The sequence below is a fragment of the Arachis stenosperma genome, chromosome 9, assembly GCF_014773155.1.
Source record: "Arachis stenosperma cultivar V10309 chromosome 9, arast.V10309.gnm1.PFL2, whole genome shotgun sequence".
In the NCBI taxonomy this organism is placed as follows: domain Eukaryota; kingdom Viridiplantae; phylum Streptophyta; class Magnoliopsida; order Fabales; family Fabaceae; genus Arachis; species Arachis stenosperma.
This window is the reverse complement of record NC_080385.1, coordinates 160,038,697-160,110,785: the sequence shown is the minus strand read 5'-3', so window position 1 is coordinate 160,110,785 and position 72,089 is coordinate 160,038,697. Positions and strand designations below refer to the sequence as shown.

The 72,089-nt window shown below is 30.6% G+C and overlaps 2 protein-coding genes across 4 annotated transcripts; both read right to left on the bottom strand.

Moving 5' to 3' along the window:
• Positions 1 to 41,431: 41,431 nt before the first annotated feature.
• Positions 41,432 to 42,211, bottom strand: LOC130951572 (probable xyloglucan endotransglucosylase/hydrolase protein 8). Its single transcript, XM_057880260.1, has 2 exons — positions 41,877 to 42,211; positions 41,432 to 41,798 (listed from the first exon to the last, which is right to left on the bottom strand). Exons 1-2 carry the CDS (start codon positions 41,951 to 41,953, stop codon positions 41,447 to 41,449), a joined length of 429 nt encoding a protein of 142 aa, XP_057736243.1. The 5' UTR covers positions 41,954 to 42,211; the 3' UTR covers positions 41,432 to 41,446.
• An 870-nt stretch (positions 42,212 to 43,081) lies between these two features.
• LOC130948676 (callose synthase 9) lies at positions 43,082 to 70,629 on the bottom strand. 3 transcript variants are annotated; one of them, XM_057877516.1, is made up of 53 exons: positions 70,476 to 70,629; positions 70,088 to 70,221; positions 69,483 to 69,688; positions 68,895 to 68,992; positions 67,959 to 68,122; positions 66,904 to 67,000; positions 65,430 to 65,540; positions 65,224 to 65,349; positions 63,848 to 63,937; positions 62,738 to 62,835; positions 62,530 to 62,647; positions 61,967 to 62,092; positions 60,698 to 60,774; positions 60,545 to 60,623; positions 59,590 to 59,712; positions 59,013 to 59,115; positions 58,669 to 58,792; positions 58,384 to 58,573; positions 58,205 to 58,257; positions 57,862 to 57,922; positions 57,687 to 57,768; positions 57,560 to 57,609; positions 56,906 to 56,992; positions 56,719 to 56,804; positions 56,492 to 56,516; positions 56,108 to 56,202; positions 55,917 to 55,998; positions 55,281 to 55,441; positions 55,050 to 55,170; positions 53,602 to 53,699; positions 53,414 to 53,504; positions 53,177 to 53,337; positions 53,001 to 53,110; positions 51,618 to 51,752; positions 51,347 to 51,415; positions 51,086 to 51,263; positions 50,854 to 50,968; positions 49,550 to 49,669; positions 49,057 to 49,172; positions 48,881 to 48,964; positions 48,677 to 48,789; positions 47,978 to 48,030; positions 47,724 to 47,900; positions 46,606 to 46,653; positions 45,870 to 46,028; positions 45,447 to 45,560; positions 45,283 to 45,371; positions 44,900 to 45,058; positions 44,722 to 44,824; positions 44,431 to 44,550; positions 44,116 to 44,166; positions 43,841 to 44,023; positions 43,082 to 43,534 (listed from the first exon to the last, which is right to left on the bottom strand). In XM_057877516.1, exons 3-53 carry the CDS (start codon positions 69,682 to 69,684, stop codon positions 43,298 to 43,300), a joined length of 5,712 nt encoding a protein of 1,903 aa, XP_057733499.1. In that variant the 5' UTR covers positions 69,685 to 69,688; positions 70,088 to 70,221; positions 70,476 to 70,629; the 3' UTR covers positions 43,082 to 43,297. The 3 variants fall into 3 exon arrangements, with proteins under 3 accessions (XP_057733499.1, XP_057733498.1, XP_057733500.1); XM_057877515.1 differs by having other exon boundaries at positions 70,088 to 70,218; positions 70,476 to 70,615; XM_057877517.1 differs by lacking the exon at positions 70,088 to 70,221 and having other exon boundaries at positions 70,476 to 70,615.
• Between the last annotated feature and the right edge of the window lie 1,460 nt (positions 70,630 to 72,089).

Genomic DNA, 72,089 nt, shown 5'->3' with positions numbered 1-72,089 from the left:
TGAAAACTTAGGCTAGAGAAACCATAGGATAAGTTGAATTAGTTATTTGCATTTAATAATTAGTCTTGTGATGTTATTGGAATAAATTATGGATGAATATATATTGGAATTTATGAGGTGTTGAAGTTGTTGATTGTGTACTCTTGAAATTGAGTTATTGATGGAAGTTATGGTCATAATTTGTTAGTATTAAATATGTGTGCTTGAGATCATTTATGAGGAGTTGATGAAGATGTTGATATGTGTTAATGAAGGGTTGATTTATGTTAATGGAATTTAATTGTTATATGTTGATAAAGGGTTGATATATGTGATGAAGGGTGGTATAGGTAAAGAGTTATTATAAGTAAATGAGGGGTTATTTATATATGAGGTAAATGTTGATATTTATTGATGGTTAAGGTTTGTTAAATTGGTTAAAGGTAATGTTGGTAATGGTTGTTACTGAAATGGGCTGATATGGTATTGATATGCAAGTTTTGATGGTAAGAAACATGAGTTGATGAAAATGAGGTTTGGATGTGAATTGGTTAAAAAGCAAATTTTGATGAACTTTGGAAGTCCATAACTTACTCCTCAAATTTTGGATTGAGTTGAGATTTGTTGCAAATGAAAGATGATTTTATGAGCTTTTAGATGATATCAATTTTGTGAAAAATGAATTTTTTTAGAGAAAGTTATGGACGTTAGAAGTTTGGTATATAAATCTGTGTTACAGGGTACCAAAAATAGGTTTGGAGCAGCTTACTGGGCATTCTGCCAATTTTGGAAAAACGTCCACCCACGCGTACGCGTGGCGTGGCATTTTAACGACGCATGCGCGAGAAGCCATGCGTGCGCATGAGTGATGATCATGCGTATGCATGACTCACGCGTACGCGTGACTACTGCCTGCTGCAAAACCAGTTTTTTGCTATTTTAAACCAATTTTCCACTTTTAAATCTCCATTTTCTTCCTTTTAAGACTTAAAGTATGGTACTAGGTCCAGTAGATGAATGAAGCTAGGAAAATAAGATAACTTGAGGGTGAAGTAAGAGGTAAATAATGGTTTTTATGAAGAAGATAAGAATATTAGAGAAGTTTAATGCTAAGGCTTGATAATTGATGATGTATTGATAATGAAAAATGAAATGACTTATGGATAATGATATCTGAGATACGAGTTTTCCTGGGTAAGAACTGTGGCTTGCCACCACGTGTTCCAAGTTGAATCTCGATACTCTGTTGACCCTACGTCGTAAGAGTGACCGGGCACGTATAAATTCCCAGGTATGGATAGCCCCTATTGAGTAATTTGATTGACAATTGATTGTGAAATCTATGCATAGACTCTTGGAGATGCGCGACGGGGGACAATCTAAGGTTTTCGGACTTGTCGGATTGGCTAGATAACCGACAGATGAGCCTCATCAGCCATAGGGCAGGCATGCATCATATGCATTTGTTTGTTTTGATTGCTATGCATTTCCTGGGTTTGCCTAATTGATATATATCTTCTACTACCTGTTATACTTGCTACTTGCACTATTTGATCATTACTTGTGCGTGAACTTGTTTGGTTGCTTGTCTCTGCTGCATTATGGATGATGGAGGGATGGAGGAAAGGGTAAAATGGTTTGGTGTTATATTAGGTTTAAAATTGAGTAAGTTAGGCAGATTTAGATTACCTACCCCTATTTATGGCTTCTGTTTAGTAATTAAGTTGGATAACTGAATAACGAAGTTCTAGGATTGCCTATGGCATTCTCAAGACCTTATTTATTATACGCATGGCACTTTTACCATGCTGAGAACCTCCGATTCTCATCGCATACTGTGTTGTTGTTTTTCAAATGCAGGTCGAGAGGCTCCTCACTCGGCGTCTGGATCCTTGAAGCGAAGTAGTTCCTGGGTGTATTTTGGGTTTCTGTTTATATATATGTATATATGTGTTTAGCTTACTCTCCAAGTATCTTGTGTAGGCTGCTCCTCATAGAGGTTGAGGGAGAGATAAGAGCTTATTTTGGTATTTCGATGTATTTTGGGATACTTATGTATGTGTATATATATATCCTCCGGCCAGCCTTAGCTTTGCAAGCTGAGTCAAAAGCTAGTTATGCTATTTTATTGGCTTTCCTTTTCTCTTGGTTTGTCTTTATCAATACCTTTTAGGTTTCTTAGCTCGCAAGTAATCTTTTCTCTTGAGCGTTGCGCTTTTCATTTTGCGATTTTTGTTTACCCATTTTGTTTCAAGACTCCTAGTATATTATCTTTTTCTCTATTATGTATTTATTTTGCTGTTTAGAGGTCCGTAACACCACACTACCTCTGTTCTACGACTTAAGCGTAAAATTTTGTGTAGTAGGGTGTTACAAATCGGGCCTAAACCGAGCCCAAAGCTCAACCTATAAAACCACTATATGAGCCTTCTTCACCTTCATTGCTGAGCATATGTTGAAGGAGAGGGAGTGAACGCCAAAAAATCCCCAAACCCTCATTAAACATTTCAATTCCACGTAAGTTTCAATCTGGCACTCAAATTGACGAGTCGTCAGCGGCCACGTGACTACTGTGTCGAGCTCTACAAAGCCCACTACTCAATTCGGTATGTACCTAACTATTTCTTTCTCAACCACTCTCCCCTAATTTTGGTGTTTAGAATCAAATTAGACTTGTGGACTTGTTGGGTCTTGTCCCGAATTTCTGTTGGTAAGGTGAGAAACTACTAACACTTGTGAAACATTAATGATTATGAACCTTAGTTTGATTTTTGTGGTATTTATGTGGAATTAGAGTGACATATATCTTTCAGAGACAAATTCGGTGATATTGGTGACTAGAAAGCGAACCGTGGAAGTTGGATTTTTGTTCGGTGAGGAGTTGGGGCTTTGGACACTTGAAGAATGGAGATAATTAAGGTGCTTCGACATTAGGGAAGAATCGGCGAAGATATGGTTTTGGTTTCTCATAGTTAATGTTTAATGTCACGTAAAAATATAAGCTAGAAGACCTTAAGCTAGGAATGAACTGAATGAATTATTGATGGATTGTATATATGGTATGTGATATGTGATTCAATTTCGTAAATCGTCTGCTATTAGAGTTGGTTACTTTTTGGAAAAGATTTAATATTGAAATTGGTTTGATTTTGAAATAATTTGATACTGGAAATGATCTGAATGACCGAGAGGTGTTTGTTTTGGTGGTTGGGACCCTTAAGGGGTGGAAAAAATCCAAAGTTTAAAGGAGATGCTGCTAAAATTTTTATGAAAATAGGAGGCTTTATTTGAAGTGGTTATTTAGAAATATTTGGATTTTTAAGGATTTTATAATTTGATTTTGAGTTATTAAGAAAAGGATTACGTTTTGAGTTTGCTTTATTTAGAAAAGAATGAATTGTATTTTGAGTATGAATTGATAATGAACAAAATGGGAGATGTGATAATAAGGAATGAAGGTTGATGAGAATTGATTTTTAAGTCTAATTGTTGAATGAATATGAATGAATTATAATGATAATGAGATATGTGTAACCGGGTAAGAGGCGGTGGCATTGTCCACTCGCTCCAGTGTATGTTGAAAAAGTCGGGTAAGACGCAGTGGCATTGGTCACTTGTTTTGGATATGAGTTCGAGACTTCGGGTAAGATGCAAGGGTTGAGTTCTATCGCCGCTTGCTCCGAGTTGAGAACTGTAACACCACTTGGTAACAGGCAAGGATTGCGGCATTGTCTCACTTGCTTTGTGGTTGGTGTTCTGTCCAATGGTTAACTACCAGGACATGTCATGTTGGCTATATAACTGATAGATGAGATTCATCAGCCATAGGATAGGCATATATCATGTGCATTTGTATGTTTTGCTTGAGTGTGTATTGTTTTAGTTTGTTTAATTGCTTAACTCTACTTATCTGCTACTTATTCTAGTTGTTGTAATTACACCTCTATCTGTACTTTCCTAATTTGAATTGTATGTGTATGCTTCTGAGAGACTCTCTCTTGGCAGAGGAGTGAAGGAGGGTTGTTCTACCGATGATTTGGAAGTTTAGAGTTGACAGAAGATACAGAGTTAGAATAGGGTTGGAATCCTTTAGTTAGATTACCGATATTGTTGGTTTAAAATAAATTTTAAGATTAATCTGAGTGTCAAAGTTGTACGAATGGCTCTGACTTTTTCGAGACCTTTTATATTAACTATGCGGGCACCTTTACCATGCTGAGAACCCCAAGTTCTCATTCCATACATATTTCTGTTGTTTTTCATATGCAAGTCGAGAGACACCTCTTTGAGCGTCTGGAGACCCTCCTTACAAGCGAAGAACTGTCTTTTGGGTTGTTATATTTTTTTAGGTTATATATATATGTATATAAAATTTTCGCATGTATATTTTATATTTTGTCCCTCTTAGAGGTTGACTTGGAGAAAAAGATGTTTATTTTGTAGTTTGAGTTATATTTTGGACTGTATATATATGTGTGTGTGTGTGTCGCAGGTCGAGTTTGGAGTTTGATATTTGTATTTTGAAACTCCGATTTGTATATTATGTTTTTAACCTTCTTTTGATTTTGCTTATCCATTTGACGATTATCCATGCGAGTGTAATACGATTTTCTATTTTCGCTTTTATTCTCCAAGTCTCCTATATATGAATTGTTTCAACTATATTTATGTACATATTTTATTTTTAGAGGTCGCAATACCTCACCACCTCTACTTTACGACTTAAGTGTAAGGCTCTGTGTGATAGGGTATTATAGTAATGACGCATGGAACTGGGTCGAGGCAGCGGCAGGTTGGGTGGCGTATTGCTTCTTTAGACGGTGGCGGCGACAGTGAGGTATGTTGGTGATGGCATGACAGGGAAGGGGGAGTGAAGCAGCTACAGTAAAAGGAAAGAAAGGTGGAAGGTGAGAGGGTTGTGGTGGATAAATGTGGTAGACGTTTTTTGTTTTAGTGACCCTGAAATGTTGCCCATTATTCCCGTTGTTTGCACCCTTCATTGTCTATCTAGCAGAACTCATTTAAAACATATGGTTGATAAAGTAAATATAAGAGAAATATCTCTAAAATTTACGAACAGTCAACTTATTTTTTAATGATGAGGAAAAATTGATTTTTATGCCTGTTTTTCGAGAAAATTTTCAACCTGTTAAAGGAGTTCAATATTTAACCATTTATGAAGATAAGAACAGAATAATAAATTCGCTAGTAAAGTATTTTGAAATAACCCAAAAACTAAGCAATTTCACACTCGGATCAATTACAAAAGCAAAAATACCTTATTTATTTCTAGCAAGAGAAACGAAATTGAAAAAAAAAAAGAGATGAAACTTTTAATTGAATTAGATTCAGCATTTTACAATTTGTTTGAATTATTGAAAGATCTCTCTAAAGGACAACAAGGAATCTCTATTTTTTGATAAAAGAAAGAAAAGACTATTGATATCAGCTATGTGTCACAAAAATATTTGAAGAAGATAATAAAAAAAGTTACTTCTGCAATTCGCATAAAACATCACTGAAAGAAAAAGAAAGAAAAAACCAAGAAGAACAAGTGGATTCGATAAAATGTTATAGACAAATTAGAGGCAACTAACATAAGAAGCAATTTAGAGAATTAAGGTAATTTTTATAGTGTTGTTAAGAGGAACCAACACAAAAAGAGACAGTGTAAAAAGAGAAATAAATACAAGAAAATAAAAGGTGAGAGAAAAGACATATATATACCAGAATTAGAAAATTAAGACAATTTTTATCGTGTTAATAGGAGGAACTAACACAAAAAATGACGTAAAAAAAGGAATGAATACAAAAAAATACTGAAGTAAAAAATGATATATATAAATGTGTTTGTCTCACACACTTAAAAAAAATTATTTATGTGAGATAAAAAATTATATTAATAAATATCAGCACAATAATAAAAATATATTGTGTATAAATTTAATCTATTGAGATAAAAAAAATACTCAAATACTAAGCTAGTATAAATACTAAGCTACTATGTAATAAGCGTGTGTGTTGTGATCATTTCTTACTCATTTTCATAATGAAATCATTTATCTCTTTCTCATTCTCTAATTTCTACTCTATTTTCACATTCTCAAAGAGTCTCTGATACCTTTCGTGATATTAGATCTCTATGTCCGAAAAGTCAAGAGTTCGATCCTTGATAAACTCTAAAAGTGGAGAAAAAAAAGTATCAGGCAAATAAATGAGAAAAAAATGCCTATGCAAAAAATCAAGCAAACCCAAAAGAGGTTCTTACTCGAGAGAAAATGATAAATATATAACCATTAATATTATTTTTTTCTATCAATTTAAATTTTTAATTCTCATTATGACTTTACTTCTACTTCTATGTTTTTCTTAAAAAGTGTAGCATTAACTGAAAAATCAAATGAGGACACTACTATTGTATCGGTCTCTAATATAGACAGAGTACATCCTATAATGTAGACTTGGGTGAAGAAAGAAGGAAAAAGATAACGTTAAAATACTTGATAGCACCACTATCACTAATATTATTGTCATGGTTGGGACTATAAGATTCACGATAATCAGTCATGGTAGCTGGAGACAAAACTATGAAGAAAATTGGGTGAAAGCAAATGGTATCAAGGGTAAGGTACATTGCATCAAGTTAATCACTAAGAATCTTTTTGTACCACTAGAATATTATTTTATTAAATATACACTATGTTCACACTAATTCTTTAATTTTATATTTATTTTGAGTTTAATTTTGATATACATAAAATATTTTACACAAAAATTTAATTATATTGGTTCATTAAAATGATTATTCACATAATTAATGTAAAAAATAATTCTTTTGTTGATGTGATGTTATATAAATAGATGTACGTGTAAAATTATTTTACTTTGATAATATATTAAAATTAAATTATTTATTTTTTACATTTTTTATTATATAAAAAACAAGTCCTTTATTTTTTCTAATTTTTATCAATATATTATTTTTTTATATTTTTTTGGATATGTTTTTTAAGTTTAATTATATTATTGATCTTGATAATTTCATTAATTTTTAATTTGATTTTATTGTTAAAATTTTTTTAATTTAATCTCTATATTAAATTAAATATAATAGAAAAATATTTTATTAAATATAAACTATGTTTACACTATTTTTTATATAAAAGACAAATTTTTTATTTTTTTTATTTTTTATAAATATAGCATTTTTTATATTTCTTTTGAATATATTTTTTTAGGTTTAATTCTATATTAAATTAAAATTTTTAACTTTTTAACTAATATTTTAAAAAATACAATTTTTGAAATATTTGTTTTTGTGCTTGATGCATGATGAATTATAAGGTATTGTAAACGTAAATATTTTATGATTATTGTATTTTTTCTTTGAGTTAACAACTAATAAGGATCTAAAATTATAAATTTATATATAATATAAAGACTAAATTATAAAATTTTAAATATGAAAATCTAACTAAAAATTTAGTAAAATTATAAAAATTAATAGAATAATTAAATTTTTTTATCTTCTCCAGTTTTTATTAATTACTTTTAATACTAAGAATGATTAAAAAAATAGTGTATATAAAAGTGGTATGTATAACATTTAACTTTTATTAAATTTATGGTTGAAATATACGAGTATAATTTTTTTATATACAATCATTTAATTTATTTTTTATAATCATATAAACATAAAAGTATTTATTTTTGTTAACGAAAAAGTATATAATTATATATAATTAAATATATTTGTAAATTTTTTTTGTATGTTAGTATATATATACACTTTATCTAACATCTAAGATATTCTATGAAAATAATTGAGTTAATTTTTACTTTGGTCTTTGAGATTGGCGAGTTATATTGATTTAGCCTCTAACTTTTTAATTGTTGTAATTTAGTCCTCTAAATTAAAAAAGTTCACTAATATAGTCTTTCATGTATTTTTTGTTGTTGGAACTCAACGCCGTTAGTGAGGTGACTCAAGTCTTGCCATGCTAGACATATCCTCAATTATCGTCATTTAATACATTCTTTAGTATCAAAAACAAGACTTAACCCACGTTACTAATTGATAAAATTGTGAAAGAATAAGAAAAGAAAAGAATGCGAACTTTTATTTATTATTGATTGATTGAATTGTACTGAAGTGTAAACTATGAGGGTAAAACTAAATATATATAGAACATTGTCCTATGAAAGATGAAAGCAAATAAAAAATAAGATAAGACCAACTAAAGATAAGATCAAGATAAGATAAGATAAGATAAGATAACGAAGACTAAAATTGTAATTAAATTTATATATTCTGTTGGCCTGAATTTGTGGGTCACGAGACTTCTTTATTGTTGTCATGAGCTAAGGTAGAAGAGTAGTTTAATACACCGCTGCAAGCTGGTGGATGGAAGATAAGTTCCGATGAAATTGTTGAGAAAAATGCGTCTGACGTGGTGACGCGGAGGAAGACGCGTGCGGCGGAGCTTGAGCTGCCAGCGGCAAAAATATAAAAGGAGATGCTGTGCTTGAGCAACGATCTTAAAAAAATGCGTGCGGCGGAGCTTGAGCTGCGGCTACAAAAATATAAAGAGATATGCTGTGCTTGAGCAGATATCTTCAAAAAATGTGTGCGGGGAAACTTGAGCTGCCGGCTGCAAAAATATAAAGGGAGATGATGTGCTTGTGCAGCGATCTTTAAAAAATGCGTGCCGTGGAGCTTGAGCTGCCGGCGGCAAAAATATAAAAGGAGCTTGAGCAGCGATCTTCAAAAAGAAAAATGAAAAAATAAGCGTGTAGAGCGCAATAAGATTATTTTTAGAGGGCGCGAATGGCGCAATAAGAGATGGCGATAAAGCACGATAAGAATGAGGTCGCATAGAGCGCGATAAGAGTGCAGATGGAACTGCTAAAACAGAATGCAGATTAAACTGCTGAAATAGAATGCAGACGGAACTGACGGAAGAAGGCACAAATGAAACTATGGGAAGAAGGTGCACACAGGCCATAATGACTATTCCATGAATGATGGTTGTTTCCTATTAGAACAGGGATAACCAAGAATGATGTTGGATTTTTACTTGGATGGAAGTAATAAAGATTGGTCCGAGCTAAATTGGAAGATTGATTATTCATTGTGGGAGGAGGTTGAAAAAGAAGCATGGTGATTTCTCACTCGAAAGATGATAGCTTATGTATCCTCTTCAAGGATGATACCAAAGCTCTGATACCATGATAAAATTGTGAAAGAATAAGAAAAGAAAAAAATGCGAACTTTTATTGATTATTGATTGATTGAATTGTATTGAAGTGTAAATTATGAGGGTAACTTTTTTCTTGCCAGTATGATTCTGGGTTTGAAGTAACAAATTTTAGCTTTTAAGTTCACTTGATAAATTAAAAAATTAATTGATATTCTATCAATTTTGCCCTTCAATCTCGTTTATAATAAAAAATACCAAAAATAATCATAAGTGTTTTTGAAATTTTTTTATGACTATGTTTTACAAACAAATATTTTTTTAATATTATTATTGGTACTCTTTGTTAAGTTTTAATTTTTATCAATTATTTATTTATTTTTCTTGTTAATAATATGGATATTTTTGTTTAGAGTTTTTTTAATATTTACTTTATGTATATTATTGTATTTTTTAATTAAATTTTTAGTATTTATTGTTTGTATAAATTTTTTTAATCATTTTTATTAATATATATTTTTTATAGAACTTTTTTATTTTACTTTGTATATTTTTTATTATGTGTTCTTAAATTAGTATATATTTTATTTATTATTATTAATTTTTATAATATAAATTTCATTAGAAAGATATAATTAAATACAAAAAGAATACTAAGAAAAGAGTACTAACAAATTATAATAAAAATAGTACTAAATTTTAACATATAAATTTAAATTTTTTTTTAAAAAAATTAGAGTCAAAGAGTGTTAAAATAATATAGTTTTAAATGATATAAATTTATGTGTTTTTAAGTAATTTTATCTAAACGATTTTGAATGATATAATTCAAACACTATTCATTTTATTATAATCTATTTTAATATAAAATTATCAAACATAAATCACATTAATATTAACTTTTTTTTTATCAAAATCAAATTTATAAAATAAAATTTATACCAACTTTAATCTAAATACACACTAAAATAATGCAATTCATCAATATCAGAGAACAAAATAAAATTTAAACTCAATAACCTAAATAACATCATTCTTCTGCAACAGGTTTTCAGACAGCATTAAATTTGAATGCAAAAGAGTGAAACGAGTTATTAGGCTCTTCTTGGTATTTCTCAATAATAAATGAATATATTTGACTGCATACAGTGTATATGCATAAAAGACGCCATATTTACGTATGGAAAACACTGATGCCATGATTTTTTTTTGTTAATAATATGAATATTTTTATTTAGAACTTTTTTTAATGTTTATTTATATATATTATTGTATTTTTAATCAAATTTTTAGTATTTATTATTTATATAAAATTTTTAATTATTTTTATTAATAGATATTTTTTTATAGAATTTTTTTTTATTTGACTTTGTATATTTTTTATTAAGTATTCTTAAATTAATATATATTTTATTTATTATTGTTAACTTTTATAATATAAATTTCATTAAAAAAATATAATTAAATATAAAAATAGTACTAAAAAAATTAAAGACTACTAATAAATTATAACCAAAAGATTAAATTTCAACACATAAATTTAAATTTTTTTTAAAAAAATTATAGTTAAAAGAGTGTTAAAATAATATAATTTTAAATAATATAAATTTATGTTTTTTTAACTAATTTTGTCTAAACGTAATTTTGAATGATGTAATCCAAACAGCAATCATTTTATTATAATTTATTTTGATACAAAATTACTAAATATAAATCACGTTAATACCAACTTATTTTCTTTTATCAAAATCAAATTTATAAAATCAATTTTATATCTATTTTAATCCAAACACATACTAAAATAATATAACTAGTTAATTTCAAAAACCAAAATAAAACTTAACTCAATGATCTAAACTACATCACTCTTCTGTAACAGGTTTTGAGACAGCATTAAATTTGGATGCAAAAGAATTATTAGGCTCTTCTTGACATTTATCAATAATAAATGAATATATTTGACTGCATTATAGCATAAAAGACATCATATTTACTTATCGAAAAAACTGATGCCATGATTTTTTTTGTTAATAATATGAATATTTTGGTTTAAAATTTTTTTTAATATTCACTTATATATGTATATTATTGTATTTTTTAATCAAAATTTTAGTATTCATTATTCATATCATTTTTTAATCATCTTTATTAATACGTATTTTTTTATAGATTTTTTTATTTAATTTTGTATATTTTTTATTATGAGTTTTTAAATTAGTACATATTTTATTTATTATTGTTAATTTTTATAATATAAATTTTATTAGAAAGATATAATTAAATACAAAAAGAGTATTAAAGAAAAGTACTAATAAATTATAAGTAAAAGAATATCAAATTTCAACGCATATATTTAAATTCTTTTTAAAAGAAATTATAGTCAAAGAGTGTTAAAATAATATTTTTTTTTTGTGACAAAACATAACACAAAGAAAAAAGAACTAAGAGAAAGAGTAGCACTCCTCTCTAATAATAATGTCTAAATTATTAGGGGACAGTAACCACTCTAGATATACGTGCTTGTTTAAAGCAGCAGTCTTAGCCATTAAATCAGCCGCTCTGTTTGCTGTGCACTGGATGAGAACTAAAGTAGCTGTCCAATTGCACTGGAGCATCACTTTGATTTTGTCAAGCAGATCAGAGTCATTCTTAATCATGCTGGTTGTGCCTCGCGAAACAAGAGAAACGCATCAAGATTATCATTTCAAATGACCTCTTTGCACTCGCAATCCCAAGCCATAACAAGCCCTCTCCAATAGCATGAAGCTCAACAGAACACTAGAAAGAGGTATACTGGCAACAACCTTTTATCCAAATTCCCATGCTGTCTCTATAATACATCCAAAGCCAGCTAATTGCTCATTTTCAAAAACGCTTGCATCGCAGTTCACTTTACAAACATTCATTGGAGGTGGTTCCCAGTTATATTTCAAAGAAGAAGGAATAATATGTTTTTGGTTGGTAACAACATTAGAGAAATCTCGAACATCATGTTTAACCAAGTGAACAATTTTCTCCTTACTCCATGGATCATCTTGATGAAAGATGTCATTGTTCCTATCCCTCCAAATCCACCAAAAGGCCACTGCAAAGAGAAACTCATTGTTGTTGAGGTTAGAACGAATCCAAGACACAAAATCCAAACTAGAGTCCTCAGCGGTCATTCCCAAATTTAAGCTAATCCAAATCTGACGAGCTTTTTGGCAAGTCCTAAAGCAGTGGTTAATATCCTCTTGCGCAAGATAACATCTCTGACAAAAATCAGAAGTAGTAAGACCTCTTTGAAATCGGTACCTAGCTGTGGGAACTCCGTTGTTGAGGCAAAGCCAGAGCAGACACTTCATCTTCTCCGGTATTCTCAAGCGCCAAAGCCAAAGCCAATTTTCATTATCATTCCAACCAAATTTCTTCTTCAATAGCCATTCATACCCGCTTTTAGTCGAGTAGGTGAGAGTATTTGAGTTTGTCCAAAACCAACATGTTTTATCTCCTGCCTGTTTGATAGGATCAAAGAGCATCAACTCAAGTTTAACTTCTTCCGGAATAATTGTGCAAAGAATATCCCACCGCCAATGCCCATGGTGCCAGACATCTTCTAACTTCAAGTGAGAATCAGAAATGTGCACAAAAGGAACCAAAGGAGCTAGCGTTCCACATGGTCGCAAGCATGATACCAAAAGGATTGAGATCCTGCCTGTACACCAATCAAAACCATCACGAAGCTTTCTATTGTCTTATAAATCGCCCGCCAAGTGCTTGAAACATATTAGAAAATTGGGTGAAAAGCAAGAACTCCTAGATAATATTTTGCCAACATAATTCTACCAAAGCTTATCTTTATTATGCAGTAATGCCAACAAGCTTTCCGAGTAAAGCAAAATTTACACATTGGGTATCTCTAATTCCGAAGCCTCCATATTTCTTGGAGTGACAACTTTGCTCCACTTGACCAAATTTAAGCAACGCTCCCCCACCTTTCCCTTCCACAATAATTGTCTAAGTACAGAATCATCTTTTGACAAATCGAAGTAGGAAAAAGAGTCACTTGCATATGATAAATAGGAAGAGAGAAGCAACAGATTTAATTAAGCAAAGCCTGCCTGCTCTGTTAAGGAGCCGACCTTTCCAACTAGCTAGCCTATTCTTGATCTTCTCTAAAGAGTCCGAAAAAATAGATCTAGCAACTCGAGGATGATTAAGGTTCACCCCCAAGTATTTGCCAAGTCACTAGTAAAGGGAATATGAGAAACACCAGACAACATTTCCTTCCTTCTATTAGAGATTTCTAGAACAAATAGCTTTAGATTTTCAATGTTAACCTTCATACCTGAAGCTTTACAGAACAACTCCAAGGTGTGCATAATTCTGAACTTGACTTTTTTCACTTTACAAAAAGGAGGAGATCATCTGCAAACATCAAGTGAGAAACTCTAGGTCCCCCTCTAGAAACAGCCACACCATCCCAAATACCCTCGTCAACTTGTTTGGAAATGAAGCACGCCAATCTCTCCATACACAAAACAAATAAATAAGGAGAAATTGGATCTCCTTGCATGAGCCCTCTGCGAGGTTGGAAGCTGTCCAATCTATTCCCATTCCAAAGGATGGAGAGATTTAAGGCCTGAACACAATTCATTACAAGCCGAATAATTTGAGAAGGAAAGCCAAAAGATTCAAGAGTGTGCTCAAGAAAATTCCAATCAACTCTATCATAAGCCTTTTCTAAATCAATCTTAAAAGCCATAGCTCCTTTTCTAGACTTTGTCCGCTTAAGAAAGTGAAGAACTTCTTGGGCGACAATAATATTATCAGGTGCTCCTCTACCATGAATAAACCCTCCCTGAGTTGGGCTAACAATCTCATCCAAAAATGGTCGTAATCTATTAACCATCACTTTAGTCACTAGCTTATAAATTACATTACAAAGGCTTATTGCCGAAAATCCTTCAATCTAGTTGGAGGGTCGCACTTAGGGATAAGAACAATCAAAGTTTCCAACAAATGGCTTAACGTCCCCTAAGAATGCTTTCTGAACAGTACGCCATACCTCATGACCCACCACATCCCAATATTCCTTGAAGAAAAAAACTTGAAAACCATTCGGCCCAGGAGCTTTGAACGATCTCATATTATCCAGAGCTTCTTTAACCTCCAACATTGTTACTGGTTTAGACAAATTATCACAAACATCATGGCTAAGAGCTGGCATAGGAATTTCTCCCATGCAATTAACCTCAACAGGCTCAGTAGAACAAAAAATATTTTTGAAGAAATGAACAACCTCCCGTTGTAAAACTTCCGGATCATCAGACCAAGTCCCATCACTGACCAGCAACCCATGAACCTTGTTAGATTTTCTTCTAAGGATGGTTTGCATATGGAAAAAGCTAGTATTTCTATCACCATACTGAACCCATTGATCTCTTGACTTCTGGTACCAAAGCATTTCTTCCTGTGCCAAAACTATATTATACTCAGCTCTCAATTCTTTCTCTTTGTGCTTCAGAAAAAGAGTGTTAAAATAATATAGTTTTGAATGATATAAATTTATGTTTTTTGTTGTAATTTTGTCTAAATGTAATTTTAAATAATGTAATCTAAACAACATTCATTTTATTATAATCTATTTTGATACAAAATTATCAAACATAAATTCCGTTAACACCAACTTATTTTTTATCAAAATCAAATTTATAAAATAAATTTTATACAAATTCTAATTCAAACACATACAAAAATAATACAACTCGTCAATCTCGGAGATTAAAATAAAACTTAACTTAATAATTTAAACTACATCACTTTTTTATAATAGGTTTTTTCAGGCAGCATTAAATTTAGATAAAAAAAAATTATTAGACTCTTCTTGACATGTATTTATCAATAATAAATGAATATATTTAACTGCATACAGTATATATGGCATAAAAGACGCCATATTTACGTATCAAAAAATTTGATGCCATGATTAATGAGTAATTAGGTTTGGATCTTGGCATATAAATTAAAAATTTAATTTATAGGATTATAAAAAAATTATAAACATATTCAATTTAAATTTATTCATTTCACTTCATATAATTATTTTTATTTATTGTTTTAAGCAATTATTTTTGTTTATTATTTTGTCTTCTTTTTAAATTATATTTAAACATTATACTAGAAGAATAATACTATATTAAATACAATATATATATATATAATATATAATATATAATATTTTAATAACTAAAAAATATCTAATTGTTTAATTTTATTTTTTGTGAATCATAACACGATACAATTTCAACACTAATATTAATATTAATATATATATATATATATATATATATATATATATATATATATATATATTATGTTCATTAGTTATATATTATGTCTGTCGTATAAATGGTTATATATAGTCACAAAAAAAATGGTTATATATGACAGATATAATATATAACTAATGAACACAACTAAACGAAAAAAAAAAAGATAAAAGGGGTAAGGACATGATACATTCTAGTGTTCTAAAAAGTTCAATATTTAATATTTAATGAGCTCATTATTTATCGAAACAAGAAAAACAATTGTGATCATAGAAAATAATTGTATAAAATATTAGTAAAAAAAAATAACAGGCATAACTAAAATTACGTGGGAGGAGATAAAGAGAAATGTGAAATAAATATTATTTTATATAATAAATATGAATAAAATAAAATATAAAAAATTAAATTTACAAATTTTATTAAAAAAATTAAACATCACATAGTAAGAATATAAATTAAAGTGATGTTTTAACAAAAAAAATTATAAAATATTATAAAGTGTCAATTATACTATACAATTAAATGGTTAAAAATTATTGAAAAATTATTTAATAAAAAATATTATTTATACTTATATATAAAGAGAATTAAAATTATTTCATTTAAAAATTTATTGCTTTTTTTCTCATAATTTTTGTATCTTTTTCGCACAATTATAATAATAGAGAATTGAAATTGATCCATTTAAATTATACTTGTCATAGATTCTTGAATTATTAAGCTAATTTTTTTTGTTTCGTATAAAAAATAATAAATAAAATGTGATTTGACTCATAATTGAGTTTCAACAAAATTTAAGAACAAGGTTAAGTAATTAGTGATATATATTAACCGAGTATTGATTTTGCATGCATGCATGCATGCTCTCTAGATAATCTTGTACTTGTAGTCAGAGGCAGAGTTTCATGCTAAGGAAGGGGGCAATATATAGTTCCCTTAAATTTTAATTTTTTCATATAAATGTTAATTTACTTTTTAAATTTATTTTATTTTATTTTATTGTGAAATTAATTTTTAATCCCTCCTTAATATTTTATCTAATTCTGCCCGTTTGTACATATAAAAAAATGTAGTTACCGCGTAAGAAAAAAAAATTAGTTGTAATTATTTTAGGACTATTAAAATGAGTCAAACTCATCGGATCAGCCCGTTTACTCATTTAAATTAGTAGACTTCGCCTCTAAAATTAAATCCGTTTAAATTTCGGGCTAAACGAGCTGAACTCGATTAACCCGAAAAAAATGATGGATTAAACAGAAGGTCCGTTTAATTTTTTTTTACATTTTTTTAAAAAATAGCATTTTTAGTCAATATTTCCCTAAAAGTAATATTTTTTGTCGATATTGACCAAAAAATTCGACCCATCAACTAAAAAAATATTATTTTTTAAAAATTTTTAACTTAAAAGTAATATTTTTTGTTAAAATATTTTTTAAAAAATAAAATAAAAAGATAAATGGGTTGACCCGTTTAACCCATAGAACTTACCATAAATGGTCCAGACTAAAAAATTATGGCTCACAAATAAAATGGAGTTAAACAGTCCAGCCCATTTAACCCACAAATTTAATAGGTCGGACTTAAATGAGCCGAGCTAGCCCGTTTGACAGTCCTAAATTATTTTTCCTCTTTATACATAGAAAAAAGAAGAATTAAATCATTGAATTTGACAAGAATTTAGAAAAGATAATGTCATCATTTCAAAATTGTGATGGTATTAAACTATTAATTAACTGTGTAAACCCTGATAAATTAGTAGATAATTAGTCAATAAATTAGTTCTTAAAAAGGAAGATTAGAAATGCAAATATTATATAAATTAGGATAGAGCTCATCGAAACAAGAATTTGGACACTAATTTCGAAAAAATCGGTCAAAGATTAGACCGAACAGCCTGAATCAGTTGAACCGGATCTAAATTGGACCGTCGATCCAACCGGACCAGCCCTTTTAAATGAACCCAAGCCTTTCATCCCCTTCATTCCAACAGAAATGAAACTGAAGCACACTTAGGGGAGAAGAGAAACGAAACTTTACCGAAACTTTTACGGTGGTTTCCGATCCCCGTAACTTCTCCATCCGAACTCCGATCGCCGCACCATTTGCGGCCACGCATTCATCATGTCGAGCTCTACGTTTCTACTAAAAAAACTTTATAGGTAACTTGCTATTCACCTCAGCCTCTTCTTTTCTCCAATTTTCAAATTTTGAGTAGAAATGCTGAATTTATTTGATTTCTGATGTTTTAGGATCCAATTAGTTTGAGGGAAACGTTCACTCTTGCTTATGTGAAGTTTGGGTAAGGTGAGAATACGACAATTCTATTTTAATTTCATTGAATTTGAGTTTTGAGTATTAAATTCGATATATATGTGTTATAAATATGTATTAGTTATAAATGTGTATTAGGTTGAAAATAAATAATTGGAGCTTGGAATTGTGAATATTAGAACTTGGAGAAAGCTGAGCTTAGAGTTTGTTGAGTTTTGAGAGGCTGCTTTGATTTTGAATAAATTGCTTTGGTTATTACGTGGAAATCGGCCAATGTATGGTTTAGGTTTCTTACATTTAATATATAATGTTCTGTGAAAACTTAGGCTAGATGACCATAGGATAGGATAAGCTGAATTGCACGGAACAGTACAATGCTTAGCATACTTGATGTCTATGATGTGGTTTGATTGTATAGTAGAGATTATTATTATGTGGACATTCCAATGAGAAATGAGTAATGAGATATGGCTAAGTTGATGATTTTATAGGTTACATGCATATTGATTGAAGGCTTGGTGGTTTTTGGAATGACGTTTTAATTGAAAATTGAGGTTTGAATATTTTTGTAAAGGTTGGTTTTGGCCGACTTTCGGCGAGGTATAACTTGGCTTCTGGACCTTTAATTTATTCCCAACTTGTTTTAAAATGAAAATAGGATTCGTGATGTTTATGCCGTTTGAAGAACGGAAGGAAAACGATTTAAAATGATTAAGTTATGTCCGTCAGAAGTTTGGATGACAGATATGTGGTTATGCTGCTGAAAATTTGCAAGGTTTGTAGCTCTCTGATGACCTGATGCTGTTTTTAAAAAGACGTACGTCCACACGTACGCGTGGAATGTAAACTTTGGTTGCGCGACGCGAGTAGCTCTATGCGTACGCGTGATGGATCCGCAAGCATGCCCACGCGTACGCGTGACCCACGCAGGGACGGATCCACTCATGCGGGTGTGGGGGCAAGCGCCCCCACTACAATTTGGAATTTTATTGAGTAGTATATAATAATAATATTTATTTGCCCCCACTAAATTACTAAATTTGACCCCACAATTATTTTTTATTCAACTTTCGACACTTGATAGCCAATTTGAAAACTATATATTAGATGTCCATTATAATGATCAATTTTCAAATTTAAATAAGATTGGTGTTCTTTCTTAGAAATCGACTCGAAAGAATATTATTTATCCATTTGTGTTTCTTCTTTTAAAATTAGCTTTAGTTTTTTCATAATAACTACACTAATTAACTTTTTCAACTATGAATATCATCAAAAGCTAATTTGTATGAAAGTTGAGTTTTAAATGATTATTTAACGACATATACAAAAAAATGGCATTTTAATTATTTTGTCAAGGTTTCAAAATATATGAAATATAAAAAATTAAATTTTAAATTATATGTTATTATTTAAATTACTATTTTAGTATTTTAATTTGTAATTAGATATTTTGAAACCTAATCATATTTTATAATAACAAAATATAATTATAACAACAATTATGCTATGTATACATAAAATAATTACTTATACAGAATAAATCTTAAAATATAAATTTTGAAATACAAAATACATATTAAAAAAATAAGGTAAATGATATATGTATTTATACACAAATTTATAATAGATAATTTGATAGCTAATTTTTTATGTAAACATAATATTTTTATTATAAAAATTATTATAATGTTATATATATTTTGCCCCCACTATCAAAATTTTCTGGATCCGTCACTGGATTCACGCGTACGCGTGACATGAGGTATCCATCTACGCGTATGCGTGACAAGAGGTTGCGCGCACGCAAGCTGCACTTGTGCATTTCCACGCGTACGCATGAGCCACGCGCACGTGTGGACCCTATTTCAGCAAAACGTGACTTTTAACGTTTTAAACTGTATTTTAAATCTCTAAACCTCTATTTTCATTCCATTGGTCTTAAATAATAGTGTTAAACCTGATAATTAGATGAAGTTAGGAAATGGGGATAACTTGAAGGTGAAGTAAAGTTGAAAAGTGATGAATTAATTATGAGATGTTACGGACAAGTCATATATGATACTTGACTAGGTATTTCGATGAAAGATTATGTATGAAATTTGGCTTGAATAATTTAATGATTTGAGATACGAGATTCCCTGGATAAAGTGTCGTGGCTTGGCACCACGTGTACCAAGTTGAAAGCTTGATACTCTGTTGACCCTATGACGTAAGTGTGACCGGACACGATAAATTTTCGGGAATATAACCCCCATTGATCAATATTGATTATTTAAGAAAAAGCTATGCATAGACTCTTGGGGATGCACGTCGGGGGGCAGTCTAAGGTTTTTGGACTTGTTGGGTTAGCTGGATAACCGACAGATGAGCCTCATTAGCCATAGAACAGGCATGCATCATATGCATATTACTTGAATTACTTGCTTGTGCTCTAACTGGGTGTGCCTAAATGTACTTACCGTGTTAAATGTATATTTGTTACCTGCAGTACTTGTAACCTTCTTGTGCTTGCCTTTATCTGTTTATTTGTTTCTGAAATGCATGATGGAGTTGGAGGTATGGAGGAATGGCAGTATGGGACTTAGATTTAAGATTAAGTTAAGTTAGATTTAAATAGTCTTAGAAAACTACCTTTTATGGCTTCAGTTTAATACTTTAAGTTCTATAATCTGAGTGTCGGCGTTTTAGGATTGTCTCTGGCATTCCCAGGACCTTATATCTTATGTGTGTGGCACCTTTACCATATTGAGAACCTCCGGTTCTCATTCCATACTATGTTGTTGCTTTTCAGATGCAGGTCGAAAGGCGTCTCGTTAGGCGTTTGGGCTCTTGAAGCGAAGTAGTACTGGGTTATATATATATACACACGTACTTAGCTTTCTCTCTGCATAACTTGTTCTTTGATCCTCTTAGAGGTTTAAGGAGAGGCAGGATTTTGTTTATGTATTTGAGTTTTGGATATGTATATATATGTGTGTAAATATTCTCCGGCCAGCCTCGACTTTGCAGGCTGAGTTAGGAGCTTGCTATTTTGTATCTTTGGCACTCTATTCCTAATTTTACAATCTTATGTTTGATGGATACAGTTTTGTTAGCACGCAAGTTAACTCGTTTCTCGAGCGTTGCGCATTTATTCCGTGATTTTTATTTCTTCTATTCTTCAAGGCTCCTAGCATATTATAATTTTTCTGCTATTATATGTACATATTTTATTTTAGAGGTCGTAATACCACTTCACTTCTATTTTACGACTTAAGCGAAAAGCTTAGAGTGGTAGGGTGTTACAAACTGCTTTTGTTATAAATAGGAAAAAAAATAAAAAATTAATATATTTATTAGGTTTACTATTTAAAGAGATATATATTTATGAATATTTTTGTGACATTATATTATTACTCTATTTTAAAAATATTCATCAACAAAATGAAATCCCAACGACGACTAATGAAACAGTAACGATATTTAATTTTATCTATTCAACTTGACCAAAAAAAATTCCTTCATGCACCTGTCTTTCTAGGTTATATTTAATTAATTGTCTTCATTCTTAAATTAGAAAACGAAAAATTAATTTCGTCGCATGTTATGACTTTTGACTAGAATAAGAAGAAGAAAAGAAAACAGTACCATTATGATAAAATTGATATTAATTGCTCGTCGGTAGAAATAGAAAATTAGTAATACAAAATTGTAAATATTTTTTTAGAAAAGGTGAAAAATCTTAAAGTTTCTAACGATATTAAATTATTTAAAGTTATTACTTCTTTAAAATTACTTCTTTCATAAATAAAATTTTATCTTTGAATTGTTAACAAATACTCTTAAGATATATATTTAGATATTCGTTAGCAAAATTTGTAGTCCTTTATTACTACTTTAAGTGCAAAATTTAATTTTTATAAAATAACTTAAAAGAAGGCAGGTGTCTAAAGGTTATATTTGTTACTATTAAAAAACACATTGATATTGACTAACATTCTGAAAATCAAATTAGTCATCAAACTATTTTATTTACTGCTTCACCAGATTTTTACAAAATAAGTAAATATATCAAATTTTTTCAGAGATATTAGATATGGACACGCAAAATACAGTATATAAAAAGAATATATCTTAAGAGAATATTTTTCTTATGTGAGAAGTGAGAATACAAATCACAACCATTAAATTACAATAAACTGTTGATATTAAACTAAATTTATCAACAATTTAAAAAATTGTGCCCTATTATTAAACAGTCTAGGGATCAGCAATTTTTGTATTTTTTTGTCAGTATTTAATCATAAAAATAAAAGTGAGTGATCTCCGACCATTAAATATAATCTCACACTATTAAAAACATTATTGATGATCAATTAATAGTTACAAAACACCAAAATTACTACCTCTAGCATTCCTCTTAAATAAATTTGTCCTAAATTTTTACATTATTGTTATAGCTCTGGATCTCCTTGTATTCATTCCTCTTTTACTTTCGTTTTTTTGTATATTAAATTTTGGGGAAAAGACAGCTAAATTTCTAACTTTTTAAATTTTTAATAAATACATTCTTGACAAAATTTAAATACAAAAAATTCCTGATTTTAATAAACAGAGGACAATTTAGTCTTTCCATCTATTTGCCTCTTATACATCAAACGAAACTGGCTGACGTGGCTGAAACGGTGTCCAAGTATCCGTTATGGTGCCACGCTGGAAGGGGAATAAAGTTCGAAGGACAAATAAATCCTTGACGTCATTTTGCAAATAAAATTCGAAAGACAAATAGGTCCTTGAGAATTTAGTTCATTATACTTCTATTATGCTTCTATTATGAGAATTTAGTTTATAAAATTATCCTTGTATTTTGAGATCTAGTTAACTTGTTGTATTCTGCAATTTAAATTATTTCTATCAAAATTGTAGAAATTGGACTTATTCTATTTCTACTTTTTTTCTTAAATTGCATTAGTTCAGTTTTAGTGCATTTGTGTATTATATTAGAATTTGTTAAATTGTATTAGTTCAATTTTCATCATACTAGTGGCATTAGTTAGCATAAGTTCATTTATGCATCAAGTTAGTATTAGTTCATTTGTGCATCATTCATGTATTAAGTTAGTATTAGTACATTTGTGTATTATATTAGAACTAGTATAATTTATCCATAATAACATTACGAGAATTTTTTTTAAATTATAGTTCACTTTGTTCTAACGGTATAAATTATGCATGGCATAAAAGATTTATAAAATCAAATTACTTTTACAAAAAAATCGTAAGTTGACAAAAGTCTCTGATTAAAAAGACCAAGATATCTACAGATAAAAAATTAAATAATAAAATTTTTAATTATTATTTTTATATGAAAAAGTTTAATTTTTTATTAATAATTAATTTTAGTATTCGTTATAAAAATTTATTCATAATAGATAAAAGAGAAATTAATTTTATTTGTCAATTTCATGAATTTATTTTATAGATAAGATCAAAATAATTTTTTGTTCCAAATGCACCTTATAAAGTTGGTCAACAATTTATCACACTCTCCAATTTTCTTTTATTTTTGTAACTTTTTTTATATATAGTTTTAGATTTTTTGGTCAACGTATTTATATTTGTTTTAATTTTGGTTTTAACATTTTTATGTTACAATTCATTTATTAGTATCTTTTAATAGTTTGAAGAATAAATATTTTTTAAACAAATGTATGATCCATATAATATAGAATATATATATTTTTTGGTCTGGAATTTACCCCATTGGCCTGAACAATAAAAGCATTAACATCGTATACTCAGTATGAAAATCCATTTCCTTTTCTGAATACAGAAGTTTCAAACAAAATTTAGTAACGCAATTATTTCGAAGATATGAAAGGTTGAGGTCGTAGTTACCCAACTTGTCACTTATTACATATATAACAGATGTCACACATTTTGCATTTAAAACTTTAAATGCTTTTAAATTTTAAAATGACTTATAGATCTATATACTTTATACATGTGTATACCTTAAACGTAAAACGTATATTATATATAGTGACAATTTTGTTTATTTTGATGTAAGGATATAATTTAATGGAGAATCTTATTTATATTCTGTCAATTGATAAATATTCCTTGATTTTTTTAATAATATATACAAATGTTTCTATTTGAACAAATTCATTAGTATTCAATAGATTACCTGCATAAGTATGGTACAAAATCATATTACATTCGTATTTTAATATTTAAGAATATTAAAATAGACAATTACTATTATTATCATTGATTAGTATATTAATAGTGTTTATTTAAGTGTCATTAAATTGATAAAAAAATATTTTTTAATATTTTTTATGTTTTAATATATTTACTAAATTTTTAATAATAAAAACTAAATACTAAAAATAAATTAAAAAAAATGATAATTTATATTTTTTTTAAAAGAATATATTTTTTATATAATAAATAAATAAATAAATAATATTTTTATATTATTATATTCAAATATAATTAATAAATAAATTTTTTTATAAAATATCTAAAAATAAAATTACTTTTATTTTTTTATAAAATTTTTAACAAAAAAAGAAATAAATAAATTCTTATAGATACACTCAAACAAATCTTTAATACTGTATTAGAGATTAGAGAAAACATTAATGAAAAAGAAGCAAAGAACTTTGGCCGAGTCTTTTTACAAGACACTTAAATAGATACAATAATACATAATCTTGCATGGCATATTTAATATAAACAGAATTACATTATATTAAAAAATACTAAATTAGTATATTTTATAATTATTTTAATAAAAAAATACTAACAAATATAATTTATTTTTTATTTTTTATTTATTATTTTTATTAATTTTTTAGAATTATATTTTTTAATTTTTTAAATAAAAAATATAAATAAATTAAATTTTTATAATTTATTTTAAATTATTATTAAATAAAATGTAAAATATTAGTTTTTATATTTATATTTTTAGGTCTTATTTTTAGTATTTTTATATTCTTTTTATGTGGAAGGTGCCCGGACTAGGAAGGTTACCACGTATTTATTTCGCAAGCGGTAGGGACATGATAGTCATTTTCGGAAAATATCGAGGGACAACAAAGCAAAAGAGAGAAAAACTGAAAAAGTCAGAAAAGGAATGGGTTTTGCATGGGGTCATGTTCAATACCCACAAAATAAAGTGGGCATTATTGTACATTCACAATCTACCATTCCCCCAAAAAACCCACATACGTGACAGCCTGTACGGTTTCCCAGGAAATAAAGGTGTTAAAGCAACGGCTGTACCTTTCCATGACTTGCCAGTTGCCACAACGCACAAGGTCCACAACCGACACCCGTAATACCCGCCCGACTTAAAAGATTCAGAAATTGAGGCCATTTTTATGGTATTGGAAACAGGAACTAATAATATCAGAAAAGATGGCGTCAAAAGAGGAATGAACATGCACAAAAAGATATATGAATTTGTCTCACATACTTAAAGAAAATTTATTCATGTGAGAGAAAAAATTAAGGAAAATATCATCAACACAATTATAAAAACAGATTATGTATATAAATTTATGGTTTAATTACTCTTATAGTTTTGTAAAATTTTTAATTAAATTTTTATATTTTTTTTAATCGAATTTTTGTATTAAAATATTTTTTTAATTGAATTCTTATATTTTTTTTTCTTTTATTTAGGTCTCTGTACAAATTTTTTTTCTGTCCCTATAAAATTAAACCAATTACTGCTAAAAGGGACTTAATTAAAAAAAAATTTAGTACAGAAATCTAATTAAAAGAAAAAAAGTATAAAAACCTAATTAAAATTTTCAAAAAACTATAAGGGCCAACAGAATAATTAAACCTAAATTTAATCAATTGAGATTAAAAAAAAACAAATATACTCAAATATAAAGCAGACAAATAAATAATAATAATAATAATAATAATAATAATAATAATAATAATACAATTATCCAAAACCAAGTTTTGTCTCTCAAATATAAATAATACTATTAGTATTTAATAGTTTTTCTAAAAATCGATTGGAATAATATATATCATTTATTTATTTTTATTATTTTATTTAATTTAGTTTTATATATAATGATTATTTCCGTAAAAAAAATTCATAAAACTTTATAGAGAATCAATTCTACTATGCAATTAAATGATGAAAAATTATTGAAAAATTAATCAATAAAAAAATATTATTTATATCTAAATATAAAGAGGATTGTGATTGTTTATACTTTATTTGAAATTTTGTTGCTCTTTTTCTCATAATTTTTTTTGCCTCTCTTAGATAATTATAGTAAAGAATTAAATCCATTAGAATTATATATGTTATAGATTTTTAATTATTAATTAAGCTATAATTTTTTATACTTTATAAAAAATAATAAATAAAATGTTATTTGACGGATAATTGAGTTTCAACTTTAAACAAAACTTACGAATAAGGTTAAGTAATTAGGGTATATATATTAACGGAGTTTGAGTATCCGTTAGACAGCATAGATTTTGCATGCATGCTTGTTCTCTAGATATTATCTTGTACTTACAAAGGAAATGCAGTTACCATTTGTTATAATTATTTTCCCTCTTTACATAGATAAAAAAAAAAAGAATTAAATCATTCATACGTGCTGTGACTTTGACCAGAATATAGAAATTAAAAGATAATGTCATCATTTCGGAGCTGCGATGGTATTAATTGACTTCCTTTGTTATAAATAGGAAAAAAATTAATGTATTTATTAAGTTTTAATTTACTATTTAAAGATATGTATATATATATTTAATTATTTATAAATACTTTATGTGACATTATATTATTACTCTATATATTTTAAAAATACATCATCAACAAAATGAAATTCCAATGATTAATAAAACAGTAACGATATTTAATTTTATCGATTCAACTTGACCAAAAAATTCATTCATGCACCTTTCTTTCTAGGTTATATTTAATTAATTATCTTCATTCTTTAATTAGAAAAGGAAAAATTAATTCGTCGCGTGTTATGATCCTTGACTAGAACAAAAAAAAAAAAAGATAACATACAGTACTATTATGATAAAATTGTGATATTAATTGATCGTTGGTAGAAATAGAAAACTAGTAATACAAAATTATAAATATTTTTTAGAAAAGGTGAAAAATTTAAAGTTTCTAACGATATTAAATTATTTAAAGTTATTACTAGCTTCTTTCATAAACAAAATTTTATCTTTGAATTGTTAATAAATACTCTTGAGATATAAATATAGATATTCGTTAGCAAAACTTGTAGTCCTTTATTACTACTATTATTATAAGTGCAAAATTATGATAGACGAATATTAAAACGGATATAGAATACGATACGATGTAAGATATGTAAAATATGTAAATATATAAATTTTAAATTTTTATATATATGACATAGAGAAATGGTATAAAATATTTTTTAGATAGATCATAATAATATTTTTTGATATTTTATTAATATATAAATAAATTTTTTAATTAATATTTTTTTAATTATATAATAAAATATTTAAAATACTTTTTGTTTTAATAAATAATAATATATAATATTTTTAAATTCATTTTAAAAATACATGTTAATAATAAAGTTGAATACACTGACACATAATAATATTTAGACTATTTAAGAGCATCCAGAGAAAAACTTTTTTTATTTTTTGTTAGATACGATTAGACATATATAAAAGATATACGGACAAATGTCAATGAATATCATATCTAAAATGTGTTTAACACACAAATATAATAACTCAGGAAAATACCAATACTTCTAATAGAACTTAATTTTTGTAAAATAACTTAAACAAGGCATGTGTCTAAAGGTTATATTTGTTAATATTAAGAAGCACATTGATACTAATTAAGGTTCTGAAAATTAAATTAATCATTAAATCATTCTATTTACTGGTTCATCAGATTTTTACAAAATATGTAAATATATCAAATTTTTTGAAAAATATTAGACATGGACATGCAATTTTGTATTTTTGAAAAATATTAGACATGGACATGCAATTTTGTATATATATATATATATATATATATATATATATATATATATATATATATATATATATGGGATATATCTATAAGAATATTTTTCTTATGTGAAAAGTGCGAATACAAATCACAATCTTTAAATCAGAGTGAACGATTGAGATTAAACCAAATTTATCAACAATTTAAAAAAGTGTGCCCTATTAAACCAATTTTTCCTAAATTCCTACATTGTTGTTATATTTTCATATCTTTTTGTGTTCGATCCTCTTTTATCTCCATCTCTTCTTGTATTAGTTTCTTTTTCCAACACCATACAAATTGCTTTAGTTTTTTCTATCTTAGTTGAACAAATAATGATAATACTCAAATAAAACAAACAAACAAACAAACAAACAAACAATAATAATAATAATAATAATAATAATAATAATAATAATAATAATAATAATCCAAAACCAAGTTTTGTCTCTCAAATATAAACGATACTATTAGTATTTAATTTTTTTTAAATTGATCGGAATTATATATATATATATATATATATATATATATATATCATTTATTATTTTATGTAATTTGGTTTATTTTAGTCTTTTGTATAATAATTATTTCGGTAAAAAAGATTTCATAAAATATTATAGACTATCAATTGTACTATGCAATTAATTAAATGAAAAAAAATTGTTAAATAATTACTCAATAAAAGATAAACATTATATATATATATATATATATATATATATATATATATATATATAAGAGAATTGGAGTTGTTTTATTTAAAATTTTGTTGCTCTTTTCACAATCTTTTTTGTCTCTCTCATATAATTATAGTAAAAAATTGAAGTTGATCCATTCGAATTATATTCTTATAGATTCTTTAACTATTAAGCTATGATTCTTTTTTTGTATTATAGAAAAAAATAAATAAAATATAAATTGACGGATACGGTACCTAAAAAAGCTAGTACTAATAATAAATGTATTATATATATAATATTGTCAAAATATTGAAATAAGAAAAAATATTCTTAAATTAATAGACTTTTGAAATATTAATTAAATTATTATAAACTAGATAAATATTCTATAAATGTTGAATATTTTAATATATCTATGTTATTTTTTATTGGTTTTTGTATTATTTTTTATCCCTCTGCTATTAAATTGACTATAAATTTAGTTTCTAACAACATATAAGAAGCATATATCTCTATAATCATTTTTATACTATTATTGAGAATATCATCTATATAATCAACCTAGACACCTAGAATTAATTTTATAATTTTTTACATTAAATTATTTAATTTTATAAAAATATTATATTATAAAGAATACGTTAGTTCATCTAATAGCCTACATTTTAATATTATATGTCATATTTGGAGAGCAAAATTTATTTTATGAAAATCTATCCATCTATTCCTAATATATAAAAAAATAACCAAATAATGACACAGTGAAATTATTGACATCTTGATAGCTTCTAACATGTAAATTATAACATAAATATTTTAATAAAATTATTTATTTATTTTTGTTCAAACACCACTTTAATTTATATTCTTCCTATGAGTTGTTTGATTTTTTTTAATAAAATTTGCAGATTTATTTTCTCCTTTTATATTTACTTTTACTCATATTTACTATTTAAGATAATATTTATTTCACATTTTTTTATCTCTTCCCACATAATTTTAGTTATATCTGTTATTCTTTTTTTATTTTTACTAATATTTTATACAATTATTTTTTATGATCACAATTGTTTTTATTGTTTTGATAAATAATGGGCTCATTAAATATTAAATAATGGTGTACTTCTTAGAACATTAGAATGTATAATATCTTTACCACTTTTATCTTTTTTTTTTTGGTTTAATTGTGTTTATTATTTTATATTATCTCTATCATATATATATATATATATATATATATATATATATATATATATATATATATTTTCTATTCAACCATTTATATTTTTAATATTATTTAATTATAATATTAGTGTTGAAAATGTATCGTGTTATGATTCGCAAAAAATAAAATTAAAAAAATAGATATTTTTTTAGTTATTAAAATATTATATACATATTTGCATTGTATTTAATATAGTATCATTTTTCTAGTATAATATTTAAATATAATTAAAAAGACAAAAAAGAATAAACAAAAATAATTGCTTAAAACAAGAAATAAAAATAATTATATGAAGTGAAATGGATAAATTTAAATTGAATATTTTTATCATTTTTCTTATAATCCTATAAATTAAATTTTTAATTTACATAATTATTAGATTTTACACTAATTTATATATCTATCTTAATTCTATATAATGTGGGAATCCAAACCTAATTACTTATTAATCATGGCATAAGTTTTTTCTATATGTAATTATGGCATCTTTTATGCCATATATATGGTGTATGCAGTCAAATATATTCATTTATTACTGCTAAATGCCAAGAGTCTAATAATTCTTTTGCATCTAAATTTAATGCTACCAGAAAACCTGGTTCTATATGAAAAACTTGTTATAGAAGAGTGATGTAGTTTAGATTACCAAATTATTAAATTAAGTCTTATTTTAGTCTTTAAAATTGATAAATTGTATTGTTTTAATTATTAATTTCTCAATTGTTATAACTAAATCTTTCATATTTTAAAAAATGTACTAATTTTTGTCATTCCGAATTTAATATTGATAATGACGTGGCTTAAATCTTGTCATGATGAACATATTAAAATGATATTATATACATTTTGACACTAAAAAAGACATTACATGATGGTGTTTGAGAATTTGAACAATATTAAAATGTTATACTATTCTTTTTTGGACAATTAACCCTCAAACGATATTGTTTAGTGCCAAAATGCGTACAACATCATTTGAATATGTCCTGTGTAACAAGACTTAAGCCACGTCACTAACGATGTTAAGCTTCAATATCGAAAAATACACAAAAAACTATTTTGGTGTACTCTTTTTGAATCTAAAAGACTAAATTATAGCAATTAAAAAGTTAGAGACTAAATCAATATAACTCGCCAATTTCAAAAACTAAAGTAAAACTTAATTTTTCAATTATTTTCATTGAATTATCTTAGATGTTAAATAAAGTGTATATATATACTAACAAAAGAAAAAAGTTTTAAATAAATACTTTTATGTTTATATGATTATAAAAAATAAATTAAATGATTGTACATAAAAAAATTATACTCGTATATTTCAACCATAAATTTAATAAAAGTCAAATGTTATATATACCACTTTCATATTCACCTTTTTTTTCATTCTTAGTATTCAAAGTAATTAATAAAAATTTGAAAAAAAATAAAAAATTTAATTATTCTATTCATTCTTATAATTTTACTAAATTTTTAACTAGATTTTTTGTATTTTAAATTTTATAATTTAATCTTTATATTATATATAAATTTATAATTAGATTCTTGTTAATTGTCAATTTAAAAAAATACAATAATCATAAAATATTTATAATTGTATCTATTTATGTAACATTATATCAACAAAAGAACTGATTTTTATATTAATTATGTGAATAATCATTTAAATAAACCAATATAATTAAAATTCTGTGTAAAATATTCTACGTATATCAAAATTCAACTCAAAATAAATATAAAAGAATTAGGGTGAACATAGTGTATATTAAATATAATAATATTCTAATAGTATAAAAAGGTTCTTAGTGATTAACTCGATACAATGCACCTTACTCTTGATACGTTTTGCTTTTACCCAAATTCCTTCATAGTTTTGTCTCCGGCTACCATGGCTGATTATCGTAAATCTCATAGTCCTAGCCATGAAAATAGTACTGGTAATGGTGGTACTATCAAGAACTTTAACGTTACCCTTTTCTCTCTTTCTTCATCAAAGTCTACATCTAATGGTACTACCACCACCACTGATCCGCTTCACCCAGTAACAATCAATCGAAGTAGTAATAATAGTGAACCGATAAGTGAAATTAACCAACTTGATCTGAATCAAAAGTTGAAAGAAAAGAGAATAGGTGGATGTGATGATAATGATTATGTGAATCCTAGTTTCATTCATCATTCATCATCATCATCTTCCAAAGGTGCAAGTGTGAGTGATTATGCAACAAAAGAGACGCTGAAAACTCATCAAGTTGAAAATGCAGCATGTCCAATGAAGGAGAGTCTGATTTGGCCAAAACAAAATCTCAAAAGGTATGATCATGATTTTCTCTTTAAAAAGATTGATGGGTCTTCTGTTTCAGAAAATATTTTTGAAAAAGTAGTGTTGCGGCCACAAGGAGGAGTGGGAAGAGGAATAAGAACAGTGTATCACAACAATAACAACAACAACGAACCAATCAAAAACAATGTCAATCAACAGCACCATCACCACAATGATTCAGACAATAATAATAATCAAAAGAAGATAATTGATGATGTTGTTGTTAATGAGGGTGAGGATGGAAGAATTAAGAGCCTTCCTTACAAGAAAAATGGACCGTACACATGTTCAAAGTGTATGGCGATATTCGAAACATCACAAAAATTTGCGGCTCATACAGCTTCTCACTACAAACACGAAAGTAAGGCTCAGAAAATGAAAAGGCAAATGGCTAAAATGATGCGTAGAAATAAAAAAAGGGCCCGTGAACTTCAGCAACAACAGATGAAGGATTTTGAAAAAAAAGAAGGAGGAGAATCTGCTTTGCAAGTGGAAGTGGAAGATCAAGCCCATAATAATAATAATATTAATAATTATGATGCTCCTCCTGGTTTTGATATTCGTTTTGGCGATGACAAGATCAAGATGGAGCCTTTTCCATAAATTTTATTATGTTATGTTCTTCGGTTCTTGTTTGTTATTTGAATTTACAAGTTCATTAGTGTTTTGTTATGGGTTATAATTGTCATGGTTATGGGATTATATATATGTATTGTTAATTATATTATATTTTGTTGAATTGTATGGTTTTAGTGTGTTATGTATGTATTTGGACATTGATCTTTTATATAAAATATTTTGTTGCGTGTGTTACTGAATCGTGAATTTGAGTTATATGTTTATATGAGACTAGAATAATGATGATGATGTTGATTTTATTCTTCTATAACTCTTTAATGGCGAAAATGTTGACGGTGCTTTGCAGGTTAATAAATGGTAATAAATCTTTTAAGAAAATCAAGAATTTAGTGAGGTGATAATAATAAATAGGAGTGAGAATGTTATTTAATGATTATTTATTTTTAATTATTTCCATTTAAATTAAATTTTGGAAGAACACAAAATGTGATATATAATTAATACCATCTTAATGGACTAATATTTTTAAAACGATGCCTCCCGAGTTAAATCTCAATTTGACTCATGAAATTTAGTCCGATACTCAGAATGACCCCCATAATTTCGTTGGTCACAATTAAAACCCCAAAATTTACAATTGTGGCTCCAACTTGCCCCTGCAGTCATCTCCATCACCAGAATGTTGATTTGATGCAATTGCATGACACACTGGACACTATTTAAACGACGACGCATTGGTTTCGCGCCCAAATTCTTTGAAAACCCCGTCGTTTCAGTTTTTTGTGGGTTAAAACTCTCTTTCTTTCTACTACGACGATCATAAGTTGCCAAATATCAAGAAAACCCTTACACTACGTGGTTTCCAAAGAGTTTGCATGCGAAACCAATGCGCCGTCGTTTAAGTAGTGTCCAACGTGTCATGCAATTGCACTAGATCAGCATTCCGGTGACGGAGATGATCGCAGGGGCAAGCTGGAGCCACAATTGTAAATTTGGGCTAACGAAATTGTAGGAGTCATTCTGAGTATCAGACCAAATTTCAGGAGTCAAATTGAGTTTTAACTCGATGCCTCTCACTTACTCTCATCTAGACCCTGAGACCCAATCATCCCATTCCTTCTCTCTTTTCAGATCTAACCTACTCAACCACGTTGGGGACTACTTAGATCCCCACTGGCCGTCCTTAGCTCATCACTCCTTTCTTAAACATCACTGATTGCTTCCTTCATTTCTGGCGTTCCTCTCTTTGTCCATCGTTGTGGGTCATCGTCGCGTCTTTCTCTTATGTCACCATGCTGAATTGCGCCTTTGTTCTCGCCACATCGTGCTTTCTTCTCGCCTCAATGTTGTCATTATTACTGCTGCATTACCGTCTGCTATTACTGTTGCATCGCTGGAGCTGCTTGTGTCTTTCATTCTCCTTTCTTATGGTCTGTTTTATTCCTACAATGCTTCATTCATGAGAGTCCTTTTTATTTAAATTTAGATATAAAAATGTTATACTGAAAAAAATTACTAATTCAGTTGTTTATACTTCCATGCTTTATTTAAAAAAGAAAATAAATTTCAATTTTAGAAATAAGCTTTTTAATATATTTTGTTTTACAGAAATATTTGTTATCTAATCCAATCAACAAATGTGTAGATAGGATTGGATAAGTGTGTAAAAAATGTGAATATCGTATTCTATCCGATCTGTTGAGTTTAGTGCAGATCAAATCAAGATTTCGGTCATATCTGATTCACGTACACCCCAAGTGGATGTGTGAGTTTGTGATATGATGCTTGAAATTAGGGGTTGATCAATCCATCTAAAAAGGAAAGAAAAAAAAGCAAAGAAGGATATTTACAAGACAATTTTATTAGGTAACCAATTAGGAGTGCAGCCAACCAACTAGTAAAAAAAAGCCTATTAAAAAAAAAGCAAAAAAAAAAGAATTGGGCCCTTTTTTGAATTTTCTTTTTGAATAAAACATGAATTCAAATTATTAAAAAACATTTAAAATTAATTGAAAATAAATATTCAAAATCTAAAAAAAATATAAAATCAAATAAAAACAAACATCCAAAATTATTGTAAAATGAATATCCAAAACCTAATAAAAAAATATCTTAATTTTAACAAAAAAGCATCCAAAATTTAACAAAAAAGAGATATCCAAAAATATTTAAAAAGTCCAAAACCTAACAAAACAACGTATAAAAAATATCGAAAAAATCCAAAAATTACAGAAAAAAATTCAAAACTATTATAAAAAATAATTCAAAACCTAAAAAGAATAATAATCTAAGATGTAAGAAAAAATATCTAAAACATATTAAAAAATATATTTGAAATTCAGGAGAAAGAAACATTTAAAATTAGTTAAAAGAATCATCTCAATTTTAGATAGAGGAAGAAGATCATGTATGGCGATTGCTGTGATGATGGATGGTGCGGCGGGCACGATACGCAACGGACTAGTGAAGAAGAAGAGGAGAAGGAAGAGAAAGAGGTAGAGAAAGAAGAGGAAAAAGAAAAAAAAAGAAAAAGATGATGAACATGCACAACGCAAATACTGGAGGCATGTTTTTTAAAAATTTAAAAAGTTGGCTGCATTCTAATTGATTAGCTATACTTTTTAAAAAAAAAAACAAATATACGTAATTTAATTAGGAAAAGAATTCAATTATTTTACTTAGATTTTGCGGCTAATTTCTTTAGATATAGAAAAAGATTGCATGTGTAATTCATAGTAATGATTAATTAGTGTATTTCTTTATATGAATTTTATTTTTTTAATTTTAAATAACAAATCAGATCTTCAATTTTTAAAAATAATAAAAATTGTAAAAAAATTTAAGAGTCAGATTTTCTAAATTTATATATTAGAGAGTTCGATTTTTGTTAAAATAATTTTTTTTCTAGCATAATGAAATTAGAAGATATAATTTACACATATAAAAAAAATTTTAATATTAAAATATAAATTTAAGAATTAGATTTATATATTAAAAAATAAAAAATTATAAATTTAACTCTTAAATTTATATTTTTTACATAAAAATATGTCAAATTTTCATATTATTTTAAAATATTATTTGAATCAAAATTAAAAAGCGAGATTTTGCGGCAATCGCTGTAGACTACAGAAATATTATATGATATATGATGAGGAAAGCAATTACTTCTAAGCTTCACGCAAAAAGAAACATGCGTGTCATATTTAATCACGGTAATTTTGCTTATGACGTGGTATATTTGTAATTGTATTTAATTGAAAGAATGTCAATCTAGTATTGGATATGATGTTATTTAAGCTAGATTAAGATTCGCGTGTTGTGAAGTATTAATATGAGTTTATCTCAATTTTTGTCTAATATTAAATTTATTAATTATTTTGAAAATTTATATGTAAAAATTTATATTCAAATAAAAGCACACCACATATGCAAATTTGTTATCAATTAAGTAATAGTAGTAAAGAAAACTATGACCAAAGAAAATTCTGCTAGGGTTTCGAGACAAATTAAAAACTTGATTGAACATAACACTAAAAAAAAAAAATTAAAATTAGAGAATATGTTGATCTCAATCAACCTATCAATGATATGAAAATTGCTCATCCAAGTGAGGGGACTTGGCAAGGCATGACCAAAGTGTCATACAAGGAATTACTTCTCACATTGCAGGACCTCGTTCTCCTGCGGATAACTTGGAGCGGATCCTATTGATGAAGATGATCCTGATCCTGAGAACCGGTGGTACAGCGACGTAGATAAAAAAGGTCAAAAGGAGAAATTTGTTGACCCATGCCCCAAAATTCCAATTTCTCAAGAAGAGTTTGAGGAATAGTGCAAGTCATGGAAATATGCGCTCATCGTAAAAATGTTGGGAAAAAGAGTTGGCATCAGTTTTATGGAGTAATGACTCAAAAGAAACTGGGTTATCAAAGGTAAGATTAACGTGATTGATATAGATTGTGATTACTTTTTTGTTCATTTCATAGATGAAGCGGATTACTTGCATGCACTAATGGAAAGACCTTGGATAATAGCGGGTCATTATTTGGTTATTTAACATTGGAGACCCTTCTTTTTAGAGTCAGAGAAAGCAGTTAGAAAGACCGCAGCTTGGATTCGCATCTTGAATCTCCCTATTGAATTATACAACCATCGCTTTTTGTGGAGAGTTGGTTCCATCTTAGGTCACATGCTCAAAATTGATCGTACGACCTCTATCCACTCTAGGAGCCGCTTTGCTCGGATATGTGTAGAGATTGATTTTGCACAAAAGCTAATTCCCAGAATTTCAGTTCTTGGTTCTGTGTTGAACGTTGAATATGAAGGGCTCTATCAAATATGTTTTTCTTTTGGAAAATATGGACAGCGGTCAGAACAGTGCACTAAGTTATTGGAGGAACAAACGGATAACCAGGGAAGTGGGGCCACAGTCATGGCAGCCACTAATTAGGGTAGTCAGAATCTTGAAGGAGATGATCATCAAAAAGGAAAAAATCAAGATTCTAATAATCAACATCAACCAAGCTATGATCAAACACCACCAAATTTCGGGCCATGGATGATGGTTAAACGTCCAATTAAGAAGAAAAAGGGCTCAACCGATCACGAATTTGGTAAAAAAATCAAGGGATAATATTGAATACCAATCAAGAGACAGTTATTAGTGACGATTCTTACCAAGTTGTAATAGATCTTGTTTCAATTCCTTACATGAGGAAGGTGTGTTAATCATGCATGATAGTGCATTGCATGGGAATGAGGAGTCTGTTGAAGTCACTAATGCTGGGTATGAAGTTTCCAAGGCCAGTAAAGGAAAAGAAATAGTGCAACCCATCCAGAAGAAAGTGCTAAGACAGGCTGTGGGCAAGAATCCTCAACTAGGAAAAAAACTCTCCGTACTAAAATTTGGCCTAATCAAAATGTTAAAGGGACCAAAACTAATCCAAAATTGATTGGGAAGCCATCCTCTTTAACTCTAGGAACAACTAAAATCACACCCACTTCTCCTCCCAAAAAGAAAAATCCGAACACTAAAGCTATGGAAGGTGTAGTCATAGAGTACATGCGCCAAATTGCAAGGGATCAATATGAAGACTTTATGGCAACAGAAGGTGTGAATTCATCCCTCGGAGACTACGTCGTTCGTAATAATCCCATTATCAATCCTGATTCGTGCTTTCCTCCACTTCACGTCATGATTTAGGGCACGGGGGTGGTACTGCAACAGGGAGACCACCTGACGTAGTGATGGTGGATTCAGGGGATGGAAGTGTAAGGAATAGGGATCCTTCCCTTGCATTAGTGAATGAAGCAGCCCAGGCTTCAGCTTTGACTTAGTCACCATCCTTAGTGACTTCCTTTTTGACTCTTGTTTATGATGAATATTGAAAGCTGGAATTGCAGAGTGCAGGGGTAGAACATTTCCATCCTTGATTTGTGATATCAGAAGAGAATATGACGCACATTTTCTTATTCTACTAGAGACGCATATTAGTGGTACTAAAGGTGAATTTGTTAGGAACAAAATTGGGTTGGATAGTTCGTTCGTGGTGGAGGCGACTAGTCATTCGGGTGGAATATGGTGCTTGTAGGACTCTACTAACTGGAAGGTTGATGTTCTTGAGCACAATAGACATATTGTTCATCTCAGAGTAACTGGTAACAATTATGATACTTGGCTGCTTTCGGCCATTTATGGTATTCCCCAACGACTAACTAGGAGAATTCTCTATAATAGAATTTGTAGTTTGTTTGATATGTTAATCTTCTTTGGTGTATTTTAGGAGATTTTAATGCTATTTTACATGACTATGAAAAGAGTGGTGGTTCAAGCAGGATTGAAAGAGGAGCTTGTTCTGATTTTCAAAGTTGTGTCATTGCAAGCTCATTGATTTCGGCTTTACAGGTTGGCCTTATACGTGGAGGAGAGATAATCTTATTGAAAGATTGGACAGAAGTTTGAGTAATCTGGATTGGCAGCTTGCTTTTCAAGAAGCTATTTTAAAACACCTGCCGATATTTAAGTCAGACCATGTGCCACTCTATCGTCAACTTAGTAGCTCTGGATCACAAAATAGGCAAAGAAGGCCTTTTCGTTTTGTTGCTGCTTGGCTCTCTCACCCAGATTTTGGAAACGTGATTAACAATTTTTAGGATATGCAGAACTCTTGGACTGAAGGCATCAATAATTTAATGAATTCTTTGAAGGATTAGAACAAAATGTGTTTGGGGATATCTTCAAACGAAAAAGGACTCTTCTTAGGAGATTTCAAGGTATCGCATCTAGCCTTGATCAGAGCAGAAATGACTTTCTGGAGAATCTTCAAATAGAACTCTGGAGAGAATATGAAAATGTGCTTGTCAAGAGGGATTGTTGTGGTTCCAAAATCAAGAAGTAAATGGATCGTATTTGGTGACCGCAACACTAAATACTTTCATGGTTCCACCATGATAAGAAGAAGGAAAAATAAAGTGACCTCGCTCCTTGACTCTAATGGAAATCTTGTTACTGATAATAACATTTTGGAAAATATGGCGTATAATTTTTTTTTTGTTGAATTATACCTTGATTATTTACTTGATATTCCCTTTATCCTTAACAATGCTTTTTCACATCTTAATACAGAAGAATATAATGATATTGGCAGGGATATCTTGGATTCAGAGATTAAAAAAATCGTGTTCCATATGGGCTACTTCAAATCTCCTAGAAGGGATGGTCTTCAAGCAATTTTTTTCCAAAGCCAATAGGAGAAAGTGGGGACTGATTTGTGCTCTCTTGTTCAACAAATCTTTGCCAATCCCAATAGAGTAAAAGAGTTAAATGGAACTCTGATAACCCTCATTCCAAAGATTGATCCGGTTACCAGTCTTAAACAAATGTGCTTGATAAGTCTTTGTAATGTGTCCTACAAAGTCATCACAAAGATCCTAGCTAACCGGCCGAGGAGACTAATGGAAAAGTTGGTTGCACCAACCTAATGCAGTTTCATTCTTGGTAGACAGAATACTAATAATATTATCATCTATCAAGAAATTATTCACTCGACGAGAAATAAGAAAGGCTCTAAAGGTTGGATGGCTATTAAGATCGACATTGAGAAAGCTTATGATAGGCTTAAATGGAACTTCATTAAGGATACTCTGATGGAAATAGGTCTCCCTAATCGTATTATTAATCTTATTCTTTCATGTATTTCGATTGCCAGGATGAAAGTGTTATGAAATGGTGAAGAGCTTGACGAATTTTCTCCAACTAGAGGTATTTGGCAGGGCAATCCGATATCGTCGTACAATTATTTTATATTATCTTATTATTTTATTTTAGATATTTAAATAAATTCTAATACTCTTTTTTTAGTATTTAGTACTCTTTTAGCTATAATTTTTTATTATTTATGATTCTAATATTATTTTATTTAATTTGGTAATTTTAATGAAATTAATAAAATTACAGTACAAAATAAAAATATTTTATAAAAAATAACAAAAAATTTATATGAACAAAAAATGATAAAAATTATATAAAAAAATAATAACATATATGAGAGAATATTAAAAAAATATTATAAAAAACAAAATTTATCAGATGGAAAATAAAAGAGTTACGTTAGTCACGAGAATTGGCCATGATACGTGTAACACTTTAATTTTTAGCACCTCATGATTGTACTAAAAGTTCAGGCGTTACTTATCTTTTTATTTTATACTATTTTTATTTAAAAATTTAAAAGTAAGTAATACCTGAACTTTTAGTACGATCATAAGATGTTAAAAGCCTAAAAATTAGTGTGTTACAATATGTACTTCAGATTGTGTATACAGTAAAAATAAAAATAATAAATTAAAATTAAATACAAAGATAGATTGAAATTTAAAATAGAAAATAAAAAGAGTGGATTAAAATTGAATAAAAAATTACTTTTTTTTTAATTTAATTTTTTATAAAATAAAAAACCTCATTCAACCTAATTTTAACATACTATAGTTTGATATAAATTAAAATTAAACGGAAGAAAAAATCTTTACCTGCAACAAGAAAATAACTCAATTTTATTTATTCACACTATAATTTTATTACGAAACTAAAAAAATGAGTTTTCACTCTTCTAATTTCTGTCTCTGTACAATTACAATAATTTAAAAAAGTATTTATAATTTTATATTAGATTAAAAATTAAATTTACTAAATAAATAAATAAATAAAAATATATGAAATTAAACTAAACATTCTAACACTTAAAAATATAAATTAATAACTACAAAATAATACTTAAACAGTTAAACTCCTCATGTCACGATCTATGTATCATGATCTAATTTTAATAGTTCATTCCCAATATAACCCAAATGGAGTGAGACGCTCTCCCATAATGCGCACAAGCCTGGAGTGTTACCTCTAGCAATTTTTTTTAAGAATAATGAAAAGCTATAAAAGCAATTTCAACGGTTTTTTTTTTTTCAGATATATGGATAGTCCTCAATTTTAGGTTACATTCACTGATTCACACACACCACATCCATACACATAAGGTTTTTATTTAGAATTAAGTATAATTTTAGTTTCTATAGTTTAAATCGAATATTTTTTTGTTTTTAATATTTTTATCATGTAAAATCGTTTCTAAATTTTAACATAATTTTAAAATTATCCTTTTAAACAAATTAATTTTTTAAATGACTAAAATATCCTCTTCCACTCTATTCTCACCACCACCACCCTAACTACTACCATTTCATCACTATTTGCACCACCTCACCCACTAACATTCTATCATCATTTGTTCACGGGTCCAACGAGAAAACTCAACCTTCAACAACAATCATAAATAAATGGAAATCAAAACAGCAATTCATCACCAAAATTATCATTAATAACAAGAAACAAGAAAATTAACAACAATCCATGTTCAAAAATTAGTGTTTGTGATGAAGGAGAAGGGAGGGAAAGGAGAACTGGACGGCAGAGGACAAGGAGGAAAGGGAGAGGTGCGGTGGTGATGTTGAAATCCTTGTATGATGACACAAAGGGTGCTACTTTCCGGTTCGTCTTCTCCAGTCCTCCTCTTGTGGCCCAGTCATCTGCGTTCCATATGCTCGAAAACAAGTACATGGGCTTCTCATTCGGAAAGAAATTGTTTTCCTTCCCATTATTTCTGAACACCCTTATGGGCACTCTATCGACGAAAAACCTGTTTTTACAATTCGTTTTCAACCTCAATCACCTCTTCTCAATTGAAATTTGTATTGTATACTCAGAATGAACTTACACAATTTGGTGGTTGTTCCAGAGAATCGAATAAGTGTGGTAGTCCTCAGTTGGATCGAACCAAAGCATGTGCCTCATCTCACGGCCTCTAGTTCCATTCTTGTATACATTTGGTGAGTCGTGGCGAGGCGAGGGCACGAGGACAAGGTGCAGCGACTATAGAAACCAAATTCGTACTTAACCCTTTTATTTACCTTGGCCATCGACAAGATTTGAATTCAGGTACAACATATTAAGAGACAATACATAGCCACTCAACCAAAACCTCAGTTGCGTGTTAAGTACTTGTTGGGAAGAAGTGGCATTTGATTTTGAGAATAGGCCAAAAGCTTAAGACAAGACATTGAAAATAGAATACAAAAGACCAAAGACACAAAATTAATATTTTTATATTTTGTTTAATAGTAAAATAAATACACGATAGAACAAATAATAAAAAATTTAATTTACCTTTATTTTTTTCTTCTCACAAATTTTAAAATATAAAAAATAAAATGATAAAAAAATACAATTATAAAAATTTGACAATAATAATAAATTGTGTTTTTGACTTTTCGTTCAATGTTCTATGTCCTTATAAAAAACGATACAAAATACACTAATTTAATGTCTTTTGAGTTTTGACACAATGTCTTTTATCATATCTTACTTGCGAAATGTAGCAAGTAACTTGTGGACTTATAGTCATTTTGTATTATATATGTATCAATATACCAGTAGCTTGCTAGTAACTTTATTGTAGTATCCATGAGAATAGTTACGTTTAAGTGTCGCATTTTATAAACATATTGATATCCAATATGTTAAAGATCTATTTATAATTTTGTAGTAAAAAAGAGTATCAAAAGACTAAACAAAGAATCAGATGGATTTGACCTTATTATACACATGAATTGCAATCAACGGCAGGTGGGTTTTGTCTTTCGTGAAATCTGGAGAACTGGTGGCTTAACAGCTATCCTATTAAGCTGCTTTTTCTATTATGCAAGTTAGAGTTAAAGAATTTAGAAAATACTAAAGAACTAACACTTTTAGTAAATAGATAATATTAACTAATATTAATTCAAATATATAAAAAATTGTTGCCTAACATTAGTGATTTTGAATTTTAATTGTCATTCCAAGATATACATTAGTTATGGGTTTAGAAGAGCGCAAGAGATTTAAAGTAGGACCACAAAATAAAGCAACCGGGATATCACAATATAAAGAAAGTCAAAACTGAGATTTGCGGATATTTGTTTCAACGATACTTCAAACGATTTAAATGACATACACTAGAAGAAATGATGATACAAAAATGAAGATACCTACGGGAAATCTAAACATCCTACGAGGAAATATACAAACTATGACCTCCCTTCAACAATCCTCATCTTGGGGGGTGTAAGACATAAGCTCTAAGTACAAGAACAGGTACAACTATATCCCAGTATTGGGATTGTTCCCGGCAAGGATAAGGGAAATTTCTAGACCTCTGCTAAAGGCTTGGTTAAACATGAGGCGAGTTTGGAATGTTGATACAAATGGGAACCATGAAAAAAATGCAATGGGTATAAAGATAATCATTCCCATGCCAGCATCATACAGGCGAGCAATTGATCGAACGGATTTCCATAGTCCCAGCTTCTTCATCACAGGCTTCCAAGCAGCAGCAATCTACACATGGACATGAACCAACGTAGAAAACTCAAATAGTAGTACTACAAAACGAAATAATTATTAAAACCATTTCATACATCATATCCTCAATTCAGTGAGCTTTGTTTGGACAGTGGTACTGTTTTAGTAAAAAGAAATGGTTAAAATGGATAGGATTAACAATCAATCCCTGTATGGAACAAGATATATTATTCTCCTTTTGAGTTATGTCCATTCAATCTAAGTAGGAGATCATGCAAGTATCTCTGTCTGACAAGTATCAAAGAAAATTAAGACATGAAGATCAGGAAAAAGAAAACTCACAGAAAGAATTCCCCATCCAGTGGGAATAAATGCCAATATCGAAGCAAATATGTCAGGTATGGACAACTTTGTCAATGCAACCGCAACGGCTATACCAGCCAGTGCCAACAAGAGGGAGACTCCTTGTATAAAGCGTAACAAAAGCTGGAAATTGACTGATATCTTCTGACTGAACGTAAATACCTATAGAATAACAATACAAGGCCAACCTCAGGAATGAAGATGCAAAGTTACTGATGCATACGCTATATACCACAGGCAATACATTTTCGCACCTTGAAAAGCAATATAAGCACCGCCAACACCACCCATGACAGGCCATAAACCTATCCAAAATACCAAACCTGATTGATTAGTTGACTGGGAACTCATTGAATACAAGTAAATATGTTTAAAAGTTTTTCTTTAGTACATCAAACTGCCTGCATAAGTTCTATCAGTGAAGATAAAAACAATAAAGCGTATAACAAGAACAAAAAAAACTGCAAATGGAGTTGTGACTATGCAACCTTGATTAACTTTTCATGTTGAAATTTTAAAACACTCAAAATAAGATAAGAGGGAAGAGTTGTCCTCCTAGTTTGTTATACCCTCAATGAAGTATCTGATCCTTGCACATTAAGCTTGTACACAATGCCATACTGGAAGATGAAAAATCTTAGACTCAGGATGGTCTCTGCTATCCTTGAACCAAAACTCTTGATATGGGCCTGTTGACATATAATTAATGAAAACTATAAGTGGAAAATATCACTGAATAAAGAAAACTTAACTCTAATATTAGGGTAAGGAGAAAGTGAAGTTTGATGGACCAGCTAGAGTCTATAGATACAAATAGAGATGCAAACAATTTTAAAAATGACTAGTTATATATTCAATACCAGTTCTTCATCCCACCAAGCTTCCCAGCTTTCTTCTCCCTTGACACCAATGCCACCTCTGTAAAGCAGCCAATTTGTCCAATCTCTGAAGTCTTCCACTACCCTTAAATGACACCACAAGAGGCTGAATCAGTAAAACTGAAACCAATGCCAGAGAGATTACAAAGATAATACTTACTTTTGCCACTCGAATCCAGACGGGTTGAATAAATAGGGAGCAAATAACCAGGACAGAGCCATAAACCAACTGCTTACTGTCAGAAGAATGTATGAGACTGCACCTCCATTATTATACCCATAAGCAAGATATACAATCAACAGAAGCACAACTTCAAGCCTGAAGAAGAAGACAAATTAGCATGCTTATGGGATAGAGAGGGATATGAATTGCAGATTGTGTGTAATGAAATTCTTTGGAATTCGGGAAACTTAATCTGTCAAAGGAATCAAATTTCAACTTTTATTTGAGGATCTTAGATATCTGCTCTTGCCACTTTCAATCACAAAATTACATGTAGATATTTCACTTATGCAATGCCTTCTGGGTTAAAGGAGCCTCACGCTTTAACGAAATGACTACGAGAGTAAAGTCTGTAATTCTCTGAAAATTTGATATGGCGGACAACAAACCCGCGGCCAGTTGCTTGATACTGTTCACAAATGAATATATTAGCAGTCGAAAAGAGTTAATAGAAAAAGATACATGATAAGGTAGGGAGACAAACCCTAGCACCACCATGGAGAATGGTCCGACCAAAATAGTGAGTTTTGGTACCCAATGAAAATGTGAAAAAAACAGAGCACAGCTGGAACTGCATTGTGACAAAACTGACAACAGCCTGCAAAGCAATCAAAATTGAAAGACCAAATCAAAAAAGGAAGAAATTTATTCCCCCTCCCCCAAAAGAAAGGAGCATTAAAGGCAACAGCTATGATGGGAGTTGAGCAAACATCTGGTTTCCAAATCTTGCCTTGTGAAACATGTATGGGAAGTTACTGCCTTACAAAAATAACACTTCCTGAGAAGGGACAAAACCTGGATACACCAAGCTGCCCTATCTCAAATCTAGAGATACGCACGGCAAAAAACGTGTGCACACAGGCATGGATTTCACATTATTTGCAAGTAGCTGGCAATATACACTCACCCTCAAGAAGCCTTGTTCAAGAATGAAGCCCAGGACCATTGGCACGGCTGTGAAGACACCAATCTGAAAGAGAAACTGTGTATTCAATGCAGCAGTCAGGGCAGCATTCTTCATTATCCTGGCCCTTTCTTCAATGGTTTCGCCAACACCAGATAGTGCCTGGAGACAGATTTCACTTGGTTGATATAATAGAAGAAAAGTCAAAGTGAAAGATCCCCAGAACAAAACACTAGTCATACGTATTCGCCAATATTCAGTGTAAGTAGCTGCTCTAATTATGTTCTTGAACCCTTAGCTTGTGCAACATTCTCATTTATCAGTAAAAGGATAAGTTTGAACAAGGTTATCAAGCACTTGAATTAATTTGTGACCTCTTACAAATAGCTTGCAAGTTTAGGTACTCAATTGAGTTTAGGATTTTACAAGAACTATACTATCAAGTTCACCTAAACTTGTGTATGCTTTGCAATTTTAGATGAGTTTTGTTATTTTGAATTTGAAAACTTGGCAAAAGAACTCCACCAGCAAACAAGTTAAGAGCAATGTAATATTATCTCACATTTAAGACCAACCTTAGTCATAAAGATCACAATGAATACAGAATTTGCACAAATTATCATGAAACAGAATCAAAGCAACATGAACAAGAGCAAACACAACCACCACTACTACTAGGTGTAATCAAGAAATCATGCAAAAATTTACAACAGTAAAAAATTAATGAAATCCAACTTACCAGATATGCTTTCCCATAAAGAAAGATGTATACAGTCAGCACAGTTAACTGCAAGATGACCAAGAAAAGGGGAGGAAATCCTTCAGAAGTGGAATAGTTCAGGTATGAGTTGATGTAGTGCAAAGGCGAGGATGATTATAAATAAGGCATGAATAATTTCATTTCATGATATGCATAAACAGAATGAAGGTTAGGTGTTGGTATATAAGTGTGCAGGTGAGAATATTTCTATATAAGGCATGAAAATTTTCATTCAATGATATGCATAAATAGAATGAGTGTCAGGCCTTGTTTTAAAGTCTCTGCTAGACTCGTAAAGTCCTGGTAGGTTGTCTTCTAGCCCCTGGTAAACAAAAATAAAATATCCCATTTGCCTAATTTTGTCATGAGCCTCTTTGCCTGCTGGTTTTCTTTACATAAAAGGGGAGGAGTCGGTGAGAAATCTCTCTCTTGTTTGGAAGCTGGGTGGAGAAGGGAGTGCTTTGCATCTTGTCTCCGACGGGGTTGTTATTTTCATTGTTTGCAAAGGCAAGGGAGGGCTTCCATGTCCCCTGCCACCCCTTCAAAACACTCTTCCAACACATATTTGACAACCTGGCTGCACGACTCCACACCTTGCCCTCCTACACCATTTCTTCCAAACAAGCCTTTAAGCATTTGTATAAGATCTACGAATTATCACTAGTAAATTCTTTTATAGTCATAGAGCACTTAGGAGGATTGTGCTCCATTGAATGATCAAGTTACATCTCAGAAGTAATTGTAATAGGATACCCGTGGTAATTACTTCATCAACTTTTGAGTTTGCCTACCAAGTCTTTTGGCTTTATTAGTAACAACCTTGGGAATATCAACAACTTGGCCTGTGAGTCTTAAAGCCTATAATAAACTTTATTGTTGTGTTCTTTCTGTCTAGCCTCAACTAACATGCTGTGCAGGGAGGTAGTCTAGACTCACTGTTATACTACTAGGTCGTAGAATTGGTTTTATTAATATTTATCAGTACAGAGTCATGGGGTCTTCATCATGCCACTTTATTGACTTCTAACCTCCATTATAAACAATTATAAAATAATTGGCTAATCAATACTTAAAAAAGTTAAAAACAAATGGCATACCATGGTACAAAAGTAGTATCCAACTGTTGTAAAATAGAAGGACATCATCCGGAAGAAATCGAAAAGTTGCCCAAGTCTGTACACATCCCGACTGAGAACTTGTTCACCATTACCACCAGAAACTTTCCCTTCAAATACTGCAATTTGATTGAGTCCAACATCCCTTCCCTTGCCGACCTGTAATTTTTACTCTTAGAGCAGGATTTATTATTGATACTCATACAACATTATTGTCATAAACGAACATGCCTCACCTGAATATATTCATGATGGGTAACATTTCCTTGACGCAAGGTAGAATTGAATCCTGCGTATTAACAATAATCAAGAAAATGAACAGAAAGTTTTTTTGCTCTTGGGGGGGGGGGGGGGGGGGGGGTCAAGAAATTCCCATGCAATTAGAACGACATGATACATGTCATCTCTGATTTGGGTTCAAAGCAGAATTCCCACCATGCCTGCAGTTTTCACTCATGCAGACAAACAAAAATCATCTTAACACTACCATGAGCAGAATACAAGATCCAACAGATCTTCAAATCACCAACAACTACTTTTCAAGATCATTTCACAGGGTTAATAAGCCTAGAATCTCCTACTCTGCCTACTATACAAAAAAAAAATGTAAATTGGAAGTTGTTTTTTCAATAGTAATAATTTTTATGAAAGGTCATAAAAAATAGTAAAGCATTGTTGGTGACAGCTGTGTCTCCACTATATTGGATTTGGCCCTTGATGTAGCTTACACAGTAAAATAATCCCCCCTATATATTCTCTCAACACTATCATTCTCTCATAATGGCAAAATCATAATTCAGATCCAACATTTGTCGTTGAATTCTAATAGATAGGTTCGCAAAACAAACTTGCAGCACCTAGAAGAGCACCTACAACACTGCAAACATTGTTCCATCGACAGAAACAGCCAAATAAGCAGAAACAAAGAGCCATACCTGCATAGATATCTTCACTTATGTTTATAACACGAGAAGCCTTGCTGATACCACCACGGGTTATGTGGAAGACTCTGTCGAAGACATCAGGATGACCATAATGCATTCGAACCCTGAGCATATCATAATTAGCATATTTTAAATCTAAATAGAATGAAACTTGTAAAAGATATCAACTGAAAAAAAAATGTAAAATTGACTTACTTCAAAGGATTTGCTAAAACACGCTGACCCAAAGTCACAAAACTGGTTTCTTGGTTAGACATAAATGAGGCCAATGATGAGACACTGTATGCAAATATAGGTAAGTTACTAGAAGCTATAAGTATTAAAATTTAAGCCAAATAAACACACTATATCACGTTTTATACCACACATACCTTCCAGTAAATACATGCTCCCTAACACCAAGTATGGTTGGAGGACGAAGTCCGTGATCAGAGTGAAACTCTTCAAGTAGATTCCTCATTTTTAGAGCCTCCTCAAAGTAGTTATCCTATAACAAAACTCACTAAACATCACAAACTTAAGGGAAAGCAAATAAATTTTACATTAATTACAAAACAAGAAAATTATCAACATAAGTTTATTTGCACAATATGTGAAAAGAGTAACCAAAATAAAACTAACCGTTTTCTGGGATACAAAGTTTTATTATGGTCTTGGGGAGAGGAGGAGAGAGAAGAGGAGAAGAAAAAGGGGGGGGGGGGGGGGTTCTTAATCTTAGTGCAGTGGCTAATCTTACAGGAAAGTATGTCACACAACACAGGACAGTTGAGGAGGGTGCAGAAATTCAAACAAGATTATAAAGGCTTCACAAATTTTTTGGATGAATCGAATGAATTACAGACAAATGTAAAAACACTTTATAACCTGATTCATGTCAATTGTCTGGATTGCATTTCCCCGAGTAAATATGATCGCATGGTTTTGATTCTCAGGCTTCCCTTCTCCAATTTTGGGATTCCCAGGTAATTTTACCGAGTATATTTCCTGTGATAAATGCTCAATTAAGTAAAACTACACAAAGTGGTGTAATTCATTAGAGAGAGTAACATCATGAAAGTAGCCTAAGAATACATGAAATACAGAAGAGTATCCTTGAAAGCCACAAATGCTAATTTGTGCAAGTAAATTTTCTGACATTTTGACTAAACAGATAGATATAGACCAACTATTTTATGTTTATGCATTTCATACATTACACATGAAAACATTATATCATTATTATTTATTTATTTATTTTCTTTTTTTACCAATTTTTATTATTAAAATCAGTGAATCTAAAAGTGGGTAGTTAATACACAGCAGCCATAAGTTGCAAAGCACTAGCAAGCAAACACTGCCAATCAATATATATGTACAGTTTTAAAATTTTGTGGGACTTAATTCTGTTTGTATAAATTTTTCTGATTCTAACAAACTCATTCTACAACATAAAGATTGGTGACAGTGTTCTGCTTTTGGGGTTTTACATCCTGGTTTGAAACAAATGTGCTAGATGTATAACCATTTATGTCTCTATCTAACAGCTTAAGTTTTCAGAGATGGTTTCATGACAAAATGCTTGCATCTTGAAGCGAGATTCCTCCAACCTGAATTTGTCATACAATAGAATCATTCTTGTGGTTTTCTTCTGGTGTTAGGATAGGTAGTTCAAGGTTTTCTAAAGTGTATATGTAAAAGAAACAGGGAAAAGATATATTTAATTGTTTGAAGTGAATGACAATCATAAAAGATGCCATAGAAATCTGAAGGAAATTATGCAGAAGCTTCATAGATAAAAGATAAAATAAAAAATGAGATAATATGATTAGATGTCAAATCCATCAACTATATGGTTCAATCAAAACCATTTGAAATGTGCAAGCACAAACAGACCAACCAAGTTTGGACCTTGGAAAATAGTAGCTTCAATTAAGTTTTCCAACAATCTAATCGATAATTTTAGGAGGGAAAATGTAACTGCTTCCATGCAATTAATAACAATAACGGTTGGTTTGAGAAGACATACCATAAGTAGTGAAAAAATCAAGTGATTGAAAATTCACCCTCTTACTTGGAATGGGGGGAATTAATGCTGATGATAAGGTTGCTAGAAAATAGAGAAGGTAGACACCAGCAAAAGACAAGAACAAAAGACACTAAATAAGATGGAAGGTACAGAAGAACGGGACCTTGTCTTTCCCATTGACATCAGCTTTCACCAGCTTTGAGTAGTACTCAGTGTTTACTTTTCCATCTCTTAAAGTTTCAACAGTGTCAATGAAAGCAACACGAAGAGCTTCATTTCTAAGGGCATGAAGAATTACAAATTAGATATGGAGCTAGAGAACTATGCAACTTGAATAATTAAGACAATGAAGTAGTTAATTGCTAATACAAGTTGACTAGTGAAATTGAACTAACCTTTGCATAAGTAAAGCAACATCAGCAGCCTCAGGCTTTTGCTCTTCTTTCTGCTTACCATAAATTTGACATGTCACAACATAAGTGAACTTAAGATCTGCCTGAGCACGTGCTTCAGGGGACAAATCAAACCCACGTGTATCAGACAGTTCATCAGAACTAGCTGGAGCCTCCAAATCTAAATTGTAAAAAGAAAGAGAAAAAGATGAAAAATTACTAGCATGCATATAAAGAACATATGAAGGAGTGTTATGAACTTACCTCCAACCGTTAACCTCTCCAAATATGTCTGAAGCATAAGAGCTTTCCTGTAATACATCATCCCCCGAACTGTAAATTTGAAACAAGAAAGAACAGAGAATGATCAAGATTTGAAACATTAATGCAGTATTCAATATAATCCAATAGAATGTAAAATACCCTTCTAAAAGAAAATCGATCAAATGCAGCAAACAAATTTCAAATATTGAATATGACAAGAAATTAAAACATCAGCTAAGAAAGCACAATAAAAATCATTGTCGAAAATTACCAGTTCTGGCCAGTGTTTGTCCACGATATGAAGCCCAAAAACGCAATTCAAGGATATCATTAGCACTATCAAAAAGCTCTGTGTCAGGAGCATTTTCATCATGGTCAATTCGGGCTAGAAAGTTTTTCCACTCGTCTGCAGAGAATTATGAGAATTACATATTGATCAATACTGTTACAACTGGTGTAAGATACAGGAAGAATTGTAGGAACTGTGTGTACTGAATCAGGTATCCTTGACAATGTATTGAGAACATTAAGTACAATTGGGATAATTTCTGGTTCTGAGGGATTCTGGTACAAATAAATGGATAGAGATATAAGATTATTGATCTCACTCTTCCTATTTGTACTGCTCACACTTTTAACAACCTTCTAACCAATTTTCTCAAACTTTCAATCACCAGTCCTAACTGATTAAGCAGTTTTTAAAAAATTCAGCTGCTGTTCCTCCAGACTGCAGCCTGGCAGCCCCTCCTTCCTGATCCCAACTTATCCCTTCACTATAAACCAGCCCTGAATCTGTTTCCTATCAAATAACAACAAATTTTATGTAAACAAAGCCGGAGTGAAGATAATCCAGAGAGCCTACAATGACAACCAGATAGCCACAACAACTAAACCTTGTCCTGCTAAGCGGGTCCACAATATTGATTAGATGTCCCCATAGTGTCTATCTTTATCTTCAGACCACCAATGGTCTATATGAACACTCTCCATCTGATTTTCTGTCCTTACCTACACTTCTATAAGCCTTCTCCACAAATATCCAACCCACATAACCTGAGATCCTACTATTTCTTTTTCCAATGACATAAACCTATTTCCTTGTTACTTTAGTTTTGACTGTCCAACATTTAGCCTTGTAAAATATCCCAACCCCCCCCCCCTCTTTTTTTTTCAAGTTTGGTTATTATTCTTACACAATTTCTTCGTCATTTCTTTCTTAATATAACCATTAACTTGTGGGGAAACAACTTCGTGCTTTTCAACTGGTCTGATTTTAGCTTAAAATAACTGGACTAGTCTTATGGTTGCCTGAAGGTATTCCATAAGTGTAAGCAGAAATAGTGTCAAGCCAATTAGTTTCCATAATTAGGGGTTGCACATGGCCAGGACCGGGGCCGGGGCAAGATTCAGCTAGACCTGGGCCTATCTTAAAATTTCCTAAATTAACCCAAAAAACCAGGTCAAACCGGGGTCAACCCAACATTTAATTAACTACATAGTTTTTAAAATTATACATATTATATAACATTTTACAGCAAATAAATTATTCTAATGCAAAAATAACATCACATAACATAAAAGATATTGAGGTACCTATCCATAATATACTTATAATCTTGTATTCTTAATAGAATCAAAATGGAGTGAGGAATACCTGGATAAATTTTCTGAAGATAGAACAGAGTTGATATGCCATCTTCATTTTTCTTTAGGAGTTCAGCCATGCTATAAAGCACAATCTCGGAATAATAAGGGGTGAAAACACTGCAAAAACGGAAGATATAAGCACACAAACAAGTGGAATGATGTCTTCCAAGATATAAGGGTTACCTGAAGGACAACATCTCTCGAACTGGCTTTGTACGAGGCATCTTCATAAAAAGTGAATTTGTGAAGAACTCTAGCCTTCGTCTGGCTTCAAGATTTTTGGGTATGCTTGACGCAGATTCTTTAATAGTCAACAGAGAATATAATCGTTTGACTTGCAATCTCTGCATATACTATAGTTAGATAATTCATAGACTAGGTATTAACACAACGATACAAAAACATATGATAATAACATACTAAGTCAGTATTCTTGGGCCACTTCAACTTTGCAAACAACCGCCCTTCATCCCTAGCTTTGGTCAGCAAGTTCCATGTATCATAGTTCTCCCTATATAAATAAGAAAATAACATTAAATCATCTCACTGGTGGAAAGGGAGCAGTGCTATTTCAAAATTATCAGTGTTCGACAACACCAGAGACAGACCTCAGATTTATATGAAGCACATCATATCGCACAACATCATACAGATCCTGAACAGCCCTAACTGCACCTCTTTCCAGTTCAGGTGTTTCAGTCTCTTTCTACACGAAGTAAAAACAATAGCAAGTCAAAATGTTAAATAACACAGAAGACACTAGGAAGAGAATGGATATATCAGATGCGAATCCCAAAAAAATGCAACTCTACTGCCAAAAAGATGAATACAGAACCATCATTTGAAGCCTCCTCTATTAATATATTCAGCAGGAACAAAAATTGCACCAGGCAATTTCTTCAATAGAAGAAACACAAGAAACAAGAGATAATAGTTAATACCAGGTAGGGAAAACCATATCCTATAACTCTGGTTCCCCACAAGAGAGAATCCACAGTATTATCAAAGAACATGCACAAAGTTCCAATCCAGGTGCATCATATGATGTAGAAACAATGACAACTCCAGATGCAAGTTATATAGAGGGTGCTAAGAGAATGAAATACAATCTGGGATTTAACACATATAAAGAACAAACGAATCATATCAATGTAACAGCTGGAGAAATTTAATATGGAATTTACAGTTTCACCCACAAATATTCAAAAAAAAAGCATGCTACTGTCAGAAGTACAGATGAATAAAGAAACATTATTTCTAGCATTCAACTCAAATAATATATTCAGCAGGAAAAACCTGCACTGGATGTTTCTTTCTAAAGAGAAACAATAGAAGGTAGAGTTACTATATAAATAATCATATCCTCTAAATTGTTTCCACTAAACAACCATGTTCATAACAAGAGAATCCACAATATTATCATAGAACATATGCAAAGCAAACAATATGGTATGGAAGATGCAAGCTTTCTATCCCAACCACATTCCCCAAAGAACCAGAAATATCTAAAGTCGCAATAATTTTATTGCCTTCCACATCCCTTTTCTCTAGAAGGGCAGCATTGTAAAGAAAGAGCAGTGCTACAAAAGTAAGGATTAGGAGTTCTGCAGAAGAAATAAATTAAAAAAAAAAAAAACACCACAAGAGCAAGGCAGTCATTAATCACAACAAAATGCATAGTTTTCCTTCAAATCCATGTGAATTTCACAGACAGCAATGACAATTCATTACAGTACTTCAATAGGAAAAAAAAACACAGATGTCATAAAACAATGTCTCCTGAAAGGTCTATAATACCTTCAAAAAAAGGTTTAATCCTCTTGTTATAAAGAAGAAATCCATCAAGACAAAGAGAAGATGCTTATGAAGGGTTAGCGTTACGGATTAAAGGGAAAAAAGGAATTTTAGAATAAAGATTAGATACAAGATGAACAAATTAAAGTTGAAAAGCATACAAAGAAAGAATAGGCAGCATATCAAAATTTTGTTGACTAAAACAAAAGATATGGCGATGTGATCATTTATAAAATAGTACAATAAAATATTAGATGCTAACCAGAATCCCCATCAAAGCAGTTACTCTTGATATCACAAGAGCCATCTTGTTTAACTGGAAATCTGCATGAATATTCCCATTATCGATACTTGCATTAATATCCCCATATATCCTTTCAACCCTGGTATAGTGGCAATAATTGTGCAGGAAAAAACAACCAAAAATCAATAAATATCAACAATAAAGTTCATCACAACGGTTTCATGTGCTTCAATAAAACAGCTTACTCACCACATCCTTCCCACTTCATCTAATATTTCTGTTAAAATGAGTCTAATAGCATAGTAACACTCCTGAACAGCATATTTCATATAGTCATCTCTTGAAATCCTATCCCAAAGCTCATACTGAGTGTCTCTATTCTCAGTAGCAATATCCTTAGCCAAAAATATCTACATAATCATGCACAAGAAGTAAAGACCAAATCAAAGAATCTAAACAGAACGATAACAGTTAGTACTAAATCTTTCATGGTAATGCAATACATGATTATCAGAATCAAGCAGTTCTTTTCTGTTCAAGTTGTTCAATTTCATTGGATTCTCAAGGGCATCAAGGTTACAAATATGACATGGCAAGTTTGCGGCAAGGATTGTGGGAGGATTCAAATTATTAGTTTCTGGCGACTAGCTAGATTACATCCACATTACATAGGTCCAACACAACCCAAATGGTAAAATTGAGCTTTTTCCTTCTGCAAATAATTCTAGGCCCTATAATAATTATTGAATTTCAAAATCATTTATAAAGTTGCCTATAAGCTGTCATGACAACTGTAGAGCGAAAATAGTTAAACTGCATGAAAAACTCGGAAAAATGGTCTTCCAATTCGCAATTAGAAAAACATGAATAAAATAGCTGGACTACCTTGCTTGCAAGTAGGAAAAGTGGCCACTGAACCAAAGGAAGATCCCCGGAGTTTCTAGGCATTAAAAGCAACTCCATTTCACTGCAAGCAAGGGAGAACAACATACATGTATTAGAATCTGATAATTAGAAAAGAAAAATGCTAAATACAAGAAAAGCCAAGAAAAATATATAATAGCTTAAAGACTAACAAGTCAGTTATATAATCTTCCTCCCTTAGATTTGTTATGATCTCATTCCAAAATGGCGAAAACCGAGCAGCATCAAACTTTTGCTTCTCCACAGCCTTTAGATGAAAGAACAATTGAGTAAGAAGAAATTGTTGAACATCAAAAGGACTCGACTAATCCTTATCAAGACATCAGATCGATAGAAAATGTTTTTTAGAGACATTGTACTAAGTTAATATAATGTTATTAAATTTCTTTATATCAATAAAATTGCTTGATCCCCCCAAAATGCAATGATGGCAGTGTTGTAGTCAGTACAAAAGATATGTGATTAGTTAGTAACCAGCAAACAGTAATATGTTCTGAACAAATTTTATTTTCCTTTCCCCAAAGCAAATGGCTGACCTGAGAAGTTGACTGGCGGGAGCCCCTGAAAATATGAAAATGATCGAGAAATGTATGAGCAGATATAAAGAATATGACAACACAGCAGGGCAAAAACCCAAAATGGAGATGTAACTTAAACAACTATGATAGAAAAAGAAAACATACACGGACAACTATCTTCCAACCCCCCCCCCCCCCCCCCCCCCCCCCAAAAAAAAAAAAGAGTTCACGGCCAGAAACAGCACCTGTTGGATAAAGGAACATGAAGGGTGTCCATAAAAGCTCTAGGAAACTGCTCAAAAAGTTTGTGTAGTGCTTCAAGTGACCTAATCTGTTGCCAGACAAAGGGGGGAAATTACATACACACAGACCCAACAAATTGCAAGAGTAAAATATATTAATAACAACTTCAATACCCAAAAAATCACATACCTCTCCTAGACGATCTCTTGCCCCAAGCAAGAATCCCCAGATAGCAGATACAAGTGTGTAAAAAACATGAAGATCTAATAGATAGATCTGAAAAGATGGGAATCGATAAATTGGACAATGTGGGTGAAAAGAAATAAAAGGGATACAAAATAGAATATTGTACAAAACTTGGGGTACAAGTTATAAATTATGTAGTAGGCATTTCTAACAAATCAGTACATGACCAGAGATTTGATTGTAATAATAAGACATGCAATCATACTGAATTTCTTTCAGAATATTCCTCTCATCTCTCTTATATCTCTCCTCAGTACTTAGATTTTCACTAGGTTTCACTCAGTTTCACTCTTTTTTGGACACTCAAACTATTTAGTACCACAAACTGTTAGTAATCAGCACAAGTGTACCAGGGTCAACATTAGGAAGTACAAGAAAATTTTCATGGGGTGTTTCTAGAAAGCCTATGAGAGCATATTAGAGTGAAGAATTGCAGAGTAAGGAGGATTGGAGCCCTACTTTGAGGCTGGCTACACCAAAGCAAGTGTCTGAGTTATCAAGTGATTTGATAAGCAAAATCATACTTTATCCTTAACAACAACTTGCAAGATAAATTCAAGTGAAAAAGAGAACAAACAGAAACAGGCATGAACTTACAGCAAACACCGGAGCCCATAAGCTAGCAACTGTCAATGCATTATGATTATCTGAACAAACAAAGGCTCTTTTAAGTAACTGATGGAAACAAGATGATAAAAGAAAAAAAAATCAAGTCATTGCTTACTTTTAGAGACAAAATCATGCCAAGAGTATTCTATATTATCCTGTTTTATTATCTCCCTTGTTGGCTTCACCAGGGGCTTGATCTAGAAACCACAAAATTTAAGGCAAAATAGTATATAGAACAAATGGATGCATGCAAGCACACATGTGTAGCTATCTAGACAAGGAGGACAAACCTGGAGAAAGTATGCGAACGAGAACTTTCCACTCAAAATAATAAGCCAAAATAGCAGATACCTGAAAGGAGAATATAACTACCAAGTAAAGAACATGACCTAGATTTGAATATAACTACCAAGAGTAATCTCCCCTAGATATAATTTCCACGTTTGTTAGTTTATGTCATTAAGAAAGAATTGCCTGTTCCCCATATCTTCGTATTCTATTTTTTTCATCTTAATAAAAATAATTCTTTTATTTTTTTTTTACAGGAACATGTTGAGATGTGGATGCAAGAACTATAAATTCCCAGTGTTCTAAAAGTAAGACTATAGCATATAAAGGAATTCGAGTGTGTACTTTATGAAATCTGTAGTCCTTTCATACATTCCTCGCCCAACATAATGGCGTTCCTTAAGAAGTTCACAGAACACCCCAAAAAGAAAACACAAACCAACAGTCAGAATGACACAACAAGATATTTAACATAATATTAAGAAATATGATCGCCGAAACTAAAGCAGCTGAGCACATTAAACCTGGCGCATCCATTTCACAAAGCGAATTACAGACCAACGGTCGCATTGATTTGTAAGCTGATGCATTGCAGGTATCCGCATGAGAAAACCAATGAAAAATTGGATACCGGCATAAATCCCAATGACAAACACATACAATTTGTAAAAAGCTGAATTTCCATTTCTTTTATTCTCTTCCATGAGTGCTTTACTGCAGTGAGATATGATCACTTCAGACAATCTAGACTTTTAAGAAAAATCATAAAACTAGATAAAGAACAATAACATAATTGAGGGCATACATACACATAAAGGAAGGTAATGAAAACTGAAGCAAGGCTGAACCAAAGAAAACGTAGAAATATTCGGGACACAGCTAGACCCCTTGTTGTTGAATATGCACCATACATCATCAAAACATCCAGAACACCTAAAGTAATGAAGAGATGAAAGGATGAAATAATATATTAAGGCCTTCTCCTCTACTTAATGAAATTCCTTTTCGTATAATAATAAAGTACTAGTAAGAAACTATTTTAGTGGAACAAGCCACAAATAACTTGGTATTTAGATCAAGAAGTCCAGCAGAACAGAACAGTTACAAATCCACAACTTAAAATATAGCATAACCTCACAAAATAAATACATACTCTCTAGAAACTTCATCACAACAAATGTTGGTCCAAGACTAAGAACCTCTCGCAAAGTCTTCGCATTAAGATTTTCATCATTGAAGGCAAGAATGGTTAGACCCTAAACATTAAGAATTAAGTTGAAAATTAGCACAATGAAAAAAGAAAGGCTAATAGACCATGAAAGTATATGCCAAATAATATGATATTATCCAAAATGTGAAAGGAGAAAAGAGAATTTTGTATTTAAAGGAGCCATTTTTATAACAAAAGAAATTTCATTAAGGTAAAGAGGAAAACGAATACAAAAGAAAAGGAGTAAATAAGATCCTCCCCAACCAAAAGAAAAACCAAGAAAGTCACAACATCAACGGATAGTAGCTTTGCAATGTCTCAACATGTCTGAGAGAGAAAGTCCTCTGAAAAGTTTATATGCCTTACATGATGTTAAACTGCTAAATTTATCCCAAACACTAACTTTTCCTGAGAATCTATCATTAAAGGTGCATAGGTTGTATTCTACCCAAATATCCCAAATAGTGGCATATATAAAAATAATAATAATAAAAAAAATACACTGAATGTTTAATTAAACCTGAAACATCATGAAAAGAAATATCCACAAACGGTGGAAGCTGTGATAGAGATGGAAAAAGGTCCGATGCTCCACAAAAGATGTTTTCCCTCGATGCTGACTTCCACCAGATATAAGCATTTTCTGGAAGTTAAAAATACAAATAAATAGATCAACAAGGATTTACCCAAAAATAAAATAAAATTATGATAATGATCAGTTTTCAAGAATCAGACCATATACTAAGTTTCATTATGTAAACAATGCTTGGCTCAACCTAACTTTCACTAAAAAAACTTATATTGTTAAGTAGAAATATATGAAACGCTTATATCTAATAGTATACATGGCCCCACTGTACGTCAAGAGCAAACAATGCAATGCCTCATCTTACCTTCTGATTAACTTTTATTTACACAACACAGGGTAACAACAACCAAACTCTGGACCATTTGGCCAAAGAGGCTCCAGTAGAATATGATCAATTTCTTTTTCTTTTTCTTCACAAAAGCTTAAGCTATTAGATAGAGAACACGAATTGTTTCAAATGTAATAACCCTCTTATGCAAGGTCAAGATGAGTCTTGTAAATAAAATGTGGCAGAAAATGGCACAAATAGAGCTATAGCCCTCTAACAAATTGGCCCAATTTATAAATCAAATTAGTTGTGGTTCAATCCACTGATTCTGATTTAGATAAAAAGATTAAGTTCCATTTCACAATGTATAGGTTCCACCATACATTTAAGTTATGCTACTGCTAGAGGCAATAAAACCTACTTTCTGTCTTTCTCGTCCTCATCCGGTATCACAGCCCACCATTATTATATCTTACTAGCACTAGAATGCCGAGAACTACTAGCAGACACCTTTTTATAAATAAGTGCAGGCAGGAATATTGTTCATAAAGCAGATACTAAGTATTGAACTGCCGTATTTTAACACTACTATAGCATGTCAATGGGAACCAGACAAACCTTTGATTTAGGCAGTGGCTTTTGGAAAAAAGAAGAGCTTGTGCGCCAAGGCCAACTAAGCTCAAAGCAATGAAGTGACCTAAAAAATGGGGATCAGATTAATGAATAATAAACAACAGAATAATCATTTGACAGTCACTGATGACTCCTTACCAGAAGTACTCGTTAAAATCATCATAATTTCTCCAGGATGAATGAGGTGCCTTCCCATTATCATTGTTACCAGCTTCCTAAAATTCCATGTAAAATTAGTGATGAATTCCTAAAGAAAAAAAGAGAGATAATCTACCTAAATTCCAGTTGAAAAGCATTTCTCCAATTGTAAAAGAAAAACAACATAGCCAAGACATTAACTATTGCAGTTCAAAAACCCAAGGAGAGAAGTGAAAATAAAATAATACACTATGCATCTTTTGTTCTTTATTTAAATGGTCAGACCAAACAGTCATGAATATTTTCCTGCACAACTCCTGATCCACAATTACATAGAACACCTTAGTTATAATACCTTGGTTATAATTTAAGGCACATGATCAGTGCAACTTGCTAAAATTTCTTGACACTTTAACAACATTCACCAAATACCTTAGCTAGACCCAATAAAGTTTTTGGGTGAGGTAGTTATTGACATTATCATCCTGTTTCTAAAACTTCTTGGCTAAAACCGGACAAACTGACCAACGACATAGGACACATCAAAATGCATCTAATAATTTTCAAATCACAAAAACTTGCATAAATAATTAATTTTCTACAATTTTGACAACTCAAAATTCTAAGATACTGTGTGGTTTCCCCGTGAAGAGGGAACCATTTCCTATTTACATCTTTATTATAGTTTGAGAAGTTGAGAGAGGAGAGAGAAGAGAAGGTAGAGAGTGAGAGAGAAAGTTAGAGTGAAAACATCTTACCACTTCACACCAAATTTTTAACTTCCTCATTTATGAGAAATATTGTCATTAAAAGCTTAACATAGTCAGTCCCAAACACAAATAAAAGAGAAGATTGTGTTAAGCTATTGGCAGTCAATGTAAAATTTCACAAAACACTATGTGATGGATCAGATTTATAATAGAAAACAGTGACCTTATTTCGTCCATGTATATCTAGTGAGAAAATGCATAATTTTTCTAGGCTGAATTAAATTTTTATTGAAAATAAAAAACGGGAACTGTGCAACTCAAACTATTACAAGGTCTCAGCAGAATTTTCAGTTCAACAATGACACTTCTCATCAGAGATTTTAGACCATGTTTTAAAGGGTAAGCATCCTTTTTAATGTCATCAATAGTACCCAGTCAGTACCCACAACCAAATATTCTGGTTACGATCTACTAGCAATCTGCACAGCTTTTTCCCCTGTTTTTGTATTTCCTAAAGTTTAAGAAACTAAAAGTACAAATAGAATAGTGGTAAACTTACTGCATTAACAACGTCATAAAGAGGAAAGATAACTTTATCAAGAAATGAGACACCATTCTCAGAGGTGCAACTCTTAGCTGGCTGGGCGACATGTTGTCTTAATATCTCATCCATCTCTCTAACCATCTGGATATCAATTAAGAAATTATCAGGCTCCAGATAACAGGGAAAACAACATAGACAAACCATAAACCCTACTTGGTAAAATCATTACGAAATGAGGGGGAGGGGGGGAGGCAGAATATATGCAGTATACCAAATAAAAGTTAAGTAAATAAGAAGATTCGTTAGGAACAAAATCACAGAATTTCAACATATGAACGGCAATTTAAGAGCTCCAGCAACATCACAACATCCTCAGAGCAATTATGGAGTCAAATTATGATTAATATAACTAATAAGAGAAACTTCACATCCTCCTGTTCACTAGAATGTTGAAGACTTGAAATTAATAAATAATCCTATTACTTGGCAATGGTTTACAAAACATCAGTAGATTAATAAGAAACTTTACAGAGCCAATAAAAAAGAACTTTCACTCAGACTCCATCCAATTAACTTACATGATGGAATATGTAGCACAAACATTCTGGAAGAAACCTGATATTGGCAGCTTCACCCCATATTAAAAAGTATAAAGAAAGATATAGCAATATCTTCTCCTTATTAACAGCTTCCAAACTGTGAAAAACCATTTGACCTCCTTTAGTGACAATCTTTGTAAACCACAAAAAGTCAACTAACATTAAACCAAAAGATGTGTATCATTACTTGCTCCAAACTGGCTGAATACATAAGTAGTCACACCACTTTATATAATTATCAAGGGACTTAAGGAAAACTTGCCGCACAGCTGCTTCATCCAATCTCTGGAAACAAGATATACAACATAAGAGGAAGCGAAACCAAGAGATGAACCTTCTCTAGTTGTTAGTGTAAGTGTAATAAAAGATTAGTAACACTAAGGACTTCCCAATTGCCTGAACAAGTAATATGTGGCAATCAAAAACAGAAACAGTGAGGAGATATGCCGGATAAAGATACATAACCAAGAGTATACATTCTATTTATGATACATAAAATGTTGGCATGTAAATTACTTTACATTAGTGATGACATAAGTTAGTGGCCCTAGTTGACAGGTACCCACATGAAATGTAAGTGGAAAGGTGTCTCCTTTTCATCTTTATCATCAAGCAGAAGAGATAGCGGACAATGTGTAGTACGTTGATGTATTAATAATTTTTTCTTCTTAATGAGAAATGAAAGATTAACAAGAGATAGAATATAAGGTATCCATCAGGATAAAAGAAAAAAGAAAACAAAATAGCTACTAAAAGATTGATACATCTAATAAGACAACCTCTCTATGTATCTACCAAAGAAAGACATTTCAAAAGACCATTTGCAGAACACCACAAAGAAGCTAAGAAGGCAACCATATCTGAAGTATTGAAAAACTGGAGACTTCTCAAAGTTCTAATATTCCAGCTTAAAGACAATAGAGAATAGCAGAAACTGAACAATGACAACATTGATTATTACACTGATCTGAGCACCATTAAAATGTGGGAAAGGGAATGCTTCTTCAAACGCACCAATAAAAATCAGGCATTCACTATACTTTCAAATTTTGACTTGTCATTGCATAGATCTACTAAATGAAGTAATAATTAACAAATGGAAATAGTGTTGCTTCAGCCAGCCTTATTACACAAATTCCTAGTTCATATCCTTTAGAATTGCATATCTCTATTTTTACACACACAACTGTTTACCTTGGGAAACTTTAGGAGTTAAATATGGACTAATGAACAGTTTAATCAATTTCAATGTAATAACATAATACAACTCTGACATCTAAAAGAAACAAAGAATTACAGGATCAGTTGCATCTGGAATTCGAAGCCGAGATTGCTCATTCGCGAGAAGGTGGACTATGTGCTCACGCTGATTAGATACATTATCTTTCTGCCAGCAACAAATGATCGTTATTTGAGGCTTATCAAATAAATTAGAACAAACAAAATTAATGAAAATGAAGATAAAGTACAAAATCCAAAAGGCAGCAGAGAACTACAATTGTCAAAAGAACTCTATTTAAATTAAGAGTTTTTACAGCATAAATAAATTTCCTTGCTTTAGGAATTTCTGAAAAATGATCCAAGTAATTGAAGTCATATTCATGCACCTTATCCTATCAGCTTAAACTTTTGGAACAAGTGATTTCATGACACAATATCAGAGCTTCTATGACCTAAAGGTCTATAGTTCAATCTTTGTTGATGATTTCAAAAGAAAAAATTTTTAAGACAGATTAAAATGGTGAAAAAATACTATGCAAAATTCATGCAAGAAAAAAGAGACTCTTGAGTGAGAGCACCGTGTTAGATATATAACCATTAAAGCTCAAACTTTTGAGACAAGTGGTTTATGACAGTAAATATGGTCTAGCCCATCATATTCTACTACTAAATCTAGTCCTTTAAAATTTATTTTCAAGTTTCATGTTTCTTTCGGCTTGGAATTTTGTGTTTCAAGATTTGGGGGAATTTTTAGGTGGAGGATGTTCCTTACTTTAAAGATTTTACCAGCTTATATAATTTCTCTACTTTACATAATCTGCCCAAGAGAAACCTTTCATTCTATCAAGAAAATTATTTGAGATGGAACTTTCACTTTATTAGAGACACGAGAATTAGAGAATGGGCCTTTTTAATTCATTTGTCAATGTTCTTGTTCATTTTCCATTAAAAATAAGGATTTAGCTAAAGAGAACCCTACGAGCATTGGCTAAGAGAGTTAAAATAAAAAGTTTTGACGCTTCCAATGTATTACCAATTCAATCAATGCATTAGGAACTTAAAAATTTTGTGTGTTCTATTAAAAATATACTTAATTAGTACTCTTAGGCAACTTGTTAGCAAGACCTAAAAAAAGCAAAATCTTTCTATTAGGAAACCTCTAATTGAAGGAATAGACACCTTCCTATTGTTGCAGAGAACCAAAAGGGAGACAATGAGGATTACATCAAATTTGAAACAAGAGTATGCAAAGTAAATCCCAAGCTAAATGTATAAATATTCAAGGATTAGCGATGAACATGAAATATTAATATTTTTCTAAAAAATAAAACAATTAAGTTTCAGAAAAATATCAGAAAGATAAATTAGTTTAAGTACAGGGAAGAATGTGAAAAACAGAGAGAAGCATATCAATCTCGACTTGGAACCACATAGAAACCCTGATATACAGACCTGAAATCCAAAAGTATACTGCAAAAAGTCAAGCATGTCAGCATTCCTTGTAGAAGAAGTGAAGGCTTCCCTAGGCAACTCTGGCAAGCCAGAAAAATATCTTAAGGCTGACACTGCTGCTTGAACCTAGTAAAAAAATTTCTTTAGGTAATAAACAGACACGAATTCACAAAAAATGGCGATTTAGAACAAAGAAAGTCAATCACCTCAGGGAAAGAAACAATAGCATTTGTTGAAGATGCAGCATCTAAGGGAATGATGTTGTAAGCTATCAAGTCCTCCGTTAACGCAGAATCTGATTCCATGACCCGCTTGAGCTGCAACAGAAAGAAAGTAATTGAAGGAAAGCTCAAATCTAGGAAATATTTCATTCTGATTGAAATAGACAATTTCGGAGTGCATAAGATGCTTCCAAAGCCAAACCAAGATAGTCTCTGTGTTAACTGCAATACCTTGGTAGCCAACTCCATGTTAAACCAATTACGCAAATTTATTTATTTAGTTATATAAAATATTTGATGAAGAAATAAGTGAAATAATGTGATGATGAAGGATCAACTATCAACCTGAAAAGAAACAGTGAAAACTGAAACCAAGGCTAAACCTAAACCTTTCTGTTATTCTTCACTTTAGAGTATTGGATGCATCTTACTTAAAGTAAAATGACATTATCATTGCTTCAAGTGTACCACTATAATAATAATTCTGGTCCAAAATAACCGCCATGAAACCACTTATCCCAAAAACTTAAACTAATAAGGGAAGACACATAAACGGTCCTATCTCTAACAAGCAAAAGCCTCTTTTAGGCTTGAAGCCTAATAGTGCATAAGCTTTTTTGTGTCTTATGCCCTTTTTTTTTTTGGTGTAACAAGAATCAAACTCTTAACCTTTTAGTCATAAAATCTAATATTATGTCATGAAACCGTTTATTCCAAAAGTTTAAGCTGATATGTAAAGGCATCTGAATGGTTATAAGGCTTACCCACAATCACATTTCAAGTCCAAAAGAATTCTTGTGTGAGGAGGTGTATTAGAAATATAACTATTCACATGTCTCTTCTTATCATCTTAAGCTTTTGAAATAATTATTTTCATGATATTGACCTAAAAGTCTAGAGTTCAATCCTTGTCAAACCCAAAAGAAAAAATGTAAGCATAAGGCAAAACAAAAAGATAAAAGGGAAAAAAAGCCTATGTAAAATTCACAGAAATCCAAAAAAGAAAAAAAAGAAAAACATTATTGCATGAGGAGCATGTTAGAAATATAATTATTCATATTCCTCTACTTATCAGCTTAAGATTTTCGAATAAGTGGTTTTATAATGATAATTGTCTAGTTACAATTATGCATATACATTAAAGAAATTATTCAAAACATCTTGATCTTTAGATCAATTTAATTGAATGTTTGAATATTCAAAATAACCCTTATCAATTATTCTATTCTTATACTTACTCTTTATTTCCATTTAGTGGAAAAAATTAATTCATTTTACCTTATTTTTTCTAAATGGGAAATTATTTGAGACCAAATAAAATTTTAAGAGTGGACAAATAATTTCAGACCAGAGGGATTAACATATTACATTACATGCATTAAAGGAATCTTTTCCAGAACAATGCACAAGCAAGAATCAGTTTAACCGTTTATATATTTGTGCACTTCAAGAACTCAACCTCATCTGGAATTTCTTGGGTTAGCTGCTCAAGTACTGTCCCCAGAACCTTTAAGGTAGCAAAAACCCGTTTCCTCTTCACAGTCTTGCGCTCCAACCTGTATAAGAAGAAAAAGCAAAACTGAGGAAAACAGCTACAATCAATACAAAACAATTCAGATGATAAAATTAAAGCCATGATAGATAGCTAAGATGTTTTTGAAGTTTCAGTGACCAAGTATTATGTAGTGCCTAATCAATCATTTTGGATAAACAATAAAATATTCTTAGGAGGGAAGAAATAGAAGTACGAGATAGGAAACTTTTAGCATCTATTTGGTGTAAAGCTCATGATCTTTATAGAGGATTTTCCCTTTCAGACTTGTTGAGAGATTATAAAGCTATGCTTTATAGATAAATCTTTTGCTTTGTTTTGATTTTCTATAGTGTATGCAGTGTACTAGCTGCCCCATTTGATTCAATCTGGATTACAAGGATACCAGATTCACAGTCAAAATACTATTCTTCATGAACAATAATTATGACATATACCTCTAAGTTACATTTATTGTGCTATTCCGGTAATAGAAGATCACATAAAATAAAATATAAAACATATTTTCACAAACATAATAGTGGCCAAAGTTGGATACAGTTTCCCTTTAAACAACCTTCTGAAACCAAAGCAACTTGTGTCATATATGTTCAACTTTCTTCTCATGTGTAAGATTAGAGACATGAATGACTTCCAAATTCAATTTTGAGAGGATTTGCAGGACTGTATATACTAAATCAGTAATAACTAAATAAAAGTGAAACTCAACTCCATAAACTTAATGCCTGATTGCAGAATAATAACAATCCCTAAACGTCCAATTTTTGGTATACTCCTTATCTACATCTCTATTTCACTGAACTAAGGGGAAAATATTTATGGAACTTATCAAACTTAGTAATAATATGGAAAACAACAATCAAGCTATGCCATTGCATTAAGCAGGACCCAATGGAGGCAAAGAGAAAGCATAAGACTATCCAAATCAGTGTTATGTCTATCTACTTGGACAAAAAACATACTCGCCAAGATCCCGGCTGAAAGCACCAGATTCCCTCAACTTCATCTCTTCCTCGTGCAATTTCTCTACATTATTCTTCTCTCTATAAAGCTTATAGAACTCTTGTAATCGAGCAACATCCCGACTTCTATCTATGGTTCCAACTTCTCGTTTAGCCAGCTTTTGCTGAAAATATAAGTAAAAAAGAAGATAAGAAAGAAATAAAACATAGCTACCCAAAAGAACCATAGGAGAGGTCTACTAAGGTGGAAAGAAACATTAGAAGATGATAATGAATACTTTACAAATAACAAAGGAAAACGAGACAAAATAGGGGGTTTCACAAAAATTCCCTCTGGGAATAAGTGGAACCTTCTTTGGCAGTCCTCCCAGTTCAAAAACAATTTTTATAATGGTAATTTTTTTTGGGATAAAAATGTGATTATTATAATAAGTCCTTTAAGAATATAAAAGGAAAAAGGGAAAAAAAAGTAAAGGTTGCACAGAAAAATTCACTTTTAGGTTTAATTGAACCTTCTGAGGCCTCCCACAAAAAAGATGACTATGACTTTACTGCTTAGATATGTAGGTCATGAAATAATCGCATCAATAAAGAACTACAATGCAAAATTAAAGAACGACATAAAATTTTAAAAAGAATTACAAATTAAAGAAAAATTTGTGAACAAAGACGTGTGGGTAAAAAGATCATGATAGTATTTCATTAAGCAGCAACAATTGTCATAGAAAATAGTTGACAATGATTATACAGGAAAGTTTATGCATTAAACTTAAATCAAAGGTGCATCCGGTCTTAAAATACAAAAGGATGCCAAATGACAAGAACTTTTCAGAGACAGGCTTTGAGAAACCATGTACATACACACCAGGATGTGCAACACAAGTATTTTAAGTAAAATTTGCATTCCAGATAGAAAATCAGATAATAACTATGTACCTTAATGACAGACATCAAACCGGTCTTAAATTGTAAAACACCCCGTCCCTCACTGTTAGGGTCCAAGTTTTGTGACAATGAGTATGCATGCTCACATACTGCAAATCGAATAAGATTCCATTAGAACAATTGTTAGGAACCTTAAGAACTTCAATGACCGAATTAATATATATCGGCACTCCCAAGCGACAATATCTTAATTCAAATAACATATACACTTTCAACATTTAACATTGATAGAAATATGGACATGTTAATAATGTGCCTTCTCATATTACTATAACTCCTAGTTTATAGTGTAAATTAATGTAACAGATACTTTTTATTTTTAAATCAAATATTTAACATCGTTAGAGATACGCACATGGTAATTATGTTCATGCTCATATTATTCAATATTTTTAGTTTGCAAATGAGTTGATTGACAGAAGGGGATATCTTTTCTTTCTCCTCTTTCTTGTTTTGTTGACATATATATCCATTACGCTGACTATATATTGGATGTCAAAAAACCCATATCAACAAAAGTAAACAGAACATTCGCATAAAGAATACAAAGTAGTAACTAGTAAGTGAAGAAGAACATACAAATTCTAGAGACATTGGGATCATCATCTTGAATTTCATCTGCAACTCGAAGAATTTCATCAATATCCCTGTTTTTTGCAAGAGCGGATGGCACATTCCCAGCAATTCCGCCAACAGGTCGCCCATATGCATCATCACCAATTCTGCCCCTCCTTAATGCAGCACGTACTAACCGCTCCCAAAGTTCCTCAACTCGAGACATATTTCTAACAATAATATTAAGTGAAACCACACAAACTAACAGTTAAAGAAAAAGTAAAATAAAATTGAGCAAAAAACCCATTATAGCATGGGGACAATAAGTAAAACTAACATATAAAGAGTGACAGGGAGTCACCACTGAGCCCCAGCAGAGCATTTACCAATATTAACTTATTCTTTAAACAAAAATTATCTTGTATATTTAAAAATGTGGAGGATGCCAAACTCCACAAACAGACCAAATGAATAAATGCACATGACTTGTGCTATGAATGCAATGCAATGCAGTACTCTGCAATACAATCATTAAGAAATTACGAGCAACAGCGATATTCTTTATATTTTGGCAGAATAACCAGCTTCCGGCAAGGTATGCAACGACTCAAGCTTAACAGTACTCGTACCTATGGAACTTAGACGTTCATAACAGCATGAAATGATAACAAGTTGATAAGAAAGACGGGAAACGGCTCTTGAATCAAGTGGATCCAATTCAGCTCGCTCTATAGCATCAAATCAGTAGGCACTAGACAATCTACTGCAAAATACAGGTCATATTCCATGTTTAGATAAAGGACATGAGACGATGCAGCAAACAATAGCCAATAATAAACACGAGATCACATTATTCAACCTAAAATGGACTTCCTACACTTCAGAAACCAAATTTCCGAAACAAATAAAACAAAACAAAATGTGAAGATCGAAGAACTTCCATTGGAGTGGTTAATTTTCTCGAAAAGTAAACAGAATAAGAAGGAAAATAAGCGAAGGAGAGAGGAAATGAGGAACCTGATAAACCCTAGAGGTATGGTTCGGAGTTGAAAATGAGCAGAATCTGGTCTCGGATTAGTGTGATTCGAACGAAAAAGCGGTTTGTGTTGCTTTTCTTCGTTTTGAAAAGATGAAGAGGGATGCGAAATGCGAAGATATAGAAAAGAAAAATGGGGTAAATAAAAAAGAAAAAGATGTAAAGGAAAAAGCTGAAAGTTTAAGTGATGGGCAACGGGAAACCGGATATGCCGGTTGCAGCCGGTAGTGCACGCAACAGCGTTTCGGTTCGAGCGGGTCTCACCGTCAAACCCATGACGCGGAGAAGCAAAGGGGAAATCAAACCCATTAAGACAAGACAAATGGACTGTAATGATTAATGAATGAATAAATAAGGAAAAGTATAGATATATAGGGTGAACACGGATCAGATTGGATATCACACAAATTTTGATTTATACTAAAATTATTGAATCAAAATTAATATTCGCATTTTTTAACTTGGATCTGATTGCAGATTGAATTTTAAATATATTTACAAAATATATAAATAATTTAAAAAATTTATTTTTATTAAAAAATATCAGTAAAATATTTTTTTTATTATTTTAAATATATTTATTCTTAAATATTATTAAATATATTTTTTTTAAATAATAAAAATAAAATAATATAATATATATAATAATTATTAATTAAAATAAAATATAAAAATAATATTTATTTATTAATTTATTTATTTTTATAAATCCGTAAATATACGGATCAAATATGTAGATCTACATAAAATCTATAATTCATAATTTTATAAACCTGATCGACATATGCAATTTTTGAATCAGATTTAAATAAACACTACAAATATCACATCTAATGTATAAACACCCCTAAAAGTATAGGTACCTAGCTGGGTTGAAAGAATAAACAAATTCTATCATTGTTAGTTAATCGAGGAATTACTATCTAAGCGTGGACAATGTAAGGAAACAAATTCAAAAAATTAATATCAAATTATATTGTGTAATTATTTATTATTAAGATTATCCATAATTTTTGTTTTTTTTTTATTTTTTATTGAACATTAGTAATATTGTAAACATATTTTAACTGCACATATAAAGAATCCTCTAATTTTTAAAACTTTTAATTTCATAAATAAAATTAACAAAAATAATACATGTATACTAAAAATTAATTATCAAACTAGTCATCATATATTTATATATAAATATATTTATTATTTTAATTATTTTTAATATATATTTTGTATTTTAATTTATATCTATACGAATAATTAACTTATATTTTTTATGTATATCTAATATAATTATAAAATTATAAATATAGAAGATATATGTATAATACTTGAAATATATCAAAAGTCACTTTTAAGTACTATTGTGTCACAGTAAATTTTAAAAGGTTAAATTTAACCGTGTTTGTAGAGTTTAGCTCTAAATAGTTCCTGAATGTCCTAAAAGGTCCCGAAATACTTTAGAAGGTTCTAGAATATTCTGGAAGGCCATAGAGTATTCTAGAAGAGTGTAGATATATATAGAAGTATAAATAGTGGTATGGAATAATCTAGAAGCATTTAGAAAGTTGTGGTAGGATAGATATTTGTAAAGAAGGTTC

Coding starts and splice junctions, on each gene's coding strand:
- LOC130951572 (XM_057880260.1), bottom strand. CDS start 41,953: ATGAGGCACATGCTTTGGTTCGATCCAACTGAGGACTACCACACTTAT. Junction 41,799..41,876: donor TGGAACAACCACCAAATTGT/GTAAGTTCATTC, acceptor TTGTAAAAACAG/GTTTTTCGTCGATAGAGTGC.
- LOC130948676 (XM_057877516.1), bottom strand. CDS start 69,684: ATGTCTCGAGTTGAGGAACTTTGGGAGCGGTTAGTACGTGCTGCATTA. Junction 53,700..55,049: donor CTGCTTTGATGGGGATTCTG/GTTAGCATCTAA, acceptor TACTTCGTGTAG/AAAGAGACTGAAACACCTGA. Junction 50,969..51,085: donor GTTGCTTTACTTATGCAAAG/GTTAGTTCAATT, acceptor TCATGCCCTTAG/AAATGAAGCTCTTCGTGTTG.